Genomic DNA, 72,089 nt, shown 5'->3' with positions numbered 1-72,089 from the left:
ACTTTTACATATGTTATGATGTTATACTCCTAATTATTATTGAAAATATGGGAAGCAGATATTGTTTTTCCCATTTTACTTTTAAGGACATAAAACTCAGAAAGGTGATGATTGGTCCAGTGTAAAAACCATACTTTTAATACACATTTTCCAACAGCAGAATCAGGATTTGTGCTCCAGATTATTTTGCAACCTGATATGGGTGCTGGTGGACTGACAGTTGTGCCTGGAAGAAATGGTGATATTGAAAGACAACAAAGAAGAGAAGTGTATTTCAGGCCTCTCCTTCAGAGTTGCTTTTTCTGGGGCTTCAACAACTGAAAAACAGTGAGAGGTATGTTGATGGCTCACTGGGAGATATAATGCCAGCCATGGGTTTAAGAGCCCTGGAAACCTCATTTATTCCCTGCAGTGGAAAGAGTCTCCTACTCAATATCTCATTGTGTTATCATGGATTTCCCCAATGACTTTGTGACTTACGCAAGGTACAAATATCTACTCTGATACTCAAATTGGTAGCTTATCACATCTGCTCCATGAAAGTGTACTCTAGTTCTTGTGCAAAGCTGAGGTGGAAATATTCAGCTAGTTAATTGTCATCTTAATTGAAACAATGGCTTAGAATGTTTATTTGCCTAACTTGCAAATCCCACAAGACAGTGAGATGAGCAGAGATATTACTGTTCTTATTTAATGGATAAGAAAACAGAGGCTCAGTGTGGTAAAGTGACTTATTCGAGGTCTCCCAAGAGTGTCAGGACAGGGACTTGAACCCAGGCCATCCGAATCTAACACAAGTGCTTGATTTTGTAATGAAGTATCTCCACAGAAAGTTAATATTGGGTAATACAAAATCTCTTCTTCAGCTTTGTAATCAAACCGTTGACATATCTATAGCTTTTATTAAAATGTCAAAATCTAAAATAAAACATCTATCCAGATTTTGAAACCACTTGCATTTTTGACATTATACAACTAATTAATATACTCAGGCTCATAGAATTTTAGAGCACAAACAGACCTAAAGGGTTGAAACAAATAGCCTCTTTTATCTCAGTCTTTTTGGTATTAGGAAGGCAGTTAAACATACGTCTACAATAGCCAGAAATACCCTCATTCCAGATCATTTGCATTATTTCCTCATGTCCAATCCTGACAACCTCTAGCCCAGTCCAACACTTGGCAGATAGGGGTCATTTAAAACACTCTTCATGTAATTTCACATAATTCTCTCTTAAAACATCACAACTTGACCCTGTGTGGCAGCCAGGTAGTTTTTACCTGGAGAATCATTAACTCAAGTGTTGATGTCCTTCAGGGTATTGTCAGAACATTTTGTTCCAAACTAACTTCCTTACATGATCTCCAAGATCTGAAACATCTTTAACAAATAATAAATCATTTTATTTCATAATGATGGATTTAAATGCAAATCCACATACCTCTGCAAAGGTTTTAAAAATCTGAGCTTCTCACCTTGGTATTTCAACCCTTCATGGTCTGCGCTAGTGCACCTTTTTAGTATCACCTTCCACTGCACACTGCACACATGTCTTTCTTATTGCTGGCCTCTCCAGGTATACCAGAAAGTCCCCATTCCTTGAACTTAGTTTCCTGAGTATAATAAATCTTTTCAGATTCTCCTTCAACTGTGCTTTGGGTTTTGAGTTTCCACTTCTCACCAAAATTCTTCCTTAAATTCACAGATACATCAAAAATTTTGATTCAACTTTCAAGGCCTACCTGTAAGTGTCACCTTCTCCATGATGTCTTCTGAGATGACTTCCTCTAGATCTAAGTTTTTTCATAATGATCTACCATCAACCTCCCCTGTGCATTGTATTTTATCTCTTTGGACTTGAGTTATCTGTTAAATGAGGAGATTGGACTAAATTACTAGTTCCCAAAGTTGTTTTTAAATCAGTCAGATGCGTGAAGTTCATTGGCGGTCCAGATTTCTGATCTTCACCCAAATCTAATGAACCCAAATTCTCCAGGGAATGAAAGGGAAGTCAAGTCTGAGAAGCCTCATAACTAACAAATGATTTATTCTTCGGCAGCCATCCTACAATAGTTTGAAAAATACATGGGGCCTAAGATGAACTCAAGCCTACACAAGATAGTTTTATTTATTTATTATTATTATTATTATTAACTTGATTTGAATTGTTGACAGACTAGATCCAACACTGTTACAATTGCTTAGTTATAGAGAATAGATTTAAGTTGGATATTTACTTTAAATATTCCATTAACTGTTCAAAATAGCCTAAGGACATGGAACTAGAGGATAAGACAAGGAATGTGAATGGGAGAAATAATGCACTCTTGCTAATACAAAATCGTGTCCAGGCCAACCACAAAAGATCATGAGTCTTTGACATGCCAAGACTCCAATCTGATGGGGAAGATATACCTCAACATCCAGACTGTAACCCACAAATGATATGGCTGCCCCAGGCAGATAGTCACAGTTAAAACCATTTACCAAATGAGAGCTATTTAAGACCAAAGTGGTAAAATGCAGACATTAATTCTTTTCTTGCAATGTAGCGTAGTATAGAGACTTGCACTTTCTCAAAGGATAGCTTTATTTTTTTTTTTCTGAAAGACTGAGAAGTCATAAAAGTGAAAAACGTGAAGTATTTTTCCTCCACTATCACAAATCCCAAAATTCCAGAGGAAAGAATGGAAAAGAGTAAAATTTATCTGCTGCTCTTGATGGAAGTCTGTTTTCTAAGCCGATTTTATTGAAGCATTGCTGAGCATGCAAAGGGTCTAGTAATCAAGTCGTTTCATGATTTAATTTACCGTGATTAGCATAGCAATTTGCTATACCTTCCTCAAAAAGTGCTAATCAATTTTAGCAACTAGTAGAGTGAAAACACCACACAAATTGCTCTCATGGCCCCAAACTGCTAATCAATGTTGAAAACCTAAATCAATCTGCATTTTATGCTGTCATTTCTCACTTGACATTTCTAATACCTCTCATGACTCTGAATTCTGAGGAATGAGTTTTCATGCCAAATAACGAACTGAAATGATATTACATTTTGGCTTAAGGATTGTCGATTTTTTCCTCCCAACACATATTCCTCTGGCTTGTGATAATTTGGTGTGTGTATTTGTGTGTGTGTGTGTGTGTGTGTGTGTGTGCGCGTAAGAGACGGTAAGCTATTTTTAATGCTCAAGGGTTTTGTCAAGTAGCTGCACTTCTATTCCTCACTTTAGAAAGGAAGTTGCTAAATTTAAAAAAAATTGCTTTAAATATATGAATCATACTGGTGCATTATTAATTGAATGGTAAGAATATTAAAGGTACAACATTTTAGACTGGGAAGAGATTGTAGAAATCATCTATCTCAGTCCCCATCTTAGCTGGAGAGGTAAAGGCAGACAAGCAGACAGCCTTTGCCCTTCCATCCTGCCCAGGCTAGTGACCTATACCCTGCAGGAACAGGTGTATGGCTCTGTGGATGAAATTACTACCAATGGGAACTGACAGGCTTCTAACCCTCCACATTAGCCAAATGCCCTGCAAAACTGCTCCTCTTAGGTGATTTCGAGATGTACTGATCTCATCTTACCCATTAAAATGTTTGCAATATTTTAAACAAGATAAGCCTGATCCCTAAATTGAGACTTCTTTCTTTCAAATATGAGTAAATTAGACTTTTCCTCCTTGCTTAGTAATTGAATTAAATCAGCCACCATCTGGATCCTCTAGCAATAACACGTTTATTAGAGAAAAATTGGGATAGCTCTTTGGAAATGAGGTCTGAAGACCAAAGTTCTGCATATGACAGTTAATACTTTAACAGATTCTGGAGATAAAATGTACTCTAAAGTTCTTTGATTTATTATTGAGACCTGTATATGAAATTTCAAATTGTTATGTCTAATCATAGTAGCTGTGGATTACTGACTCAGGGCACGAAGACACCATTGGGTGAGTCAGGACAAGTCTGGGATGGAAAACAAGGAATGAACAGACCATTAGGTCAAGGATCCCAAGACATAAAAACCCAACACATCAGCCTGGCATCAGACAACACACAAGTACCGAAGATCAGGGGGGAGGCAAAGGGTCCAGAATCAAGCTGGCAGGCGTGTCGGCAGTAAGAAAAGCAAAGCTACAAAGGGACAGTGATACTTGTGAGGTTCTAAATATGGAAACTGGAGTTAAGTGAGGGTTGTTTTTCCTTCTATGATCATCTTCCAGTGAACAATTGCATTTGTTTCTCCTTAAAATAAAATTTCAGGTTTTGTTTTTCTATAAACATGACTTTTTTCATTTTCATTTTGGAAGGTTAATTTTCCTTTAAAGAATTCTAGGTTAGCAGCTGTTTCTTTCAGCACTAAGGATATATTCCCCTGTCTCCTGCCTTCTATTATTTCTGTGGCTAAGACAGTTCTCGCTGTGATTTTGAAGAGTAGCCAGATATTTACACAGACTTAGGTAACTCATCCAAAACATTTATTAATTATCAAGGCAGAAATGGTAACTTTGCAGTGGAAAAAATTCACAGACACCATCATAGTGCAATGATTAAAGCTACTGTTCACAGGAAGGGGGCACACTGGCATCCGATGTCTCCTGATGTGATGTTGAGTGAATGGCGCAGCCTCCCTTCCGTGGTACTCCCACCTAAAGGACATAACCTGAATTTAATCATGAAGATACAGCCAACAAATCTAAGTTAAAGGTATTCTGCAAAATAACTAACCTCTTTTTTTTCAAGACAGTCACTGTTATGAAATGCACAGAAACACTGAAGAAATACAGCAGAAATCACTGAAGGGATCAAAGGAGACAAAGCAGACTCAAGGGCACAATGATGGAGTGGAACACGTGGTCTAAAACTTTCTCTTGCTGTAAAGAACATTCCTGGGACACTTGGTGAAACCTGAATAAGGCCAATAGTATAGACAATAGAGTTGCATCAATGTCCCTTTCCTGATTTTAGTAATGGTCCTCTCTTTATGTAAGATAATCGCTTTGTTTTAAGGACACACTGAGATATTTAAAGATAAATGGGCAACATGTCAATAATGAGGACTCTCAAACAATTCAGAAAAAGTGAGGTGTGTGTGTATGTGTGTATGTAGGGGGAGGGAGGCAGAGAGAACGCATTAAAGCAAATGTAGTAAAATATAAATAATTGAGGAATCTATACAAAGACTGCAGGTGGGATTGCAAATTGGTGCAGCTTCTATGGAAAAAAAGATGGAGGTTCCTCAAAAAACTAAAAATAGAACTACCTTGGGGAGTTATCACTTTGTGAGGGATGTAAATGTCTAACTATTACATTGTTTTGCACACCTTAAACTAAATAAATAAATAAATAAATAAATAAATAAATAAATAAATAAATAAAATGTACCCATGTAATAATAGTATTTCATCAAATATTTTATATATAAATATATAAGACTTTTATATATTTATATAAATATATAAATATATTTATAAAAATATATAAAACATTTATATATATTTATATATAAAACATCAAATATTTTATACTTCCTTACGACCCAGCAATTCTATTTCTGGGTATTGATCCAAAGAAATACAAAATACAAAACACTGTTCACTGCAGTACTATTCACAATATCCACGATATGGAAACAATGGAAATACGCATCAATAGATGACACATATACACAATGGAATATTACTCTGTCATAAAAAAGAATAAAATCTTACCACTTGCAACAACACGAATGGACCTAGAAGGTATTATGCTAAGTGAAATAAGTGAGACTGAGAAAGACAAATACCATATGATCTCACTTATATGTGGAATTTAAAGAACAAAATAAATGACCAAACAAAACAGAAATAGACTAATAGATACAGAGAACAAACTGATGATTACTAGATGGGAGGGGAGCTGGGGGATGGGTGAAAAAGGTAAAGGGATTAAGAAGCAAGCACTGGTAATTTCAAGAGTCACAGGGATGTAAAGTATGGGGAATATAGTCAATAATATTTTAATAACTTCATAAATTATATAAATGTCTAACCATTACACTGCACACCTGAAACTAATATAAAATAATATTGAATGCCAACTATAATTAAAAAAATAGCCATGGGCATATGGAATATAGTCAATAATATTGTAATAACTATGTACAATGCCAAATGGGTAATAAATATACTTATTGGAGTTATCAATTTGTGAGGTATATAAATGTCTAATCACTATGTTGTTTTGTACACCTGAAACTAATAAAATATAAAAAAAGAATATATGGGAATTATTTGTACTTTCAACTATTCTTTAGGTGTAAAATGAAATGCTAAGACAATTTAAAAATAGAGTAACAAATCAGAGATTCTAGAAGATGTTGTTCTTGTTTAAGTTATAGTACAGTAACAACCGCTGTGCCTTATTTATTAATAACAACAAAAATAAAATGTTTAAAGCATATATGTTTCAATATTACTTATCTGTACTAATAATGTATGGAGAATTTAAAATATGTATAGAATTAAAATGCAGACAAGTACAGCATAAAGCCTAGCAGCAGGATACATGAAACTAAAGACTTCTCACTTGTTCAGGAAAAGATAAGAGTTCAAAGTTATCATTAGATTTGGTAACAAAGGATACATGCTATTGTACTGAGTCACAACTAGAAGAATAATAAAAGGAAAATAAATTGATCTTAAAATTACTCAATTCATAAATAAACAAGAAAGGAGAGAAAGAGAAATGGGACAACCAGCAGGACAAATGAAAAACAGGAAAATGGTAAATTTGTGTGTAATTTATCAGTTATTACATTAATTGAAAACAGATTAATGCTGAAGAATTTACATGCTTTCGTTTACTGAACCCTAACCATCATCTTGCAAGCTAGGCATTTCAGTTCATGGTGCTGGCAGGAAATAGATGGTGCACTCACCTGGGTGGTTAAATCAGAAGCCCCTACAGTGTCTGCAAGGGTCCATGGGGCTTGGTCAGTTGCTGTCTCTCTGATGTCACTTCTTATAATGCAGCCACTGCATGTGCTGCTCCAGGCTGCCTGGCCTGCTCAGTGCTGTGGAACATCCAGATGTGCCACCACCTCAGGTCCCTTGCACAGGCCTGCTTTCTCTGCCATGAAATCCCTCTCCCAAGCACCAGCCTCACTCACGCCCTTGGTCAAATGTTCATCTGTTCACTGAAGTCCACCTGGACCACTCCGTTTGATTTACAACATCCCCCTTTCTGAATTTCTGAATCCCTTTTACTCTAGTCTCTTTTTCTACATTGCTTACCACTTTTCAATTTATTATATAATTCACTTGTCTTTTTCCCCCCATCATGCTGGCTTACCCCCTAGCCTCCAGAATGTAAACTCCATGAAAATAAGGACTTCTGCTGGTTTGTTTCCTGGACTGTCTCAAGAACTTACAGCAACATACAGACTATGCGAAGGGCCACACACACCTTTGCTATTAAATGAATAATTAGTGATGTTCTTCATTATGTAAAGATAAGTATTTATATAACATATCTTTATGCCTGTATTTCTCAAAACCTGAATCACAGATTTTTGAAGTCAATGGGTCTAGTACCTAGTAAAGGTGTGCCAACACACACTAGCTAAGTAACAACGAAAAAGATCCCTTTCTGCAACTAAACAAACAACAATCAATAACAATTCATTAATAATTTACATAATTCAAGAGAAAATAATCCACTTTTTCAGTTCAAAAGGTGAATTATCTTCAATGGCTAACAGGTGCAATTTTGTGCCCCGGGGATATTCGCCATATCTGGAGTTTTTTATTTAATTGTCACACTGAGGGGGGCAGTGCTCCTGGCATCTATCTAGAAGGTGGAGACCAGATGGGCTGCTCAAAATCCTAACATGCACAGCAGCCCCCCCCCCCAACAAGGAACGATCCAGCCCCAAATGATAATAGTGCTAAAGCCAAGAATCCAAATTCCAATATATGGCAACTATTCTCAAACTCATGAAATGTATTCATTAATTTATGTGGAATTTTATATGTGATATACTAATACTTCATTTAATCTAAAATGTAAGTGATTCACAGAAACTTTTTTTTTTTAAACTAGCCTGCACTTTCTAAAAGAAGGATAAGAGTTGGGAAGATTCATTAAAGCAGAATGTATTACATTTCTTCTAGAATATATTGTTTGTCTTTCTCAAAGACGGTGCTAGAAATAATTCCAAGGCTGAATATTTGTATTTACATAATATATAAGTGTGTTAAATATCAGACAAGTTAGAAAATATAAAAACAAATAATTAGGGAAATAATTTCTTGTGGATACATTTATTACATATACATTCATTTATTCATACAATGTTTTTAATACCAAAGTACTGATACCTGAAGTTCGAGTTAAAAATCTTTCAGGTCAATGAAAATGTCTTTAATAGTCTTAATATCGTTGAAAGTAAATTTCCCACAGAAATGCCACAACAGCCATTAATTGGATAATATGTGAGCTCTGGGACTATTTTTTAAGAATTTTCAGCTAAAAGAAGGGAATGTCTTCAGAAACGTGAGGAAAGAGAATAGGAAAAGGAAATCAGTATTTTGCAATTTGTATAGATTTTTATAACCTGACAGCCCTGTGTGTGCTGAAATTAGCACTTTCATGACAAAAAGCTCAAATGTGTCTGTGCAAACCTAAGCTAGCCCTAAAATCTTTAAAATACGATTATTTTAATATTTTGTGGTTCACACAGTGGCACCTGTAGGTCACAGGATTAACAGACCATACCAGAAGGCCACATGTTTCAGGACCTAGAGGGGAAATAAACATGAAAGCATCCATCACTGTAAACACAGTCTCTTCCCCTCCCCCACACTCACATGAAGATAATTAGAGAAAATATGACAAACTGTTTGCATTTAACTCAGAACAGTGGTGTGTCTGGGCATATGGAGAAGTTTTATATTCTGTTTTAGATTTATATCTGCTGACAAAGGTTAAAATGAATTTTTTGTTCTTTGTTGAGCTGAAAAGAAAAAAAAATCTTCCATTCTTATATTCCATGATGTTTTATTTTAATCTTCTTAGAATCCGTTGGACATTGCAGCTGGGGGTAAGTGAACCTCTTTTGATATCATTAAGGATTGTATGTATCTTGATCAATGCATGCAAAATGTACTGGTCCAGTTTCTCCAAACAGCTTTGGAGTTGAACATTAAGGTTGCAATTGGAGAACTGAATAGGGAAAGCAGGGTTTAAAAAAAAAAAATAAGTAAATTCCTCCAAGTCCTAAAACCATCTCTTCAGAATATGTTAGCACCGAAATAGGACAAGAGAATAAAGAATATGCCATAAACCCCACTGCCATTTCCCCAATCCCATATTAATGCTATATTGATTTAATCATTGGTCACTGGATGGACATTGACAGGGAAACATTCCCCTAGTCTGAAAGTAAAAAAGGAATTATAAACTCAGTGATTCAGTTACAAAGAGGTTTGTCGTAATATAGTGTACTTGCCTAAGGATGTTCAATGGACTCATGTGACCTATACACTTATTATTCTCACTCCTAAAAGAGATCCGAAGACAGGCACCCAGAGATGTTAGCTTCTACTCTGCTGCCCCACCTTCCTTACATGGCTGCCTATGCTCCAGCCATCAAGTCCACATTCTTGCCTGTAGAAAAAAAGATGTGAAAAGGACATGCTCATTCTTAAAGAACAATTCTGAGAGAATGCTCATTTCACTTGGTTATATTTTGGTGATCTGAACCTAAGTACATGGCCACACCCAGCTGCAAGGGAAGCTTGGAAATGTAGGGTTTATTCAGGCCCAGGAGGTGCTGCACTAAAATCTAGAGTTCTAATACAAAAGGAGAGCATAGATGTTTGGGTAGATACTCAGCAGCTATTTTTGTGTCCAGTTCTACTCCAAAGGGACAAATTACATACCTTTAGATCCAATTCTGTCAGGAGTCAGAAGGGTTTGAGCAGGTCTAGCAAAACATTCTGATGACTGAGCCCTGAAACTTTGCATCTTGATTCCTCAGTGAATCTCCACACTCCTCCCTATACATGGGTTCCTGTCTTTGACTTGTCTTACAAGTATTACCCATGTCTCTCCTGGTCTGAGGTCTTGCCTTCCCTGAGTAGTTCCTGCTCGCTTCCTCTTGCTGTCCACCCCTCCCTCCATCTCTAGAAACTAGAACATGGACATTGACCAAATCTGATCCCAAGGCTATTTCTTCCTGAACATTTGTAATTGTCGGGCTGCCTATTGGACTGCCAAGTGTGACCAAGCCTGGATTCCCAAACTCTGTGCTCTCTCCAACCATTAGGAAATACAAAATTGAGTAAAGTAGGAAGAGCATCAGCTTTGGGCCAGGGTGGACCTAGGTTCCAGTCCCATAGCTACCACTTATTGGCCCCCTAACTTTATGCAAGTTATTTCACTTTTATGTACTACAGTTTTTTCTTTTGTTAAATTGGGATATTAATAATCCCACCCATTGGGATATAAAAGTACCCACCCCATATGAGCTGCAATAAATGCCAGCTACTATTGTTGTTAGCGTATGTAAGTGGGTCTGATCGCACCTACCTCAGGCAGATAGAAAGAGACCTTGAGGAAGAACAAGCACAAACCTATACAAGCTTAGTAAAATCTCCTTGCTGCATCTCCAAGTCTCAGGGTACAGCTCCCAAAACTCCTAGCTATGGTCTAGACTCTCACTTTCTTACCTCAGTTTGGTATCTTGTGGTGGGACAGAGCCTCTGCCCTCCTCTGCAGAAGTTTGCAATAGATCTGTCCCCTCACTTGGGACAGGATCTTGTAGTCAGATGAGCCTTTTGGGGATCCCTTCTGAGATATGACTGTTTGAACAATCTGAACAGAGCAAGTGCAATTTAGACTCCTGTGCTGTGGACTGAAGACAACTTCCATTCAGGCTTTCTAAAGGCCACTCTCCAGAGCCAGCAAAAGTATCATCTTGGAAACTATCCTGAAAGCCATTCTGCCATGGCCCAGAGACAGAGGCACTATTCTAACCACATTTGCAAGTGTCACTAGCGTCTAAGGACTCGGATTAGATATTTGTCTCAGTAACTCCTTAGAGCATAAAGGCAGAGAACTGCCAAAGTCATGCGACAGACACCACTTAGTGATGCAGATAACATCCAGTAGAAGCCAGCCAGAAGGATTTCACTAACCAAAATACACCTGTCCAAGAGACCAAATCTGCTACAGAGAAGAGTTAGTGGTTGATAATATTTGTTTTGAACATAATGAAACTTCTTATTTTGTGTTTTAATATTTTTTGCAGTTTTACATATTTTATGAGTAATTTAACCCCCTAAGTTTATTGATTTCCAAGACAATATCTTCTATCAGTCATCCAGCATTGATTACTCCAATTATATCAGTCATCCAGCTTTGAGCACTCCAATTAATTACTCCTTATCAGTCTGCTAGGTGCCAGCAACACCCCTTCCAATCAAGTCTCTACCTTTGCAAAAAATGTGGTTCAAATGATCATCTGAATCCTGTCACTCCCTTGCTTAAAGTCTTCAGTGGTTCCCCATGGACTTCTGAATACAGTTCAAACTCCTTAGCATGACCCTCATTTCCAGTTCACCTGACTCGTCCTTATTTCAATGCTGGCCCCTCACTTGTGCATGCATACATTCATGCACACACACTCCACAGTTCACAACAAATCCCAAAGTTCTTGAAGCTTGTCAACATTCTTTCTCTCATCCCTGAACCTATATACCCATTCTGTCATTTAACCTACCCTCTTTTTCTGGTTATTTCCTGTCTCCTTCGGTCTCAAAAATGAACTACTCCAGAAGCTTTCCTAAGCATTCAGTCTCGATTAGAAATTTCTTCTATATGATGCCACAGAGCCCTCACTTTCCACTGGGGTCTGAAACGTAGGTCTCCATTATGTGGGAAATATTTGAGAATCAGTACTTTCTAGTTCACCTATATATTTTGCATCCATTATTTATTCCCCTAATAATCTTCATATCAAACAACCTTAAAACCTCAATGGCATACATCAGACATTCATTTTGTTCATGTATCTAGGCTTGGTTGGACAGTTCTTCTGACGGCTGGGCCTGTTCCCAAATCTATAACCAGGACAGACCAGGGCTGGCCTGCTACGATGGCCTCAGCTAGGACAGTTCATCTGTGTTCCATATGATCTCTGATCCTCCAGCAGGCCAGCTCAGGCTTGTTCTCATGGTGGAGGTAAAGTTCTAGGAGCAAAAGTAGAAGCATGTGAAGCCTCTTGAAGCCTGAGATCAGAACTAGAACATGACTTACAATGTATTCTTTTGGCTACAGCAAAGCACAAAGTCAACCCAAGGTAATAGATTCTACCTCTTGATGAGACGAGCTGAAAAGTCACTTTATAAAGGTCCTAGTGCAGGAAGGCCATTCCTATCTCTAGAAATTAGCTAATGCAGGAAGTAGCAGGCTTTTCTTGGTTCTCAAAGCCTCCAAATGTCAAAGCACGATGAAATACAGAAAATAACAATTAATATGGAGACTAGGTGATAACAGAACGATGCTTAGGAATCCACCCACTATGGTAAAAACCTCATGTTTCATCCTGGCCCTACAGAGTGGGTGGGGACATTAATTTAATCTATGGCTTATCCTATAGTAACTTCTGGATGCCTGGCTGCTCAAGAAATGCCTATTGAGTAAATCAAAAGTGAGGAAACTGAAATAAGTATCCTAAGGTTTAAATGTCACCAGTGCTATTAATATGGCAGCTAGCCAAGCTGGAGCCAGAGAGCAGTTGCACACAGAATGTGCCCGATCCACTCTGGAGGGGCAGGATGAGGAATTAAGTTTTTTACATAGTGGATGGATTCCTGAGCATACTTCTGTTATCACCTAGGCTCAGTATTATTTTTATTTTCTGTATTTTGTGATGCTTTGACATTTGGGGGCTCTGAGAATTCAGAGACGATCCACTCTTTCCAACATTGGCTAATTCCTAGAGATAGCATCCACACCTCTGATATGCAAACCAATCAATCCTGGGTCCATACTCTTACATCCCTCCTTTTATCAGGCTCCTGAAATCTGGGACACCATCTTACTGCCCTAAATCATCCCAAGACTAGGTATCAGACAATTAGAAATGACTTATATACCCCAGAGCCTGCAAATTTTTTCAACTATCCAATCTTAAACCTGTGTACTTGGCCTTGCCCATTCCATCCCACAGAAACCACAGTAAAGCCTTGCCCGTGTTTTCCCTTCTCCCTCTACTTCCTGATTGACACTGGTGCTTCCCCCTGAGTCCCCACATGCCATGGTATGTCCCCTCCTCTTGGGATCTGTGAGTAACAATCTGTCTTTACAATGGCATCGTCATACCTGAATTTTTATGATCTCAGGTCCACATTAAAGAAATCTCAATACCTAGCCCCAAAAAGCTTGGACAAAGGGAAGGTAGAGAAAGGAGCAAGGAGAGTTGACTAGGAAATACTCTATTACAGAACAATCTTGAGCCCGAGGGAAACAGTGGTGTGGATAATCTTTGTCATCTCTCCCTTGGCCATTTCTCCACTATCTTCTATTCCTTTTGCCCTCTTTTCTCTTCTGTACTTAATTTCTCATTTCTACAGCAGAAATGATTCATTGTGATGCTGAAAATGCTTATCAGAGCATTCATCAAAATGCAATAATATGGCATATCAAGCCAGTCTCCTCTTTCTTCTCACCCCTGTATCTCATCTTCCTTAGTTTCCCTTCTCCACTCTCACCCAAAATCTCTGTACTGTGCTTTCCCCCATGTTTCTCACTGGGATTACAATTAGCACTTTGAAGGAAGACTGGCTGACCTATAGATTGCAGAACATTTAACAAACGTGACCTTATCCACTAATTGTCAGTGGCATTTCCATGTAGTAGGACCCCCATATTACCCTATACATCTTTTAACCCCTGTTAGAAAGTCAGTACTACAATCTTGGGTGAGAAGCAGAGCATTTCTGTCTTCCTGTCACATTTTCATCCTTAAGACAATGTAACGAGTCAATTCAGTCTGTAAAGTCATCAGTTAGTCTTTCATTGTTTAGTCACGTTGGTTGTTTCAACATAAGTACATGCTGCCTTGCTCTAGCAGCAAATAAGTAGGAAGGTGAGATTCCCAGGAGGGAAAGGAACTGACAAATACAATTGTATCCTCTCTCCCCATTTCTGGGGCACTATCCCTGCTTTCTCTTCCTAGATCCCCTTCTCCACATTCTCTCTCCATCTCCTCTTCCTTCCTTTGTTTCCTGCCTCTCCCTGCTCTTGTGACCTGCCCTTAATTTCCAGCCCATCTTGCATACACGCACCATCACAGCCCCCACCTCCAAGATCTTCTGTTTCCCCCAGTGCTCTCACTTGGATATGGAAAATAATCCATCAATATGATTTTGCTGGTATCACTTAGAATTTTTCAAAAGTAACATTACTAAGAAAACAAGGGACAGAAAGAATCACATGATGGATGGATTTTTTGTACTCATTCTTATCTAGAGAGAACTCAAGGTAGCCACAGTTTGGTCCGGCAAGCCACACAGAAGGCTCACAGACCCGATTATTTCTCTCTGTGGCTTCACTGCTAGCCAGTGTACTGAATCCCTGTTTGGAACAGCTCTGAAATGGCTTTGCTGCTGGGGTGGTAGGATGCTCAGTCCAACCAGAAGCAGCTTCCTGGTCCTTTGAGTGTTTCTCCCTGACTCTATACCTTTTTCCAGTGCTGTTCACTTAGCTCAGGTGTGTAGCTGCTTTATCACCTGTGAATCCTGCCCTGGTCCCCAACACCCTGAAAAGGGAGGCATTCCATGACTGGACTTCCTTCATCCTCTTACAAGTCCTCAGTTCATTCTTGTTCTCCCTCTATGTCTATGCACTCATCCTGACCTGTCATAATATTGTCATTGGCTGGGTGTTCAGACCAGCTTTTTCTTGGTTCCCTCTGCTTGTTTTTCTATTCGATTCGATTCGATTCGATTCGATTCGATTCGATTCGATTCGATTCGATTCCATTCCATTCCATTCCATTCCATTCCATTCCATTCCATTCCATTCCATTCCATTCTATGCTACTCTATCCTATCCTATATCTTCTGTCCTATCCTGTCCTGTCCTGTCCTGTCCTGTCCTGTCCTGTCCTGTCCTATCCTATCCTATCCTATCCTACTCTATCCTGTTTGTTTGCTTATTATTCTAGTCTAGTATAGGAGAAAGCAAAGCCTTTGTAGTCATAACCATAACTCTGTGTGTCTTCTAGGGAGAAGCACCATTACCCTTTAAAGTAGATTGCTTTTGGTTTAGAAAATACATGGATGAGTCACTTACGTAGGAAAAAATGAACCTCAGGACAGCTCAGAAAGTGGAGAAATAAGAACAGTTTGATCAATATAATAAAAGCAACAAATTGGGGTATCTTGGAAGGAGACAGAAAATTTAGAAAAACTCAGCAAGAAAGTGGAAACACAGGACCTAGCAGGGGTTTGACCAGTAAAAATGACCAAGAATATAGGATGCTGGTTTTTTTTGTGTTTTTTTTTTTGGTTAACTTTCGGTGCAGTGTAGCAATTCTTATCAATATATTCTCTCTACCTCGTTCACAAACACATATGCCTTGTCCTCAAAGTTTAAATAAATGTCTGTCATAGACATAGCTAGATGTGCTTTGTGGAATAAGATATAGGATAGAAGACAGATAGCATGCCAGCCTCATGGGTGGTAGGCAGACAGTGGTGCAGAGTTTTTGGGGTCACACTGCCCAAATTTAATCCTCACTCTGTCACTAATTCTGTCACTCTAGGCAAATTGTTTCTTAAACCTCTTGGTGTCTCAATTTCCTCATTTGTAAAGTGAGGATAATAATACTTAATACATAAGGTTTTATCAGTGTGAAATGAGTTAGCATTGGTAAAGCCTTGCCTATTATAAGTTTTGTTTAAAATTAATTTTGTTTAAATGTTGTTTAATATAAAATTTTAAATAAATTTAAAAGGCAAATAAACATACTAAAGTTGAGGAAAGTAGACACATGGACCCAAAAGTAATTAGCAGGAAATCAAATCCCAGAGAGAGAGCTTATCCAACCTACATGTTAAGGGAACAAGCCCATTTTGTATGCATGTAAGCAGACCAGGACACAATCCATGTCACTGACACACAGCCACATCCCCATGCCATTTTCAGGGCTGAAGTGCCTATACTTTCTGTTGAGTACTGTTTCCAGTTGGAAAAGTCTGGATTGGGGCCCTGTGTGGAGCAGCGACCATGGCCACATTCTGAGCCCAAGCACAGAAAAGCACCTTCCACTTGCCCTTTGTAAGTGTCCACAGAGTAAATATAATAACCAGAGTTCTTAGTTGTGAGACACAGAAACTGAGTCTGACTGACAAAAGCAGAAAATAAAGTATGTAAATATTGGATAACTATGATGCACACCTGAAAAAATAAAATAAAATTATTTTTAATAAAAATATGTGGGGTTTATCCCACAATCACAAAAAAAACAGGAGATGCAGACTTAGGAAAGAAGCCACAATGAGAGAGGCTGATCAGGAGATGCAGTCACAGCCAAATCTGTCAACAGAGCCAGGGCTGTGAAGACTGCAGAACACAGAGCTTCAGTGCACCTTCCACTGCAGCATCCACTGTGGCTCTCACAGCACCTTCCACTGCACCAGTCACTGTGGTTCCCACTGCAGCAGCCACTGTAGCCCCCACTGCACCTTCTACTGCATCACTCACTGTGGTTCCCACTGCACCTCCACTGCAGCATCCACTGTGGCTCCCACTGCACTTCCCCCTGCAGCATTCACTGTGGTTGCCACTGCAGCATCCATTGTGGCCCCCATTGCCTTGACCACAGCTGTCACTGTGGCTGCTGATCCAAGACTGAACACCACTGTTGAAATCAATGCCAATGCTCTCCTTGAAACCTGAATGCTTTTGCTGCAGCAACAATCACCACCCACCACCATAGGGCTTATCTACTGTCCTACTTCTCTGAGTCACTTGCTCCCAATACAAACTCCATGGGGAGTGGCCCTTAGGCTAAGTCTAAGTACATGCTTTGGCCCCAATAGCCAGCATCTGACATTTTTACCTGCCCTGGTGAGAGGTGGACTCTGCCTCCTCCAACACTCAAGGGGTAAGGGATCCTCACAGATAGGGGAAGGATTTAGTTGCTGGGCAGTCAAGACAGGCAGAACTGCCTAAGGCATCAGCAACTATGAGCACCATGTGCTGCTTGCAAAACCAGCCAGACACTTATGGCATTGCCAGCTGTCTGGGGTAAAGAGGCTGGGTAACTTATGGTCTAAACTGTGAGACTTTGGGGTCACTCAAAATTAAAACTTCTGATATATTTATTTATGCACTTGGTCATTTGGTCTTATTATATCAAATTTTAGAATAGTTGTGATATATATCTTTTTTTTTTTTAAGTAGATTGGGAAAGGGGGTTATCACTTTGTGAGGGGTATGTCAATTTTTAAATAAATTATTTATATATGTGAGAATGTGTGCACAGTAAGTAAAGTTGAAAAAAACCTTACAGTGACTGAATTAAATATACGTATGTATATATATATATGTATATACATCTATGTGTACATATATACATATATATGTATACATAGATATATCTATATATATATGTACATATATGTGTGTACATATATATATATATATATATATATATATATATATATATATATATGGCCAAGAAAATGTATACACATTTTAAGAAAGGAAAGAACTGTATTAATTGTAATACTTAATATATGCCAATAGCAGAAGATGAATACAAATCATGTTTGACTTCGGCAAGTACAAGAGGTGCTCAAAGTGGTTACCATCTGTATCCAGACACTTCTGATTATGGCGAACTACTGCTGGGGCATAGATAACATCTCTTAAAATGTGTATACATTTTTTTGGCACCCTTGATTATATATATATATATACACACACACATATATATGCATATGTATGTATATATGTATATATATGTATATATATACATATATGTATATGTATATATATATACATATATATATATATGGAAACATAGTCACATACCTTAATATTATTAGTTTCTAAGCCATATGTCTCTCTTATATCATGTCATTGGTATTTTTCTGGAATTGGTAATTTTAATATAATCTTATTGGTTTTAAATGTTTTATTTTGTTTTACATAATTAACTCCAGTATTTTTCTCTACAGATTTATGGTTAATATATTTGAAATTGTTGACACCTTTAGTTGACTCTTCTTTCAAGAAAATAGTATTTTTAAAGGAGAAAATAGTCTTTCTACCAGTTTTGCGGTACTTGATAAATTTAGATCAAATTCTACTAAATAGAGGGTATTCTAAATGAAAATTATTTTTGTATCAAAATGGATACTGATTCAATAAATAATTTTCATGTTATTTAATATTTAAATAAATATTTTTTCAATAAATATTTTTAAAAGACAAACATATAAAATTTAGCTCTATTATGTTTTGGAATCCTGTGCCAATTTAGATGATACAAAATTGTAGATTTTCTTTTTTTTTTTTCTTTTTTTTTAATTTTATTAAATTTATTTTCTTACTTTTATTATACACTAATTCAGAATATAAATTGTCCTATTAAAAATAGGACCATCAAAATAGTCTTCTTGTGAGTCAATATATTCCAAATGTATCACATGTCAAAATCATTTGTTGTATCCAATCTGATCTCTCATATGATTTGTTTGCTTGCTCTGTGTGTTTTTAGGAATAAACCACATTATCTTCTTGTTTGAAAGTTTTGTTCCTAATAATGGCTGTTTACTAAAGCTTTGAAAGATGAAATTTTGGTGCTACATTTGTTGAATTATTTAATTAAAGATTTCCAACCAGTTTTGAACAAAGTACAACCAAAATTTAAAGAACTTGTTTACATTTCTCTAATGATTAGTGACACTGAACATTTTTTCATGTATCTGTTGGCCATCTGTATGTCCTCTTTAGAGAAATGTCTCTTCATGTCCTCTGTCCATTTTTTTAATTGAGTTGTGTTTTTTTGTGGTGTTGAGTTGTATGAGTGTTTTTCATAAATTTTGACATTAACCCAATCAAGAAGAATGAAACCTTACCATTTGCAACAACATAGATGGGCCTAGAAAATATTACGCTAAGGGAAATAAGTCTGACAGAGAAAAACAAGTACCATATTATCTCACTGATATGTGGAATCTAAAGAACAGAATAAACAAACAAAACAGAAATGGACTCAGAGATATAAGGGGGAAAAACAAAACAAAACTGATGGTTGCTAGATGGGAGGGGCGTGGGAATGGGAGAGAAGGTAAAGGGATTAGAAAGTACAAATTAGTAGTCACAAGATAACCACAGGGATATGAAATACAGTTTGGGGAATATACATATGTAATCTTTACATCAATAATGTTGTAAAGATTATGTAGGATGCCACATGGGCACTGGACTTATTAGTGAGAGCACTTCATGGATGGTGTAGGTGACTGACCACTGCACTGTACACCTGAAGCTGAAGCTGAATAATAATGAATGTCAACTATAAATATATATATATATATATATATATATATATATATATATATATATATATATATGTCACAGGAGGTGGAGTACAACATAGAGAATATAGTCAATGAAATTGTAACAGCTATATTTGATGTTAAAGGGATAGTATATTGGGGGGAGGTTGTCACTTTGTGAGGGGTGTAGATGTCTAACTATTACATTGTTTTGTACACCTGAAACTGAAACATTTTTTTAAAAAGAACTTGTTTACAAAATATGCTCAATATCATGTAGGGCACTTAGGTTGATTTCAAAATAATCCTTCATAAAGGCTCAAACATTTCTGAAGTATTATTCATAACAAGCTACAAAGAGAGAAAACTTGTACTGCAAGTCTGTAGTTTTATTTATTTATTTCCATTCAGCATTGGCTTTATCAGGAAAAAGATTGCAATCAAAATACAAATATATAGAACTCTGTAAATTTTGATATACAGCAGTTCCTTGAATAACATCATTTGGTTCAATGCCATTTTATTATGTTGACGAGAAAAAAAATAATCAATTCCCAGACAGGGCTACTGTCTCTCTGGAGTTTGCATGTCCTCCCCATGGCTGCTGGAGTTTTCTGCGGTGACTCCGGTTTCTTCCTATATCCCAAAGATGTGCACATTAGGTGAACTGGTGTGTCTAAATTGTCCCAGTCTGTGTGAATGTGGGTGTGGGTGCATCCTGCGATGGAATAGTGTCCTGTCCAGGGTGGGTTCCTGCCTTGCACCTTGAGCTGCTGGGATAGGTTCAGGCCACCCAACACCCTGAACTGGAATAAGCAAGTTGGAAAACTATTATCCTAACATGTATATATATATATATATATATATATATATATATATATATATATATAAATGTTTAATATTAAAAGTGTTTTGGATCTTTATTTTGAAGTTTGATGATGCTTTTGTGACCAGAAATATACCTTAGGGACTTAACTCTTATTTATACCAATTAGCCTATGGCGAAACTGTTTTCGTTATACATCATTTCTCATAAAGTCACAGTTTCCAAGAACCCATCAATGACGTTAAGTGAGGACTTACTGTATCTTTATCTTTATAGAATAATGCCTTCTTTTTGGAGGCAATTATGAACTATGTTTGTGCTACAGCTAATTTATGCTCAGTAGGTTTCTTAATTTAGTTAAGAACATGTTTTTCCATGATACTGTGCCCTAGTAAAATGCATATTCATAATATAATCACAAAACAATTTTGTCTTCAATGTTGAATTTTAACTAAATTTTGCATAGTATTCACAAATTATGCCAGCTATTTCATCTTTCACAGGAAAAAAAAATATCTAGAAGGTTTACTTTAATTTCATGAATAGAGTTTCAAACATTAAGCAATTTTTGGTTTTACCTTAACTGATTTTATATTTGAAGCATATGATTAAAAGTGTAATCATTTAACTTTTTGCCAAGTTCTTCACCTACTAATGGCGCTAACACATCAATAACTATCAGCTTGGGGCAGATGGGTGGCTCAGTTGATTAGAGCGTGAGCTCTGGGCAACCAGGCTGCCAGTTCGATTCCCACATGGGCCAGCGAGCTGCACCCTCCGCAACTAGAATGAAGTCAATGAGCTGCTGCTCAGCTCCTAGGTGGCCAGATGGTTCAGTTGGTTGGAGTGGGGGCTCTCCACCACAAGGTTGCCAGTTGGACACTTCGACTCCCACAAGGGATGGTGGGCTGCGACCCCGACAACTAGGATTGAATACAGCTTCTTGAGCTGAGCTGTTGCTGAGCTCCTGGGTGGCCAGATGGCTCAGTTGGTTGGAACGCATCCTCTCAACCACAACGTTGCTGGTTTGATTCCCACAAGGGATGGTGGGCTACGTCCCCTGAAACCAACAATGGTAACTAGACCTGGAGCTGAGCTGCGCCCTCCACAACTAAATTTGAAAGGACGATAACTTGACCTGGAAAAAGTCACGGAAGTACACACTCTTCCCCAATAAAGTCCTGTTTCCCTTCCCCAGTAAAAATCTTTTTAAAAAAAAAAAAAAAATTACTATCAGCTTACTTTTCATGTATGCACAAAAAATTCTTCCTTTTTATAATAAAAATATGCACAATTAATTTAGAACAAAAAACATTTGATCTAAATGAAATGCCATGTTTCACCAAGTGAGATGCAACACACCTTCTGAAATTGCACTTACTTAAACATCATTTCGGGGCATACACTTTAAAAAATATCTATGTAATTTTACTAACAATTGTCACCCCAATAAATTTAATAAAATAAACTTAAAAAAAAAAATAACAGCTAACTAAGGAAGTAGGAACTGACAAGTTTTGTTAGCATATGTATGTCTTCTGGTTTTCAAGGTTCCATAAGATCACTACATCCCTATGGTGAACAGGAAATATTGAGGAACATTCTCTACTAATTACCTGTCTGTCATCAATTCTTATGAGAAACAAACATTTAGTACTTTATTTTTCATTAAACTTGCATTTTCACTTTTTCAGCTCATTAATGATAAAAGTGGGGGTTATAAAACAACAATTAAAAAGCAAGTAATAAAAGAAATGGAGTTATAGTTGTATATCCAGTACACAGACAAAACCCCTTTAGAAAGAGCCAGACTCCTCCCTACACTTCCTAAAAGAAGGCTGCTCAGACTCGATCTCTATCACTTATTTCGTGAACTCTAAAGGGTAATTTCCCGAGGTTGTCACTGATCTCCTGGCACAACTGGCTGTCACAATAACACAGGATCAAGACTGGATGCTTCTCTGTCGCCACCTAAGACCAGAAAGAAATAACTGTCCCCAGCCCTTCATGTCTCAGCACATTTGGTTTTCCCAGGGAGCACGTGCACATGAGCAATTGAAAAGAAGGTGTTAATTACCATGTAATCAGGAAGGGCCAGGAAAGAAAAACAAATTATTGCTGGTCTCTTTTGTCTTTAATCACATGATAAGAGGGTCCTGCTTCCTGAACATTGGCTCACACGCTGCTGCACAAGACCATGGCAGAAGCTTGAAAGACAAAGTAAAGGTTTTCAGAACCTAGTCTGGATTATTTTAATGTGACCATTGATACTAATATTTGGGTTAAAAATAAACTAATCTGGGAAAATGTGAGAGTAGAAAGAATGCCAGGATGGAGGTTACAGCGTCAGCTGTGATTTGCTCAGTCTAGCATGTTTCCAGTCTGCGGTACCCTCAGGGTGAGATCCTGACGTTCTCTACATCATTATCATGACTCAACCTTGGTGGCAGAGAAACGACATCAGAACATCACTTTATGTCCTAACTCCCCAAATTGTTAATAGTAGGGAGCCTGGACTCTCCAAAGAGTATAAGTGTAGGTTCTCTCTAACAGGCCACATATGTCCTGAGTTCCCAGACCACTGGGCATGGTATGGAATCTCCCACAGAACACCATTTACATATAGCCAATGAGTCAGTCATCATGCCACAAAGTTACTTCCTTTTTCTAAAGCACAGTGGCTGTTGTATTTAGAAAAATGTTCTGATGACATGACTAGCGTTCTTTGATTATTGAGATGACTATTCATGAGTATGTTTGAAATGCAGTATATAAAGTATGAAAATAAGAATGACTCTGAGAAAGTTGAATATAAAATTTGACCTTCTTAGAGAAGTCCATGTACTTTCATTTTTGTATTTCAGTATTACATTTCCCATCTCTAGTAGGATTGCCTTCTCAGAAAAATCAATTGAAAATAGACTCAAGGTCAAGTCATTTTCTCCCAAACCCTTTCTTCATAGCTTATAACCAATTTTTAATTCTCTCACAGCCTTAAAATCCTGTATGCTGGATGCATTCCACAATTGGGTGTACTAATTACAGATATTTTTAGTTTTTCTCCCCCACAGGCGAATAATAGTCTCAGCATGTTAGAAAGGTTTTAGACTTCAGTAAGATTAGCAAGAAAAAAAGAACACTGTTGAGCCCCAACATAAGTTTATATATAATATAAAGATCTTAACTAGAAAAAGTTTCCACAAAACTCAGAATTTGATTTAAATTTACTATTAAGACTCGGAGTTAGAATCACACTTCTTGATTACATTGCTTTTAAAAAATATGAGGTGTTACCAAACAATACAGTAAATGTTTCAATAAAAAAATATTACAGTAAAAGACATATTATCACTAATCCCCCTCAAAATACTCCCCTCTCACTTCGAACACACTTATCCCATTATTCTTGCCACTTTCTGAAGCAGTTCTGGAAGTCCTCTTTTTGAGTGTCTTTAGTTGCACTCTCATGGTTGCCAATCATTTTGACTTTGGGGAAGGGCCAGAAGTTGCACGGTGCCAGATCCAGTGAATAAGGTGGAGGAGGACACACCATAATGCTTTTATTTGACAGAAATCACCGTATACCAGAAGTGATGTGTGACACGGAGTGTTGTCATAATGGAGGATGATTTGGGCACACTTTAAAACACACCTACTCAACCATACCTCACACCTGACTGACTGCACTGAACAAGTTGAAACTTGTCACACAGTGTTCCTAAGTTTCAATGTTCCACTTCCCGTATTGAAGATCCCTGCCTTTCTGTTAGATGGCACTCAGCAGCAGCATTCACCGTATTTTGTGATCACAACAGAAAGTCTCCAGTCACACATCATTCTGGTATGGCAATTTCTGTCAAGTAAAGACATTACTGCTGTGTCCTCATCTACCTTATTCACTGGATCTGGCATCTTGCAACTTCTGGCTCTTCCCCAAAGTCAAAATGACCATGAAAGTTAAACGTTTTGAATTGATTCAGGACATCAAGGCAGCCATGACAGCACAACTAAAGCTACTCATGAAAGAGGACTTCCAGATCTGCTTCAGAAAGTGGCAAGAACAATTGGATGAGTGTATTCAAAGTGAGGGGGAGTCTTTTGAGGGGAATTAATGGCAATGTGCCTTTTACTGTAATTTTTTTTTTAATTTAAACATTCACCGTATTCTTTGATTACACCTTGTATACTTATTTTCTCCATTGCGCCCGTTCTAGATTCTAAGTGTGTCTGACAGTAATACAACACAACATCATAATAAATATAACTACAGAAATGCCCAGAATTGTCACTTAACTCACAACTCTAAATAGCAGGGTTTACGAACAACCATCTCAAAAATATGTAGAAACTTAGCTGTCAGTTTTGAGTCTGCTGGAGAGTTTTTAAAAATATCATACTTTCCAAAAGCATGTATGGGCAGTGCCAGATCATAGAAAAATGTATAAAGTGCTATTTAGCTTATCTCATGAAGTAGCCACCAATCAGATCATAAAAACCAGAAGTTCTTTTATAGGCAACCAGCATATAGAAAAAGAGAACACTGGATGAACCTGAGAATTGTTTGCAAGTACTAGACATTCTGTAAGTTTATTAAATTGATTGCATTGAAAAAAAGAGCCATATGGTATCATGATGTAATATGCACAATTATGTGGAGAACTTTGAGAGACACAAACCCAGCAACATTGTGGTCAACAGAATGGAAATGGTCCTGAGGAAGAACAAAGTGTTGATAGAAAAACAACAACAACAAAAAAACAACACTGTGGATGGAAAAGCATAGTTATGGAGATGAAGAGTAGATTATTTAAGGAAAAACAATTTGTTGACAAAAGGAATGGTAGAAATGATGAAAATGGTGTCCATAATGGTTTTAAATCTAGGAAAGGCAATGGAAATGGTCAAGATGCCAAAATGAAAGGGTAAGATTGAGTCATAGAGAATTCAAACATTTTCCAGGAAATAATGTCCATTACAGGCCAATAACCTGAGCTCTCATTTCCCAATGACTACCCTTGGCCTTTAAATCAAGGCTTCTCTCCACTTTAACATACAGAATTAAGACTTGACCTCTGTTACTCTTTCATCAAGGGAGAAAAAAAATCCTTCAAAAATGTAACCACTAAAAATTCAACTTTCTATGATCAAAGGAGTGAAAAAAAACCAGCTTTGTTATATCAACCATCAGAATGATACCTAAGAGCTGAAAACGGCCAGAGTAATTACCACACTTTAGAACAATCTGCTATAGAGAGTTAAGCATATGTCAGCAACCCCATTACAAATCTTTTTACTCAGTTGTTCAGATCCTGAACTAACAAATCTACTCTGAGCTGTTCTGTAGCTCCAAGTAAATTGCATTTGGCATGCTTTAGAATAAATTATAAATTCATTTCAAAGTTACCAAAATATAAGAAGGTAGCAGGTTTGGAGATATATAGATTTGAATTACGTGGTGTTTGCCATCTCTGTGTTTGTTGTTTAACTGACAGATGCCTTTTTGATAGAGTAGGTAGATAGAAATGAGCAGGAGAAGGAGGAATTTAGCCCCATTAGAAAGCCACTTGCTGCAGCTCCTAATTGGGTCAAGACACCTGGCACCTGTCCAACAGGACTCCAGGCTTACACATGCCTCTAAATCAAAGAGATGTGTTGCTAAAGGTCAGAGAAGGGGGGAAACCCATCCTGTTTATCAGCAGTACCTCACTAGCCCAACAGGATTCCGGATTTTCACACAGGGATGTGTTTACATATCCCCCCAAGTTAAGCTGATGTGTTTATTCAGCCCCTAAATTAAATGGATATGTTTACTTATGTCCCTAAATCAAAGAAATGCATTGCTAAATGCCAGAGGACCAGAAGGAGAAAGTGAGATAATAGGAGGGAGAGGGGGAGGCAATTCTACCCATAGAAATAAAAGCCTTCACACAATGTAAGGAGAGGCTGCTTCCCTCTCTTGGGTCAGCCTGTTCCATGTCTGGGAGTGTACTTGCTTCGACTAATCAACTTCTTGCTGTTCTATGCTGCACAAACTCTGTCTCTTGATTGAATTCATTCCTTCAAGAAGATGAAGAGCTGAGGTATTTAACATTTTCCCCGTCACATTTTTAAACAACTTGCAAGCAGCCTAAGGAAATACAATATAATTCACTATACTTCATAGAAATACAATCCCGGCCAAAGGCAGGGCAAGCTCATCCCTATTTCTGACCTCTAGATTCTTTCCTATTGTTACTTTGCTTTTCAAGAATTTTGTAAATCTGAAGCACAAAGCTAGTTCTTTATAGGGTGGTAAAAGACCAATGTCTAATCCTTACTCAATGAAGACAACTCAGAGAGTTCACTATAAATATGATTTATCTACAGTAGCAGTGGATCTTCTCTAAATTAATTGATCAAATAATTAATGTACATATCACATTTTTTTGCATTCAAGATCAACTCGAACCATGTAATGATTTTCCAACCATTCATTTTGCTAAATTCTTGAAGTATATTTACTGTGATTAAAGGTTTAATGTAATGACTATCTGAGGAGTTTCTACTTAAGGTAATTAATTTTAGTTCATTTTATATCTAACTTTTTTTAATAAAGAGAAAATCTGTTGTTTTTTGCAACTGTTTTCAAAATTTCTGCTGCTAACATTAGTCAGAAATGCCCACATTCTGAGGTCCTATGAAACTTAGCCCACATTCTGCCAATGAGCAAAGGGGAGAGGCTGAATGTATGCAGTGGGGTTAGAAGACAAATTCACTTTATTTTCAATCCCTGAGATTTTGCTCTCACTTTTGGGACTTGGTTTCTAAATTACTTTCAATGAAGTAGTTGAGACTCAGAAAATCTGGAAAGGATATTACATATTCCCAACCTTCATATTACCGACTTATTATACTCTTAATGTGGCAAACGCACCCACCAGCTTAATATAACTCAATTCATTAAATTTTTTATCAATCAATATTGTATTGATTTATTTTGCTAGAAAGACTTCTGCACTGAAAGATTTTTTACAAAAAAAAAAAAAAAGAGTTCATCCACTTCATCATTAATTCCAGTTGTTTTAGAATTATTCCACCTCTCAAAAAAACCCTAGATCGGTGACGTCATAGCAATGGCGGCAGCGGGGCGCACTTTTTGAGTTCTCCGTCGGATCTTATCAGAAACGGGAAGCTTATAACCCATCAAAGGACTCTCTGCTCATCACGCAGAACAGCGAAGAGACTCGCGCAGGGATTTCTTGCAGGTGGGGAAAAATTGGGCGAGCAGGGGAAGAAGGAAGGGAGCGGAGCGGAGACACGCCGCACCTGCGGCGGCGGTGGGGACGCGGGTTGGGATCGCGGTCCACACCTGTGGCGGTAGAAATTCGGCCCCCACCCTCGGGTTGTGGAAATCTGCTCCGCACCTGTGCCTGTGAAATTCCAGCCCACACCCACGGCTACAGATACGCAGGATATCCCAGGACGGAGGAGAGCCCGGAAGCCACGAGGTGGGCGCTTTGCCCTGCGTCCCACAGCGGACCTCTCCCGCTGCAGGGGCAGCATATCCAGCATTAACTTCAGCTAATAACCTCAGTTGGTCCTTGGGCCGGACAAGGAACACAGACTCCGTGCCTGGGCACCTTCCCCCGCTCTTCTGACCCTACCCCCGCCTTTCTAGAGACTTGATCTAGCCCCTGCACTAAGGAGCAGCGGCAGATTACAGAGGCGCCTTGGAGCCCCGGCTCCGGGAAGACAGGCGGGCCCAGGGAGGAGGCTAGGAGCTGGGAATCTTCCGCCCCCAGCCACCACCTTTTCTGGCCTGCGGGAAGAGTGTTAAGACAGCGGGGCTGGGAAAGAGAAGACCCCTCCTTCCATCCCCAGCCCCCACCCTTTCTAGCCAGCCTAGAGCGGGGCAAACACATCCCCAGCTGCAGAGACGCAGGGGTTCCCAGGAAAAAAGAGAGAACACAAAAGCCAAGTGCCGGACTCTACTTTGCGTCCCACAGCAGACCTCTCCCTCCCGCAGAGGAAGGATATCTAGCATTTGAGACTATTAAACTCCATACCTGGGCCCCTCCCCCCGCTCTTCCAATCCTACCCCCACCCTTCCAGAGACTTAAACTGGCTCCTGATCTGAAGAGCAGTGTCAGATTACAGAGGAGCCTTGGGGTTTGGGCTAAGGGAAGACTGGCCGCTGGCTTTGGTCCAGGGAAGAGGCTGAGAAGAGTGTGGTTTGCCCTGGACTAGGAGACAGAAGACTCATCCACCCCCAGATACCACCGTTTCTGGCCTGTGGGTGGGGTGTGACACAGCTGGGCTGGGAAAGAGAAGACCCCTCTTTCCATCCCCAGCCCCCACCCTTTCTGGCCTGCCTAGGGCGTGGCAATTACATCGGCGGAGGCACTCCCAGGGATCAGCAGCAAGTGGTATATACAGCACTCAGCTTTCAGCAGCTGAGGAATTCCCTGCCGGCCACACACACACACAGGGAAGAGGTGCCCTAAGACTCAGGAGAGCTGGACACAGGGCTGGTGGTGCTATTCTCGGTGTGCATATGTGCCGGCAAGGGCAGAAACTGCACTGACTTTGTAAAACCTACTGTCCAGACCCCTCAGCCCCACGCATCTAAAGCTGCAGCCTCAGAGTCACTCTGGGCATCAGGTGACCGGCTCTACCTGCACAATACGCAGGGGATTACTTGGTGGGCTTAAGCCACAACTGGCGCTGTCTTTTTTTTTTTTTCTTTTTTTCCTTTTCTTTCTGTTTTGATTTGTCTTTATATTTTTGACATCTTTGCCTGTGTCGAGTGGGGATTCTGTGCTACAGCAGAGAACAACTTGGAGATTACTTGGTGGGCTTAAGCCACAACTGGCGCTGTGTTTTTTGTTTGTTTGTTTGTTTTTTGTTTGTTTGTTTTTTGTTTGTTTGTTTGTTTTTTGTTCTGTGTTGATTTGTCTTTATATTTTTGACATCTTTGCCTGTGTCGAGTGGGGATTCTGTGCTACAGCAGAGAACAACTTGGAGATTACTTGGTGGGCTTAAGCCACAACTGGCGCTGTGTTTTTTGTTTGTTTGTTTGTTTTTTTTTTGTTTGTTTTTTGTTTGTTTGTTTGTTTTTTGTTCTGTGCTGATTTGTCTTTATATTTTTGACATCTTTGCCTGTGTCGAGTGGGGACTCTATGCTATAGCAGAGAACAACCTGGAGATCACTTGGTGGGCTTAAGCCACAACTGGCGCTGTGGTTTTTGTTTGTTTGTTTGTTTGTTTGCTTGTTTTGTTCTGTTTTGATTTGTCTTTATATTTTTGACATCTTTGCCTGTGTCGAGTGGGGACTCTGTGCTATAGCTGAGAACAACCTGGAGATTACTTGGTGGGCTTAAGCCACAACTGGCGCTGTTTTTTTTTTGTTCTGTTTTGATTTGTCTTTATATTTCTGACATCTTTGCCTATGTCGAGTGGGGGTTGTCGATTGTTTTTTTACATGTGAATGTATTTGACTTTTTCCTTGTTGTTATTGTTGTGCTTGGTGATTTGCTTTGTTCTGTAATTGCCATACCAGTGCCCAGCTTAAGAGGCACAAGATTCAACATACCCAGCGGCCAACTCCAGGCCAAGCCAGAGTACTACCGGGTTTGACCTACAAGTGACACACTCAGAGGGGATTCTTTACAGGCACATAGAGGCCAAAGGGCAAACCACATCTAAGCGGTCAATCCTCACGCAGCAGAATACCCTGCGTGGGCAAAGCCAAGTCTCACAACTAGTCAGCCTAGGAGTTAACTCCACCTACTCACAAGCGAAAAGCAATTAAGGATCTTCTTTAACAGGACAATATACACAACACAAGAGTCACTTTTAGAGCACACGCAGGGGAGGAGAACGAAGTAGTGCAAGTCAAATATAAAGGACATTTATTATATACTAATCCAGCAAGAACTAAGAACTCCAGGGCACCTATCTAATACATCGAAGCAAACACAGAGAGTCAGCCAGAATGAGGAAACAAAGAAACATATCCCAAATAAAAGAACAGAAGAAACCTTCAGAAATGGAACTAAATGAAGCAGAGGTAACCAAACTGTCAGAGACAGAGTTCAGAATTCTGATGATAAGAATGTTTAAGGAACTTAGAGAGGACATCAAGAAGGATGTAGAAATCATAACGAACAACCAGTTAGAACTAAAGAACACAGTTACCGAAATAAAGAACTCACTTGAAGGAATTAACAGCAGGTTAGATGAAGCAGAGGATCGAATCAGCGACTTAGAAGACAAGTTAGCAGAGATCACCCAAACAGAACAACAGAAAGAAAAAAGAATAAAAAACAATGAAGATGGTTTAAGAGACCTATGGGATAACATCAAGCGCAACAACATGCGCATCATAGGAATACCAGAAGGTGAAGAGAAGAAACAAGGGATTGAGAACATATTTGAAGTAATAATGTCTGAAAATTTCCCTAACCTGATGAAGGAAACCAACATACAAGTCCAGGAAGTGCAGAGAGTTCCAACCAGGATAAACCCAAACAGGTCCACTCCAAGACACATTATAGCTAAAATGGCAAAGATTAAAGACAAAGAGAGAATCCTAAAAGCAGCAAGAGAAAGACAGAGGGTTACATACAAGGGAACTCCCATAAGACTATCAAATGACTTTTCTGCAGAAACATTGAAGGCCAGGAGGGAGTGGCAGGAGATACTCAAAGTGATGGAAAACAAAGGCCTACAACCTAGGTTGCTTTATCCAGCAAGGCTATCATTTAAAATCGACGGGGAGATAAAGAGCTTCCCAGAAAAGAATAAGCTAAAGGAATTCATTACCACCAAGCCAGCATTGCAAGAAATACTAAAAGGACTTCTGTAAATAGAAGAAAGACGAAAACAACTTATCCACAAATTTAAAAATGGCAATAACTATGTACTTATCAATAATCACTTTAAATGTAAATGGTTTAAATGCTCCAATCAAGAGACATAGGGTGGCTGAATGGATAAGAAAGCAAGACCCTTGTATATGCTGTATACAAGAGACTCACCTCAGATCAAAAGACACACACAGGCTAAAAGTGAAGGGTTGGAGTAAGATATTCCATGCAAATGGAAATGAGAAAAAAGCTGGAGTTGCAATACTTATCTCTGACAAAATAGACTTTAAAATGAAGAAAATATTAAAAGACAAAGATGGACACTATATAATAATAAAGGGATCAATTCGACAAGAGGATATAACCCTAGTAAACATCTATGCACCCAACATAGGAGCACCTAAATATATAAAACAGATATTGACTGACATAAAGATGGAGATCAACAGTAACACTATCATAGTAGGGGACTTCAACACACCTCTGACAACAAGGGACAGGTCTTCCAGACAGAAAATCAATACGGAAACAACAGCCTTAAATGACACATTGGACCACTTGGATTTAACCGATATTTTCAGAGCATTCCACCCCAATGCTGCAGAATACACGTTCTTCTCAAGCGCACATGGAACATTCTCCAAGATAGACCATATGTTAGGCCACAAAGCAAGTCTGGATAAATTTAAGAAAATTGAAATCATACCAATTGTCTTCTCTGACCACAGTGCTATGAAATTAGAAATGAACTACAGGAAAAAGACTGGAAGACACACAAATTCATGGAGGCTGAATAATATGTTACTAAACAATGAATGGGTCAAACAGGAGATCAAGGAAGAAATCAAAAGATATCTCGAGACAAACGAAAATGAAAATACAACGACCCAAAATCTATGGGATGCAGCGAAAGCAGTCCTAAGAGGGAAGTTCATAGCACTGCAGGCCTACCTAAAGAAACAAGAAACATCACTAATCAACAGTTTATCTTCACACTTAAGGGATCTGGAAAAAGAACAACAAAATAAGCCCAAAGGGAGTACAAGGAAGGAGATAATAAAGATCAGAGCGGAAATAAATGAAATAGAAACCAGAAAAACAATACAAAAGATCAATGAATCCAAGAGTTGGTTCTTAGAGAAGATAAACAAAATTGACAAACCTTTAGCCAGACTCATTAAAAAAAAGAGAGAGAGGACCCAAATTAATAAAATCAGTAATGAAAGAGGAGAAGTGACAACAGACACTGCAGAGATACAAAAAATCCTAAGAAATTTCTATGAGCAACTGTATGCCAACAAATTTGACAACCTGGAAGAAATGGACAATTTCCTAGATGCATACAACCTCCCAAGGCTAACTCAAGAGGAGACAGAAAACCTGAATAGACTGATTACCACCAAGGAAATTGAATCAGTAATCAACAATCTCCCAACAAACAAAAGCCCTGGACCAGATGGCTTTACAGGTGAATTTTACAGAGCGTTCCAAAAAGAATTGTCACCTATTCTCCTCAAACTCTTCCAAAAAATCCAGAGGGAGGGAAGACTCCCAAACACTTTTTACGAAGCCACTATCACCCTGATCCCAAAATCAGACAAAGACACCACAAAAAAAGAAAACTACAGGCCGATATCGCTAATGAACATAGATGCAAAAATCCTCAACAAAATACTAGCAAACAGAATTCAGCAATATATTAAAAAGATTATACACCATGATCAAGTGGGATTCATCCCTGGTATGCAAGGGTGGTTCAACATCCGCAAATCAATTAATGTGATACACCACATTAACAAAATGAAAAATAAAAATCATATGATCATATCAATTGACGCAGAAAAAGCATTTGATAAAATTCAGCAGCCATTCATGATAAAAACCCTTAAGAAAGTGGGAATAGAGGGATCATATCTCAACATAATAAAGGCCATATATGATAGACCCACAGCTAACATCATACTCAATGGGGAAAAACTAAAACCATTCCCCTTAAAATCAGGAACAAGGCAAGGCTGCCCACTTTCTCCACTTCTATTCAACATAGTGCTGGAAGTTCTAGCCACAGCAATCAGACAAGAAAAAGAAATAAAAGGCATCCAAATCGGTAAGGAGGAAGTAAAACTGTCATTATATGCAGATGATATGATACTATATTTAGAGAACCCTAAAGACTCCACCAAGAAACTATTAGAGCTGATAGATGAATTTAGTAAAGTAGCAGGATACAAAATTAATATTCAGAAATCAGTTGCATTTGTATATACCAATAATAAAACATCAGAAGGAGAAATTAAAAAAGCAATTCCGTTTACAATTGCTCCAAAGACTATAAAATACCTGGGAATAAATTTAACCAAAGAAGTAAAAGATCTGTACTCAGAAAATTATAAGACACTGAAGAAAGAAATGAAAGAAGATACAAATAGATGGAAACACATACCATGTTCATGGATAGGAAGAATTAATATAGTTAAAATGTCCATACTGCCTAAGGCAATATATATATTCAACGCAATTCCTATCAAACTACCAACGACATTTTTCACAGAAATAGAACATATAATCCTAAAATTTATATGGGATAACAAAAGACCCCGGATATCTTCAACAATCTTGAGAAATAAGAACAAAGTGGGAGGTATAACAATACCTGACTTCAAATTATACTACAAGGCTACAGTAATCAAAACAGCATGGTACTGGCATAAAAACAGACCCATAGATCAATGGAACAGAATAGAGAGTCCAGAAATAAATCCATGCCTATATGGCCACTTAATCTATGACAATGGAAGCAAGAATGTACGGTGGGGTAAAGACAGTCTATTCAATAAATGGTGCTGGGAAACTTGGACAGACACATGCAAAAAGATGAAGCTGGATCACCTCCTTACACCACATACAAAAATAAATTCAAAATGGCTTAAAGATTTAAATGTAAGATCTGAAACCATAAAATTCCTAGAAGAAAATATAGGAAGAAACTTCACAGACATTACCCGGAGTAAGATTTTTACTGATATATCCCCTCGCGCGAGGGAAGTAAGAGGAAAAATAAACATGTGGGATTACATCAAACTAAAAAGCTTTTTCACAGCAAAGGAAACCATCAATAAAACAAAAAGGGATCCTACTGATTGGGAAAAGATATTTGCCAATGATATATCTGATAAGGGGTTAATATCACAAATTTATAAAAAACTCACTCAACTCAACTCCAAAAAAACAAACAACCCAATTAAAAAATGGGCAGAGGACATGAAGAGACATTTCTCTAAAAAGGACACACAGATGGCAAACAGACATATGAAGAAATGTTCAACCTCACTAACCATTAGAGAAATGCAAATAAAAACCACAATGAGATACCACCTCACCCCAGTCAGGATGGCTATCATCAATAAATCAACAAACAACAAGTGCTGGCGTGGATGCGGAGAAAAGGGAACGCTGGTGCACTGTTGGTGGGAATGCAGATTGGTGCAGCCACTATGGAAAACAGTTTGGAGATATCTCAAAAATCTGAAAATGGAACTACCTTATGATCCAGCAATCCCACTCCTAGGTATCTATCCGGAGAAATCCAAAACTCCAATTCAAAAATCTTTATGCACTCCTATGTTTATTGCAGCACTATATACAATAGCCAAGACCTGGAAACAACCGAAATGCCCATCAGTAGATGACTGGATTAAGAAACTGTGGTACATTTATACAATGGAGTATTACGCAGCCATAAAGAAGAAAGAAATCTTACCATTTGCAACAACATGGATGGACCTAGAGAACATTATGTTAAGTGAAATAAGTCAGAAAGAGAAAGACAAATACCATATGATCTCACTTATATGTGGAATCTAAAGAAAAGAATAAGTGAATGAACTAATCAGAAACAGTTTTGGAAAAATGGAGGAAAAACTGAGGGTTGCTAGATGGGCAGGGGGGTGGGGATAAGGGGAAGGTGAGAGGTTTTGGGAACGTACAGAGGGATAGTGGATGGGGGGAGGGGGGTTCACACAGTGTGAGGGATATAAATGATAAATGTCTAAGTTTTGCTTTGTCTTGTGCACCTGAAACTAATTAATAAAAAAAAAAAAAAAAAAAAAAAAAAAAAAAAAAAAACCCTAGAGGAATTATGACATCAAGATTTGTAAATATTTTTTATTTCAAACGAGTAGCTATTTTTCAAAAGTTCTGCTCCTTATCTAGTCATGTCTTGCAATTTATTTTATGCAGCATTTGCCACATAAAGCATCACACAATTTCCCAGACACAATAATAAATGAAAGATGACTGATCACCTGGGTTGGGAATCATATTTTCTTTCTACAGAGAAAAAAAAGACAAAGAAAAAAGCACAGGCAGAGGAAAAAGAGAACAATAGCAATACAGGAGAGAAAGTATAAATGTAAGAGAGAATTGCAAATTAGGCCATTAGTCCCTGTAAAGGAAAATACATTCCTCCTCTGGTGTGTTTCTCTTTTACTTTTATTACTACCGCACTTTACTTCTAACACCAGATGTGTCGGTTTTCCAAACATCAAGCAATTCTCCAACACCAGGTGGATGTCCTACAACTTAAATTAATTCTGACACTATGTACTTGGAGATAGTATCAGATCTCACAGGTTAGGGGCTCAGTCTTACAAAATTGCCCACGTCCCTCCCCCTCCACCACACACACACAGACACACACAGACACACACACACACACACACTTCAGACACCAATCTCAAGTCCCAGTTTGTCACCTTTACTTCTGACCAATGGCTATAAATTTGGATTCACATGTCTCATCTTTGGTTTCAATAATTTATTAGACAGCCTACAGAACTCAGGGAAACACTTGTTTACTGGTTTATTATAAAGAACATAACAAAGAATATGAATCAGCAGTCAGATGAAGAGATACGAGATGTGATCAAAACATACAGCAAATGCTGCTGCCGAGTGCCATCCAAAGGAAAGACAGGGATCTTCAATACAAGAAGAGGCACATGGCACCTTAAAAACAGTGTGTGACAAGTTTCAACTTGTTTGGTACAGTCAGTCCAGTGACAGCTATGGTTGAGAGAAGGTGTTTTAAAGTGTGCCATAAATCATGGATCCCGAACAGCACATTAATATGAAATGGGCAAACAGTTCCATCCTCCATCATGACAATGCTCCATGTCACAAATCCCTTCTGGTATGCCAGTTTCGGTCAAATAAAAACATTATGGTGTTTCCTCATCCACCTTACTGGCACCATGTGACTTCTGATTCTTCCCCAAAGTCAAAATGGTTCAGGACATTCAGGCAGCCACAACAGCGCAACTAAAGACACTCACTAAAGAGGACTTCCAGAGCTGCTTCAGAAAGGGCAAGAAAATGGGATAAGTGTGTTCAAAGCAAAGGGGAATATTTTGAGGGGTGTTAATGGCAGTGTGTCTTTTATGGTAACACTATTTAATTTAAACATTCACCGTATTTTTTGTATCACACTTCACAGGGTGAGGTCCAGAAAAGTCCCTAGCATAGGAGCCTCTGTCCCTGTGGAATCGGAGTGTCACCTTTCTGTATGTGCATGTGTTCACCAACTCAGAAGCCCTCTGCCCATGCTTTCTTATGGAAGGTTCATGTAGGCATGATCACTTATTAACTCCATTTCCAGCCCCTCTCCTCTTTCTGGAGAATGGAGGGGTGGGGCTGAAAATTCCAAGCTTCTAATCATTGCTTGGTATTACTGATGACCAACTTCATTGAGGAGCCCACCAAGAGTCATCTCATTACAAAAAAAAGACACAACTATCACCCAGGAAATTCCAAGGGATTTTTTACAATGACTCTCTCCCAGGGTGAGGCCACTCAGGTTTTAGGCTTCCATTAGATCTTATCAGCTTCCCAAAGGCCAGTACAGTGGAGAAGTTTGGGGATAAGTGAAGAGAATGAATAATAGTAGCTGAGGAAAAACAAATGAATCATGATGTCCATTTCTATGCCAGAACCACCACACTATTTTGATCATTATAGGTGTGTAATATGTTTTGAAATCAGGAAGTGTGAGATCTTTAACTTTGTTCTTTTTCAATATTGTTTGGCTATTTGGGGTACCTTGTGATTCCATATACATTTTAAGATATGTTTTTCCATACCTACAAAATACATTGAGATTTTAATAGGAGTTACATTGAATTTGCAGATCACTTTGGGTAGTATTGACATTCTGAAAATGTGCTCTTGACTTTGGTTTGTTAGTCTTTTATTGAGGATTTTTGCATCAATATTCATCAAGGATATTGGGTTGTCATTTTCTTTTCTTGTGGTGTTTTTTTCTGGCTTTGGTTTTTGTCTGGCTAAGGTAATGTTGGCTTCATAAAATTAGTTTGGAAATGTTTGCATCTCTTCAATTTTTTAGGAGAGTTTGGAGAGAATTGCTATTAATTCTTCTTTACATTTTTGGTAAAATTCACTCGTAAAGCCATCTGGTCCTGGGCTTTTCATTTTCAGGAAGTTTTTTATTACAAATTAAATCTCATTATTAGTTATAAATCTGCTCAGACTGTCTGTTTCTTGATGATCCAGTCTTGGTAGACTGTATGTTCCTAGGATTTATCAATTTTTCTATGTTATTCAATTTGTTGGCACACAGTTGTTCATAGATCTCTCTCTCTCTCTCTCTCTCTCTCTCTCTCTCTCTGACTGTGGACTCAGTTGTAAGCCCACTCACTATTTCCTTTCTGATTTGAATTATTTGAGTCTTCTCTTTCTTTTTAGTTAATCTACTTCAGGATTTGTCAACTTTGTTGATCTGTTAAAAAAACTGACTATTATATTGACTTTTTCTATTGTTTCTCTATTTTGTTTATCTCTGTTCTAATCTTTATTATTTTCATTCTTCTCCTAGTTTTGGCTTTAGTTTGTTCTCTTTCTAGTTCCTTGGGATGTAAAATTTGGTTGTTAATTTGAAATCATTTCTTTTCTTTTTCAACGTAAGAAATTACCACTATAAAATTCCTTCTTAGTACTCCTTTCACTGCACCCCATAAGTTTTGTTATGTTGTCTTTTTGTTTTCATTTTTCACAAGAGATTTCCTAATTTGTTTTGTACTTTCTTCTTTGACTATTTGGTTGTTTTAGAGTATGTAGTTTAATTTCCATGTATTTATGGATTTTCTAGTTTTCCTTCTATTGATTTTTAGTTGCATTCCATTGTGCTCAGAAAAAAAACACATTTTATGTTATTTTAATTTTTAAAAATTAGTTAATATTTTTTGTGGCTTAACGTGTTCTATCCTGAAGAATGCTCCCTGTGTGATTGAGGAGAATATTTATTCTGTTGTTTTGGGTAGAGTGTTCTGTAGATGTTTGGCAGGTCCAATTGATCTATAGTATTGTTCAAGTCCTCTATTTCCTTATTGATCTCTCTGGTTGTTCTATCTATTACTGGGAGTTTGATATTAATGTTTCCTACTATTATTATGTTGATGTCTGTTTTCCTCTCAATTCTATCAATGTTTGCTTTAATATTTAGAATCTCTAATGTTTGGTATATAAATATTCTGCCAAATGGGGTTATATTTCTAGTCATGTTGTTCTTAACTTAACCATCCATAAAGAGAAAAAACAAAACAGATTCATTAAACAAAAATAAAGAAAGAGAGAAAGAATCTGTACAGCAGAAAAAAATTATAGAACTAAGACTGAGAAGACAGAATTCGTACTGCTTTTCTCTTTGGAGCATTTGCTGACCTAAAAGGAATCTTTAAGAGGCTTAGAATCTAAGCGGTTTCTAGCTACACGGGCAAAAACGGAATTCAGGATGTGCCAAAGGGGAAGGGCCATTTCAATATTCCAGACTTACAGTTGGAAAACTGAAAGGCTACATTCTAGGAGTAAAAGAGAACCAGAAATAAATCAGTACTTCCAAGAACCAGATCACATCTCATTTACCTTAGGCCCCAACTTGTTTAAATGATTTAGGGCATGTAGACTTCTAGCCTAAATGCATACTGAAAGCAAAAGTGAAACATTTCTGAAGGAAACAATATTATTCAGAGGCTCAAACTGTCTCTAGAGTTTTCATATACAAGGACTAGCATTCCATCAAAAATAAGAAGACTTAGAAATAACAACAACAAAAAAAACACACAAGATGACAGAAATTAAGAGAAAAAAGAGACACTAGAAATAGATTTATGAGAATTTAGAATACAACTATCAGAGAAGAGCATAAAATAACTATAGTAAATACATGCAAGTAATTAAAAAATAAGAGTATTTGGGCAGGTAATTAAAACTATAAAAAAATCAAATGAAATTGTAGAATTAAAGAAATTTAACAATTGAAAAGCATAAGTTAAGAATTCATTGGATGGGGTTAAAAGCAGATTAGATATACCTCCAGCATGAAAGTTCTATGATATCTATAGTTAGGATCCCAGAAGACAAGGAAAGAAGGAATAGACCAAGGCAATATTTAATGGGTGAGAATTTTCCAAAAATTGATATCAAGATATCTAGCAATAAATTTTAAAAGCTCTACTAATCCCAAGTAAGAAAAACACATACACAATAACCCTCTTCAAAAAAAATTAGCTACACATAAGCTAATACACATATCCTAGTAAAACTTCTGAAAACCAAAGACTAAGAGAAAAATGTAAAAGCATCCAATTAAAAACACCTTATTCTTCAAAAGAACAATAGCAAGACATGTCTAATTTTTCAACAGAAAATTAATAATCCACAACACAATAAATACTTCAAATTGCTGGGGAAAAAAATAGCTGCCAACCTCAAATCCTACACTCAGTGAAAAAATATTTTTAAATTGTAAATGGAGAAGCACTTTAGTTTGATAGAGTCCCATTCATTAATTTTAGCTTTTATTTCCCTTGCTTTGGAGGTCAAATTCATAAAATCTTCTTTGAATCCAAGGTCTATAAGTTTAGTACCTATGCTTTCTTCTGTGCACTTTATTGTTTCAAGTCTTATGTTTAGGTCTTTGATCCATTTTGAGTTAATTTTGGTACACAGTGACAGATAGCAGTCTAGTTTCATTCTTTTGCATGTGGCTTTCCAATTTTCCCATCACCATTTATTGAAGAGGTTTTCTTTTCTTTATTGTATACTTTTGGCTCCTTTGTCAAAAATTATCTGCCCATATACATGTGTTTATTTCTGGGTTTTCAATTCTATTCCATTGGTCTGTGTGTCTGATTTTTTGCCAATACATGCCGTTTTGATTATTGTCACTTTGTGATACATACTGAAGTCAGGGAGTGTGATACCTCCAGCATTGTTCTATTTTCTTAAGATTGCTTTGGCTATTCAGCGTCTTTTGTGATTCCATACAAATCTGATGATTTTTTGTTCTATTTCTTTTAAAAATGCCATTAGGATTTTGATGGGGATTGCATTAAATCTCTGCATTGCATTGGGTACTATGGCCATTTTAACTATTGATTCTTCCAATCCATGAGCATGGAATATCTTTCCATTTCTTTGTGTCTTCTTCAATTTCTTTTAAGAATGTCTTATAATTTTCAGTATATAGGCCCTTCACAGCTAAAGTATCTTTCGATAGCTGATTGGCTAAAGAAGATGTAGTATACTACTCGACCATAAGTCAATATGAAATACTGCCATTTGTGAAAACATGAATGGATCTTGAGATTATTATATTAAGCAAAATAGGTCAGACTGAAGAAGTCAAGAACCATATGACTTCACTCATATGTGGGATATAAAACGGAAAGCAAGAGAGGAACAAGACAAACAAAAAAAGAAACAAATCTCAAAGACACAGACAATAGTTTAGTAGTGACCAGAGAGTAGGGAGGCAGGAGGGTGGTAGAAGAGGGTAAACAGGGTCAAAAACATGGTGATGGAAGGAAAACTGACTGTAGGTGGTAAGCACACAATACAATATATAGATGATGTATTATAGAACTATACACTTGAAATCTATATAATTGTACTAACCAATGTCACTCCAATAAATTTAATAAATAAAAAAATATAAAAAATGTTGCAAATGGAATAAGAACATTTTTAGGAAAACAAAAAGTACAATAATTTATCATCAGCAAATCTGCACTAAGGAGTATATTAATGATGAAATTCAGACAGAAGGAAAATGTTCCCAGATGGTAGTTTGAGACACAATAAAAAGCATCAGAAAGGGTAAATTATGTAAAAATCTGTATGTGTACTAGGAAATACAACAATAATAATGTTGTGGGATTTGAATTATAAAAGAATTATAAGCACAGACATAATCAGTTAATGAAGGAGGATAGATGTGGTTAAGTTTATTAAGTATGTTTGTAATATAGTAAAAATATATGTGGCAATCATTAAGGTAACCACTAAAAGAATAGTAAAAGAATATATAACTTAAAAAACAATAGATCTAGAAAGAAGAAAAAAAGAATAATAAAATATGCTTAAATGGTCCAAAGAAGGTAAAGAATGAGAGATAAGAATATTAAACACATGGGACAAATAAAAACATATAGAAAGATGGAAGATTTAAAACCAAACATGTGTCCTTTTCTAATTTAAACCAAAAGATGAAAAATGTACACTTGCTTCTGCTTCCAGGTAAGATGAAATAGTTCATGACAGTCTAACAGTTTCAATGAGAACCATTCATCCATTATAAAATCATATTACTTTTGAAAGTTGTGGTTTTTTTTTGCGAAAGAACAAGATGAACACATGTTGCAAAGAGAGGAGAAACTTTCAGAGGTGAGTTGAGGATCGTCAGTTTCCCTTTCATTGGTTGCATTTACTAATCCTAAGCAAGGCTGAAAGCTGAGCTTCTAGACCTGGCCTAATGGAGGAGGAATTGAATTTTCTGGAAGGATGGAAGTTTCTGAATGTTGCGGAGATAAAGACCCTCCATGGGCAAGCTCTGTGAAAAAACTTTGTTAAGAATTGAAAACCCTGGAGGGAATGGTGAATTGACAGTGAGAGCTTGCAGCTGCCTTTACGTTGTTGTACCTTTGGCTGGGTAATGACTGGAAAGGGCACAGAAGGACTACTGAAGTGCTGGTTCTATTTTGTTTCTTAATCCAGGTGGTGGCAACAAAGGTGTGTTCCATTTATGAAAATTCATGAAGCTATACACTTATGAGGTGAGTACTTTTGTTCGATTTAAGTTATCTTTCAACTTTACGTTAAAAAAAGACAAAGGATGTCAGGTCAGACCAGTTTCAAACATTTTAAAAACACAACCATATGCTACTTACAAATTTTTAAAAAGATATGGAAAGGTTCCTTTTACTTTAAAAGAGAAGAAAAAGAAAGTTGGTGTGCTATAATTAATTCAAAACAAAGAAAATACTAAAGCAACAAATATTACCAGAGAAAAAGAAAGAGATTTCATAATGATAAAATGACCAAATCACTAGGAAGACTAAAGTATTCTAAAATTGTAGGGACTTAATTATATAGCCTCAACGTATATTCAGCAAATATTCACAGAATTTACAAAAAAAATAGACAAATACACAATTGCAACTGGAAATTTTAACACACCTCTTAGTACATAATAGAACAAGCAGAGAAAAAAAATCAATAAGCACATAAAATATTTGAGGTACACCATTAACCAACTCGACCTTATAGTTTATTATTGTAATTGACATACATCGAAGACTGTACAAAACTACAAAATATACATTTTTTCTGCTGCACATGAATCATTTACTAAAATTGACCATACACTAAGCCATAAAGCAAGCTTCATCAAATTTTAAAGGATTGTAAAATCTCTGACCACAATAAAAATATTAAAATTAATAATATGAAATGAATGACAAAACTTAACAAGAAAATCCTCAGCTTTGCAAAATAAAACACAACAATTTTTAAAAACTCACATGTAAAACAATATCACAATGGAAAATAGAAAATACTTTGAAGTGGGTTATAGTAAAAATAATATATCAAAACTTGATGGATGTAGCTAAAGTTGCTTTCAAGAGAAATGTTTGACCGTAAATTCATTCACTAGAAAGAAGAAAGGGCATCAGTCACCTAACTTACATCTCAAGAAGCAAGAAAAGAAAAAAAACAAAAAACAAAAAACAAAAAAAAACAAAAAAAAACACACAAATTGGATCCAAAGATAGTAAGAGGCAGGAAATGATAAAGATAAGATCAGAGTATAACTTAAAAAAATAAAATAATGTTTAATCATGAAGGGCAAAAATCAATTATTTGTAGAAACCAACAAAACTGATAAACCACTGACAAGATTGATCAAGAATATTTTTTAATGCAAAATTAATGATAACAGGAATGAAAAGGAGGTATTCTACACACCTTAAAATATAAAAAACGATGTTTTGAAGAAATTCCTGATTTAGTGAAATTTTAATAAAATACACAAATTCTTAAAGGAATACAATTTATCCAAATCTGAAAGGTGCAACATCCATTAAAGAAGTAGAATCTATAATATAAAGCATTCCCAAAAATAAAACTATAAAACCAAGTTTTCACCGGTGAATTTTACCAAATGGTTTAGGGAGATATAACACCAGGCTTACCCAATTTCAAGGGCTCATTTCTCAACTTACTATGAGTTCAGCATAACCTGGGTACCAATATCTGAAAAAGACATCATAAGCATGTCAGTAATATCAAAATCCAAAAACCATCCTAAAGAAAATATTAACAAACTGAATACGTGTAATGTAAAAAGAATAATACGAGGCATGATAAAAAAAAAAGTATGGTGAATGTTTAAATAAAAAAGAAATTATTGCGGCAAATGATACACTTCCATTAATCCCCCTCAAAATATTCCCCGTTGCTTCAAACACACTTATTCCATCGTCCTCTCCACTTTCAGAAGCAGTTCTGGAAGTTGTCTTTTGTGAGTGTTTTTAGTTGTGCTCTCATGGCTGCCTGGATGTCCTGAATCATTTTGACTTTGTGGAAGAGCCAGGAATTGCACAGTGTCAGATCCGGTGAATAAGGTGGATGAGGACACACTCTAATATTTTTCTTTTACAGGAATTGCTGTATACCAGAAGCAATGTGTGACACGGAGTATTGTTAAGATGGAGGATGATTTATGGCACACTTTAAAGCACACCTCCTCTCAACTGTAGCTCACACCCAATTGACTGCACTAAACAAATAGAAACTTGTCATGCACTGTTACTAAGGTTCCATGTGCCGCTTCTTGTATTGAAGATCCCTACCTTTCCATTGGATGGCCCTCGACAGCAGCATTCACCATAAAGATTGATCACAACGGAAAGCCTCCGTGGCACACATCACTTCTGGTATGGCAATTTCAGATAAAAATATTATGGTGTGTCCTAATCCACCTTATTCACTGGATCTGGCATCTGCAACTTCTGGCTCTTCCCCAAAGTCAAAAAACCATAAAAGGACAACATTTTGAATCAATTCAGGACATGGAGGCAGCCATGACAGTGCAACTAAAGACACTCATGAAGAGGACTTCCAGAACTGCTTCAGAAAGTGGCAAGAATGATGGGATAAGTGTATTTGGCAGCACTGTACAAACAGCTCGGTAAGGTTACATAACCTTGGTATATCAGTGTCTCATAGCTGTGCTCATGTCGACGTGTGGCGGTGTCTTGCTGAGCGGCGTTCGTTATTGTTGCATGTTTTTGTGTGCTGTTGCGAAAATGTCTGAGCTTGAAATAAAGCAACAAACATTAAACTTCTTGTTAAACTTGGCAAGAGTGGAAGGGAAATCAGGGACATGTGAGTCCAAGTATGGGGATAATGCCATGAAGAAAATGGCAGTGAACAAATGAATTAAACGTTTTTCTGAGGGGAATGGTCAGGGAGGCCAGTAACGAGCAAAACTGATGAAAACATTGCAAAAATTCATCGAATTCTGCGTCAAAATCATTGGCTGACTGTGAAAAGCATAGCAGACCAAGTAAATATCAATTGAGAACAGTGAGGAAAATATTAACTGAAAATCTTGGCATGAAAATGGTGTGCAAAAATGGTCTTGCATCACGACAATGCACAAGCTCACATGGCACTGTCTGTGAGGGAGTTTTTAGCTAGTAAACAAATAACTGTATTGGAACACCCTCCCTACTCACCTTATCTGACCCCCAATGACTTCTTTCTTTACCCAAAGATAAAGGAAATATTGAAAGGAAGACATTTTGATGACATTCAGGACATCAAGGGTAATACGACTACAGCTCTGATGGCCATTCCAGGAAAAGAGTTCCAAAACTGCTTTGAAGGGTGGACTAGGCACTGGCATCAGTGCATAGCTTCACAAGGGGAGTACTTCAAAGGTAGCAGTAGTGATATTCAGCAATGAGGTATGCAGTACTTTCTCTAGGATGAGTTCACATACTTAATTGTCAGACCTCGTATATGATAATTCTGATATTATTCATGTAAATTATTAAAATTAATGCATGAATTAAATAAAAGTGCTGGATACAAGGTCGACATACAAATAGTAACTATATTTTAATAAACCAGAATCAATTAGAAAATAAAAGTTTTTATCTTCAGAGAAAATTTTAAATTATACTTTAATTAAAAAAACCTAAATAAATGGAGAGATAATCTATGATCATGAATTGCAAAACTAAATATTATAAAAGTATCAATACTCCCCAATTAATCTACAGACTTATGCCATCCTAATCATAACACCATTAATACTTTTTTTTACAAGTGAATCCTAAAATTAACATGGAAATGATAAAGCTAAGAATTATTCCAGTTTTATTGTGTTTTTTTCCCTAGCAACCTTAACTCAGTTACCCTATCATTTTACAATTAGATTCCTAAATATAAAATCAACAGAAATGTGTATATTTATACCCCAAAGACAAGTAGAAGAATGTTCATTGCCACATTATTTATAGGAGCTGAAAATTGGAAACAGTATAACAGATTTACTAAAGGTGCTATATTCCAATAGGACATCCAGCAGCAGTTATAACAAACAAATTAGTGCTAAACGCAGTTATGGATGACTCACACAAATACAATGCAGAAGACTGAAGGAAGCTATTTGCCAAGAATATATAATACATTATTCCACTTATAAAAAGTTCAAAACCAGGAGCAACTAGTCTATAGAGTTAAACATCAGGACAGTGGTTATTTTGGGAGAAACTGGACGAATAGGAAGCAGGAGGGCATATTAGAGGGCTTCTGTCATCCCAGTTATTACGTTTCTTGATGTAGGTGAGGATCTATAAGGGTGTTGACTTACTGATAATTCACCAAGTACATTTTTCTATAATAAAAAGTGTTTAAAATAAAAAGTAAATATAATCCACTATGTTTTATTATCGTTGTTGTTTTAATAGAGGTAGACATTCTGGGCTTTAGTTCCCTCATGATAAACAGTGTAAGCTCAGGCTGGTCTCTTGGCCCCACAGTGCTGTTCTATACAATTTCTATGAGACTTTGATTTATTTTTCAAGAGTAGACTCACAGACTAATTTGCAGTAAATAAGTAATTTGAAGATACAGAGAAATGTGGAAAACATGAACATAAAATGTATTAAGGGACATAATGGGATGATTCTCAGGGAATGAGGTAGGAAATAAAGACCATTGGCTATTGCCGTTAATGACACCAAAGCCAGCTGCTGTTCTAGCTTAGGTAAAGGTTGCGGGGAGGCAGCATGATTCAAACTGTGGAACTTGAGTCCACGTATTGGCTAATTACATTCTGTTCATTATTATGCATTTAAATAAAATAAATATATGGGAATCTATCTAGGACATAGATTTATTAAATAAATAAATAAATATATAAGTTAGTTAAAATGGTCTCATTTCATTTCTATTTACCCTTAATTATTATTAAAATATTCATTTAAATCATGCTCAAATTTCTGGGTTCCACATTTCATTCAACTGAACTTTTAAATTGAAAGAAATTCTTAAAGCATATTAGCCATTCTGAAAACCAAGTAGGAGACACAAAGCTCCTATAATTAATGTAGGTGAAATTGGTATTAATAACACGCCTCAAACTCGGTATTCAATCAAAAATAATATTTGCTTCAGTTGCCTATCAGGTCTGTCATTTCACGCTTGAACAATATTGGAAAGAAATCTCTCTAGTTACCAGCCATATCAAGATTAATGGGTAATAAAACAGAAAATTGTTTCTCATGAAAGTTTTCTAAATTTATCTGTCATTTTTAACTCTTAACAATCAATTAATTAACCTTTCTTGTCAATCCAAGAAATTGAAGTCGAAGATTTGGGAGGGAAAACAGTTGTTTTTGTGGCCATTGACCACTTATAGTATTGCAATAAGGTAATTTCAAAGAGTTAGCTTATAGTTCTATGTGTATATTTGCCAGATAAAATGCAGGGACACAGTTAAATTTGTTTTTCAGATAAACAGCATTTTAAAAAAAAAAAAAAAACTTTTAGTAAAAGTATGTCCCTAATATCATATAAAACAAACTTATACCAAAAACTGTTTACTGTTTATCTAAAATTCAATTTTAACTAGGTGTTCTATATTTTTATTTACTATATCTGGCAACCCTATCTATGTAATAATCATAAGCAATCTTGGAATTGTAGTAATAAAATTCATGGTCTAATGCTATCCAACCAAAGAAAGAAAAAAGTCCTGTCATTTTATTGCTTAATTATTATACAAACTATTTATTGACTTTCAGAACACATTTTATTCACAGGTTAAATTATCTAAGAAGCAAATATTTTAATTGACTTATTTCAAATATTCTAGTGTAATGCTACTCAGAAATGTGTTCTGCAGACCAGTGCCAATACTTGAATGTTTTGTTATTGCTAGCTGGGTTCATGCTGTGATTGGGCCGAATGTAAATCAACTGCATTATTAGGCACACTCTGTACTTATCTGACATGTTTTCCTTTTTCTTTTCTTTTTTTAGGAGTGAGGCTTTCTTGATGAAGGAAGCAGCATCTTGATTGCAATTTTGGCTCTGATTACAATTCTGACCTAAGCTCCCTATCTACACATTAACGAGGATAAAATACTTCAAGGGTCAGCTGCTACTCTAGTAGACATGGTTAATTAGAGGAACCCAAAAGTAAATTTTCTTTGTAAAGAATTCTTGTTTGTTGTGAGTTACATATTTTGTATTCTCGGATTCAGTGCATAAGGGTTCATATACAAGGATATAGCTTAAACAATTAATATTTTAAAACATATACCCTAGTGTAGATTATGAAAATATTATATTAAGGATCATAAGTAACGTAAGATAGAACAGGAGGTCAATCAGAAAATCCATCGTGCAGATTATTGTTCTATTATTGTTAAAATAACCATACAGTTCATTAAATGAAACCCTGTGACTATCTCTCAGAATATGAAAATGCTGATGAAATTTTAAAATATTATTAAAATAACTAGAATTTATTGAGCACCTACCTTGTATCAGGGATTGTTCTAAGTGCTTTACTCAGTGAATTCATTAAGTCTTCTGTTAGAAATGTAAGTTTCCTATGTTCCCACACAGTCAAAAATTTAAGAATACTGTTTCTTATTAAGAAACTTTAAGAATCACATTACATTGAAGGGAATTCAGTTCAAATAAAATCTACAGTAAGAAAGCAAACATGACTCTAATTAATAAATTTTCTAGTAGTTATCCAGTTCTCTGTTTTGTCCCCCAACTCTCATTTAGTTCTGACAGTAACAACAATAACAAAAAAATAGCCTAAACATAACAAATGCAATAGAAGTAAGAGGATTACCCAGTTATGTAAATTTTCCTTCATTACCAATAAACATCGGTAACACATTTATGAATAGTGTTACCTAAATTGTAGAAGGCTTATACTATGTTATTTTAGAAGATCAAGTGACAGGGTAAATCAAGGGCAGCAAAAGATTTCAGAGAAGAGGGATTTGTTTGCCATCTGGAAAAAGATGATGCATTTGAGTGGCAACAGTTTGGAAAGAAGAGGTGACTAAATTCTTGGGTTATATTTCTCCAGGTTGTGAGTAAGCGTGTATGCACACACATGGGCACGGTACATATGTGAGCTGGAAAAGCAGCCAACATGGGAGCCTAGTGGCTGGTCCCAGGAAAATGCTGAAAAGGAAACAGAAGTGTGGTAATAAGGATTCAGAAGTAAAAGACTATCTGAAATAAACCAAAGATTCAAAAAATACTTACAAATATATTTATAACAAAGATAGGATTGTCCCATTGTTAGAAGCAGTCTGATTGATGACCAGAGAAAACTGGATCTTACTATTTTGTTGCTAACTACAAGGTTGAGGAAAATGACTTTGTGGTTGAAGGGACTGAAATAATCACTTATAAGTGAGAACTGAAGCATAGGCTAAATGACATATGTGTGTGAGCATATGTGTATGTGTGTGTGATTGTACCTAGTAACCCTGAATGAATTGATGTCTATGCCCGAAATGAATTATACACCAGTCAGTGAGGACATTGTGAATGAAAGCTCCTAAATTCTGTCCGTGATCTCTACTGAAGGGTGAAGAATGGGAAAGACACAGAATGACTGCTGATGGATAGATGTGGTTCTACCTTTGAAGACAGAGAGAAAGGTGGTTATAAACCATTACTATGTTAGCTTTTGTCCAGGACATTTTATGAGGATGAAGAAAAGGAAAGAATATTACTAATATCCAGAACAAGTAATACCATACTAACTTCATTTCATTTTAATAGGATTTCCAGACTGGAAGGTTGTAAAAATGCTGTGAGCATTATGTTATTTTAAGTTCAGCATTTCATGTGAAAGTCTCTTTTATGCCATTTCATGGGCAAATCAAGACACATGAGCTGAATGACAGTATAGAGTGAATGGCAGTTGGCTTTGCAACCACAACAATGATTAAGTTAAGTAAGGTACTCATGTCAATCTGGAAAGAAGTTTCTGTAGACAAACTGAAGGACTTGGATTAACGTTTAGAAACATGATTATCTCATTCCTGGGTTTTAAAAAACACAACAGGATAATAAATGCATTGGCTGATTGAAGCAGGGCTTTCGGGACAAAATTATATAGGCAAAATCTCGCAAGTTGAAATTTAATAGGGAAAGATGACATAACTTAGGTCCAAAAAGTGACTTCAGAAGGGGAAGACAGTACAAATACGGCTTTGCTGCAACACACAGGAACAAAGTTTTTGGTCATAATGCAAGTCACTGTGAAGTCTGATTGCCAGAACAGATAATGAGCTTATGGCCTGCATTAATTAAAATATAGAACCTCATCCCCAGACACCATAATTCTCCTGCACATGATTAGACAGCCCTCACATAAAGTTCAGAGGAGTGGTTGGTGCCTAGCCTTAGGAAGAAATAGAGCTAGTGCAGAGGCAAGTAAACAGGAAGAGAGGACGATTCACAATCAAGGTGGGTGAAAATGAATTAAAGATGGAGGGATGTTGTAATGACACCATTATTGTCCCATGCAGTCCTGTTTACCTGCCTAAGGAAGCACAGATGCCGTCTGATCCTTCTCTTCCTCAGAATGTGTTTGTCCAATAAGAGCCCCTGCCCTGGAAAGTCACTTCTTACCACTCACCTGACCCTCACCCACACCCTGTCCCAATCCACAACCATAGGGGCGAGCCTGCAGCCCACAAACAACTGATTCAGAAGTACAGCATCCACACCCCTTACCCTACTGTGGGGGCCAACACTGTGGTATCATTCATCTGTGTGATTGAGATGTCCAGGTTTCTAGACATAACTTGGCCTTGAGCCCTGGACACAGTGCATTCCATCCGTCAACTGAAGTACACAGACAACACAAACGATACAAAGAAAGTAGAGGAAAGAATCAACTGCTAGATAAAATGGTGATACCCCAAATAGCTTGCCCTCCACTGACCTTAATTAAATTTAGTGATCTCTGGTATTGCAAATGTGCAGTGCAATGAATTCAGGAAATATCCAGCCACTGGTGATGCTCAGTAGTTGTTCCTGTCAGGCGTTAAAAATATGACTCCTGAAGTATTTGTCATAAAGTTGAGAATAATATATTTTAAAATTAAAATTTATTCTTATATATCAGACATTTATTTTTTGATGGTACCATTAAATTTTATCATCTTCTTTAGCCAAATACTGATTTTTAACATTTGCCATTTTGCCAAAAAATGTGCTTTGTTCAGTATATACGTGTGTGTATGTATATATGAAACAAAAATTTATTTGAAAAATACTTAAACTTACTATGTAGGATACACACCAACATTTGCTATTTTATTCAATTATTCATTTAGATGATCCATTAAACTCATTTTATAGCCAATAATAGGCTGAGGCCATGTAAATGATCCTAATGTTTCTTCAAATTCTGAACCCATGTGTCTACTTTAACCTAAATAATGTTACATTTAAAAATTCTACCACTCATTGAAAATTCTTGGAGGCCCAAGAGAGCTGAGATCTCTGAGTACCTGGTAAAACCAAATGTGAGTCCAGCTTTCACCTAAGGCTCAGAATACCTTGGAAATCTATATTTATTAGTTTTGGTCACCTGTCCACCTTGAGCCACTTATTCCAAGCCTTCCAAAACTCCTAATCCTCCTATTTAGATTTTGCAAACTCCTGGATACTTACTTTCTTAAAAGAGCCTAGATTTTATGTAGTATTTCCTCCGAAATAATCCATTTTACTCAGAGAATGTCCTAGACTATAGTTAATATTTTTGGAGGAGTCCTATAAAGGTGTTATTCATAGAAATGAAGTGTTTTCAACATAGGTGCCACATCTGGGATGCATGTTGCCTGCCCCCCTGGGGAGAGTGGCACTAGTGGCCGCCACACCCAGCCTCTCTCCATCTTGCTGGCTTCCTGGACCTTTGCTTCATCTTCTCTAATCCTAGGGCCTCGCTCCTTCCAAATTCTTCTCCCTTCAGGCCCTCGTGCTAAACTCGCACACCAGGCAAGTCACCATACCATCCACCCAGATGGCTTCACCTGGGGTAGGTGAGGCTACAGGTAACCAACATTGCTACCTTTTTATATTTGTTTGGTTCTACTATAGTTTTAGCTTCTGGGGGGAATCTTAAGGGCTGTCAGAGAGAGATTTGTTTAGGAAATAAAAGAACCAGCTGCCCAAAAGTAGACGGAATGCAACTTTGACAGACTAGAATAGTGAACCAAAAACTGTAGCTAGGCAAAGCTGAGCCAGGGATTTTGAAGTTGTACTGAGCTGTGGGAGGTAGGAGTAGGACCTGGAGGAGTCAGTAGAGGTAAGATACCAGATATATATATATATATATTTTATGTTTTAGAATAGTTTTTGATCTATAAAAAAAAGTGAAGATAATACAGAGTTCCCATATACTTCACACTCAGCTATTGATTTGAGCCTGAGGGCAAGGTAGGAGGCAGGCAGTAGAAAGCTGTAAAAATGAATGAGAAGAGCAGAGGAGCAGAGTGCGGGGTTAGCATGGACAAAAGAGAAAGAGGAAAGAGGAGCCAACATGTCCCGTGGCTGACTGTGAATGTCTATCTATTTACCTGTTGCCTGAATAGACTGGACTCCTGGCTGGAAGGCAGAAGGGATCAGGGAGAGGTCTGGCATGGCTTGGGTGAAGCTCCCAATCTGTGTTTTACCAGATGGTCAGTCCAGGTGAAAATTTATGATGTTCCATTGTGTCTTTCATAATAAAGAGTGGAGATTTCTTTCATTTCAAATAAAATATGTTGGGCTTTAAAAAGTGTATTAATACAAAGGACTTTCTTTCTCAGCCTCCATTATACTTTTCTTTCTTTGATTCTACATTTTCTCCTTTCCAGATTCTCTACTGCATGTTTGCTCATGTGTCATTTCCTTTTCATGGATTTTCCACGTTTTCAGCCTGTCCTTCATCAAAGAAATATATCAATATATGTTTCTATTTAATCAATCCGCCAACATTTGCTGAACATTTTCTGCATGTTAGACTTGTAGACCAAATAGGATAAGCATACCTAAAAATGTGGCCCTCTGCTCATAGAGAACATCTAGGACAGAGGAGAAATAAACCATATGCACAAATAACAGACGCAAAAGTAGCATAAGCATAGATAACTCTAATACAAGGACATTCCCTTCATATTAAGAAGTAATCCTTTGTTGCTCATTTGTAACCCCAATCTTAGCTACCTATCCTTGCTCTCTGAAGAGGACAGAAAAACACAAAAAGTTTTTTTTCTCCCCAATCAACCAGGTTTTGCTTTCTATTTCCAAAATAAACTGCACCAGCAGGCTCAAATTCTCACTAGTTTCCCGCTGTCTAGTGGGCTCAGATTCACCGTGGGTCAAGGTAGAAATACGGACCAACCACATGAGGGTGTTGGACTGAGACAACATTGGTTTTAGATCTATAAATACACTAGGTCGAGTTCCATAGATTATTCTTAATGTGTTACAGTTTTTACAAAATCTAGGCAAATGGCTAGATAGAAAGCAGGAAAAAGAGCAATCTAGAAATTTACAGTCTTCTGAGTCCAAGGGGCAGTTTCACACCAGTAAATGGTGAAACAAATATTTTCCTTTACTGAAATATCAATCAAATAATTACAACATAGCAAATAATAAGTAGTTCCATTGTCAGACAAAGTAATGAGACAAATAACTATAATTGGATCTGAGAAAATGCACCAAGTGATGGTCTCACAGTCTGAGGTGTCCTGAGTTTCAGTTACTCAGTCTTTTGTTGCTGTGCATTTGAGAAAAACACAATACTTTTTCTCACTGTAACAAGTGGAAAGAAAGAATGTGACATTAAAACAATTAAAAGACTCAAAATGTCTTTTTAAAATCACCTAAGAATATTCTCATGAAGAAAAAAAAAATTTAGATAAGTATAAGCAGGGCAATTGCCTAGATACTTGCTAAGCACAAATACTATTTGAAGATGGACGTGGCAAGAAGATATAAAGATTACTAAGAACATAATAAAAACATGACAATAAGTCATGTGATAACTTGAAAAAGTGAAAATTCTATTCTAAAGTAGTATTGCTCTAACTTCTGCTCGTGGATAGGTCTGATTTATTTTTAAGATCGCACTAACAGAATTTGCTAATTGATTGGATATAGATTTTAAGAGAAATATAAGAGTAAAATTGACTCCAAATATTTAGGTCTGAGCATTCTTTACAACCAGTAATAACTTAGCATGAACAATTATCATCTTCATTGTCAAAAAGTGGACATTCTTAATCCAGTTGCCCCTTTGCATCAAGAAAGGTGCTTGTATATTTCTCCTGGACAAAAGTCTATGTCTGCTATTCACTTAAGCATATTTCCTGGCAAAATCTCTGAGTCCTTACTTCCTCTTTCTAGACCCTTCTCAGAAAAGAAATGAACATTTAAAAATTTTGAACAGCAAAATCGTTTTCTGAAAGGCACTGGAGGCCACCCTACCTCTATCTCTACCCTCAGCCTCCCCATTCAGTGCTCTGATGCTGATTAATTAATTTGTTTATTGAAAACATATTTAATACCTATTTACACATGCAACTATGGTATAAAAAGATTAATATTTCTTTAATTATTATTTTTCCAGAGCATCCTTTGAAGTGACTTAGATGGCCATAGTCATATTTAAATATTATCTTTCCTCAAACATCTTTGGGATTTTCTACTGGACTAGACTTAGGATCCAGCCTATGAGTCACATGAGAGAGATGAACATACCCGTAAGTGTTTTTAGCCAAGCTTGACTTGGGAGTAAAATAATATTTTAATTTATATATTCAACACACATTTTTGGACACCAACTATGTTCCAGGCACTGTTCTAAGCATCAGGGATTAATCAGTGAAAAAGTTTCTGCTTGAAATATCTTTGACTTGTTTCCAAAATTTAAGTCAAACCTTAAACAACAAAAATTTGCCAGCATTAAGAACTTTTAGAAGAATATGCTAAGACTAAGGACCAGAGGTGGTCCCTCTGTGTGGGAAGCATGACAAAAATCCCAGAAATAAGTAGAGAGCCTCTCTAGACAACTATTTTGCATGACTATCATCTGTTTTATAGCCACACCTACAAATAAGGATTAAAGGATATAATAAAAAGTTGGAGCTTCTGCACCTGTCTTCCACCTTTCCCTCTTCTCTGGCCGGTTGCCTCCATCATCGTTAGAGTCTCAGCTTAGGTCTCACCTCACCTGTCCTTCAATCCATCCATCCATCTGTGGATGGAAAAGGAGCCACACGTTAAACCTGACCAAGCTCAGGAGACTGATAATAACCACATAGGATGGTCTGAACATAAAAATTCCTAACTAAAAGTGAGTAGGGTCTGGTGGTCACATCCTTGGCCTGTGGCTTCCTTGACAAAGGTCAATCTCTACCTTGAGTGAGCCCATCTGTTGTCTTCTTGCATCTAAGGTAACATACCCTTGGAATGTCAGAGTAATCCCTTTCCAGACCTCCCAGGGGGCACAACCCACCACACCAGAGCAGGAAACTACAGAATCCCTCACTGTTACCTTGTTCGCTGAGTAACATCGCTATGTGCTGTAAAATGCTATTAACTGTCCTGTACCCACCAATGTAAAAGAAGTGTATGTCTCTCCATTTTGCTTTTGATCCAATCCTGGAGATTTCTCCGCTTTGCTTTCTCCCACCTCTTTAATCTACAACCAACGGATTTCATGTAACCTTCCTCCTTTGATTCTATGTATAAAATGAGTTGCCAACTGCCATTTTCCAGAGCATTTCTCAATCCGTTGAGACTTTACTTCCCAGCAATTGTTGTCAGTTTGGCTTAAATAAACTCTCTAAGCTCTCTCTTACGCTGGATGTTTTTTCGTCAACACATCCATCTCCATCCATCCATCCATCCAACAAATATTTATTGTGCCAGGTATGTGCCCCCTCAGTAAAAGGAATGCAAAATTGAAAAGAATAATTGTCTCCTGGCATTTCTCTTTGTTAGGTTGGGAAAAAGACAACAAACAAACAATTAGAAGCAGTAAGGTAGGTGCTGAGACAGAGGACTCCATAAGTTTTGTGGAGAACAAATGAGGAACATTTAACTAGACAAACGTAAGTGTGCATTCAAATAAACTTTAATCAAAGCTGAGATAACTTATCAGTATCTTATGGGGTTTGTCAAATGATGGATGCTTGGGGCAGGGAGGTTCTTATAAGAATGATCACAGGACAGACTAACTGCTGGGATATTGATGCACACATGATTGGCTTACATGGTGTCTCCTTCATTAGAGTGTGAGCTCTGCCAGGGGAAGCACTAACTGATTCAGTTTCTGTATCTCTGGGGCATGGACCAATGCCTAGCAAATTGGGCTTAGTTGGTGCTAAGCAAATGCCTGTTGGAGTGACTGAACTGTTACTGTACTTGTAAAAACAAATGAACATATCCGGGCAAATTGAAAAAAAAAAAATTCAAGTGCCACTGTTAAATAATGACTGGTAGAAAGAGGTCTATTTTCTTTGTTGGGCCATTTTTGAGTTTTAATAATCAGCCATGCCAACCAGCAGAATCTGTGTATCAGAATTAATGGAGTTTCTGACGTACAAATCCCATAAAGATTACGTTATGTGGGCTTACATCAGGAGAACGGTTTGAAAGAGATAAACCCTGAAGAAAACATGAGGATATGGGCTGCTTGGAAGTGAAAAAGTCAGAGAACTGCCTAATTTGAAACAAAACTAGTTTATATGTAAAGTATCTGTAAATGAATGGGTTTCCTTCATTAAAGAGCCTGGTTGTAGTATGTTAGAATAAGGAGTCAGATGCAAGTACAACATAACATAAGCATTTCCCAACCAATAGAGGGTCTTACAACATTATTTCCACAGAACAAGGTTAGTACTGAAAATGTGATGAACTTTCTTGGAAAAATAAATAAGAAGCCTTTATCACCAAATGTAAAACTACTGAAACTGTGAAAATACTTGAGAGCAGTAATTGTGACTCCAATAGTCTTTACGTATAGGGCCAAATCGACTGTGTTTCTTGGCGAGTCCTTATTTTGGTCACAATAATATCAATTAATTCAATCGCTCTCTCCTGTCACTGAAAAAGGAGGCCTGCCCTGAGCCAAAGGGTGATCTTAGTCATTGACACAGCTTCATTCGTTCATACATTCATTTATTGGACATTTACTCCTATGTGCCAAAATTACAAAGATGAATTATGCATATTCCTTATCCTCAAACAACTTGTGGTCTACTAGAGGGAGATACACATGTGGATTAAGGGCAATAAAGTGTACAGAGAGCATGGAGGGTAGAGAGGAAAGGTTCTACAGAGAACGATGATACAGGGAGACATGGCCTGAGAATCAGCCTCTCCTGGGGACGAGGGCAAGAGATACTTGGAGGGAAATCTGCTCAGCAAAGGAGGCGATAAAGCAAAGGTGTGGGAGTGTGACACACACTGTTTTGTCATGGTTAGAGCAAAGCTCAGGGGATAAAGAGTACTACAAGAGATGAGGCTGGAGATTGGGAAGGACAAGGGAATGTGAGCCTGGGCGAAGCAGGGCTTGACTCAGAGGAATTGGGAAATCAGGTCTCAGAAAGGATATCAGGAGGCACCAACACGTTATGGGACTTGGCGTATTCAAAAGATGACTTCGGCACCCTAGGAGAAGAATGGGCAGAACCAGGGGACGTGGGATTCATCCCCACCTTCCTTCTTAAATATTTTACTTAATTTCATTTTAAAATGTAAATTTAACTGTCCTATGAGCCTCCACAGGCAGTGAGTGCTCTGAAGACACAACGTTGCTTATGCAGGATTTTGTTCTGTGGGAAGTGAAACCTGACTCAGGAGCAAACCTTAGACAAACCTAAAAGGAGGAATGTTCTAATAAAAAATAATAATAAATTAAAGTTTCTTTAAAAATGTCAATATTGTAAAGAAAAAAGGCTGAGGAAGTAGTCCAGAAGAAAAGAAGCTAAAGAGACGTGACACTAAATATAAGGGAAGGGGGAAAATGTTCTAAAGATCACTATTGGGTCTGTGGGCAAAACCGGAATATGAATAATACATAAAATATTGTATCAATGTGAAATGTATTTAATTTATTGAGGTTGTATACTAATGTAAGAGAACATTTCTATTTTTAGAAAACAAACTGAAATACGTAATTAAATGTAACAGGCCATGATATCACTAAACAGAAATGGTTTTTAAAATACTATATGTGTCTGTATGTGTGTACATTTATACATATGTACACATATACATACAGAGAGAGAATAAAACCAATGGAATGAAATGTTAACAAGAATTGAATCCTAGTAAAATGCATATGGTTATTGTTTATATTATTTTTACAACTTTTCTGAATTGAAACTATTTCTAAATAAAACGTTAAAAAATAAAACAATAACAAAATTAAAAGCATGTATTTGTTTCTGCATTCCTACTTTCTTCCTTCCGTAGCTCTCTCCTTCCTGGCTAGCACCGTGTGGAAAGCTTTCCAGGACTCACTGGATAGGAAAAGGCAGCACTGGCTCCGGAAACACAGTGCCACTCCCACACCCCTTGGTCCGGCCCCTCCCCTTCCACTCAGTACTGTCTAAGCTGGGGGTCCCATAATCTCCCTTCACACTGCTGCTGTCACTCCTACACGTTCTAGGAGTCCCATACAGGCATTCACTCAACAAACACACGCTCAGCACATTCACTGCCATAACTACGCTCAGACACTAGAACAAAATGTACACTCCAGGATTGCATCTTGAGTGAGGGGTTTTGGCCCACGGCCCAGGCCTAGCTCTTCTTCTTCTTCATTTTTTTTTTTTAAGTTTATTGGGGTGACAATTGTTAGTAAAGTTACATAGGTTTCAGATGTACAATTCTGTAATACATCATCTATATATATCACATTGTGCTTTTTTTAAAACCATGTTTTTGAGTTCAAACAACCTTGAACCTCAGATGTGTAATGAGCAACATGGAAATAGTGACAGTACATATGCAGAGGCTGCCATGAACATAAATCAAGTGTTGCCTGAAAAAGCATTATGGAAACACACTGGCTGTTCACACCCAGTGGTCTGGTTGATTGGCTCATGGGGTTCTTGTCTAGGCCAAGTGGATAGAAACAATGCCTCCAATTGGGCTGAGTTGGGGCTTTCTCTCAACTCCCCTTTGCATTTTGCAGGGAAGTGAGGAGTTCGTAAGAGGAAAAAAAAGAGAAATGCTCCCAGAAAAACACAATCTCAGAGACAGAATCTTAGGGACCTTGTAAGAGGGCTGCATAAAGACTTTCTCACTCTCTGCAAGACCATTTTTGTCAGTAGATGTTCTGTCATCATCCCACCGTACATGGTCAACCTCTGGAACATCTGCCGTTTTCACAGCTACGTCCTGGGATTGTCTGGTGCTTGTAAATTTATGAAGTCACAAATGTGAATTGCATCTCTAGGCTGGCATGCTGGAGTGAGAGCAAGTATCAAGCTTCTACTCCTGCATTGTTTTCAACTCATGAGATATCTCCTACATTAGGTTAATACCAGAAAACAAACATACAAAAAAACAGAAAATTGTGTGCAATACTAGGAACTCTATTAAAATAGTTCAGCATATTAATTAGGTATAAAGAAAAAACGTCATATTATCATCTCCACAAATAGCAAAAAGGGTTTTGCCAAAACTCAATATCTATTCTTGATTTAAAAGACTTTATTCAATAATAATAGATAGATAGATAGATAGATAGATAGATAGATAGATAGATAGATAGATAGCCATATCATCTCCCAAACCAGCACATGGTTTATGGGAGAACACTTCTCACCAAAGTCAAGATGAAGACAAAGATGCTGTGTGTGGCCACCTAACCTATCTTGTAATGAGATTCATGGGTGATTGTCCTATGAAAATGCTGTGTATGCAAAGTGGCCCCCAAACATCGAATTGGCTGACAGGCCAAAGAATGATGCAGGGAAGTCCAGCTCATTGGTTAAAGAGTTTAAGAGGGAACTTACACGCAGAAGAGTGATCTCTGGCAGCAGGATGCTCAGATCTCTGTATCTTTCTCCCCCTAGACCACCTGTTTATATCCCCCCTTAGAAATGAACCTACATGCTCGGAAAGAGATGCTCATGTTGTCCAAGGGAACAAAGGGACCAGACACCAGGAGGCTCTGGCACGAGATGAGCTAAGGGATAAATAACACCCAGGGCACTTCTTCCTGGAGGAAGGATTAATGGAAATTCCATGATTTGCCCAAAACCCCTCGACGCATTCCAGAGTCCACCTGGGAAGGAGGAGGGGGTCCAAGTTCCAGGTTCATTCACTCAGAAACTGAGATTGCAGATTAGCTTCAAGGTGAAATCAGCTCTGCCACTCAGTGATCATCTACCTCCTTACAAAACTTCAAAAATTTTCAGTTTGTATTATGCCCACACTGTAATAAATGTTTATAAATGGTTTGTATTCCATACACAAATGCATAGACATAATTCCGTTAAAGGACCAAATGAAATATTCATAATCATATACCTAATTATAATAAAGACATTGGAAGTAGAAAACAAGACAAAAATCATTGAACTCAATATTGTCAATTTTCTCTATATTTGACATTTTGATGTAAGGGATAAACAGGCATACTTTTATCTATATAAATGTCAGTCTATGACTAACGCAATTGTGACAGCCATTGAAAGCTATTCACTCAAACACCATAGGATCACCGTCATTGGAGATGCAATGTTTCCGAATGATAAATAACTCAAGTGAGTTTCCAAACACAAAGTACCATTGTCTCCCAATTTACTTGGCTGTGGCTCTCTTTGAAAACCCAAAGTATATTAAAACTGCAAAATGTTTAGAATATATATGTTAAGCAGAGTTAGGTTCTAGGCTCAGATCCTCGTGGGCAAGTTTTTATCTATATGATTGTCTGAGGACATTTGACATTCATGATTTGGGAGTGGGGACAATTTTTTATCCTGTGAGACATTTTCTGCATTTTCAGGATGTTTAGTGTCCCTAGCTGCAACACACCAAATGCCAATCACATTGGAAAATTATTGTGACAATCCAAAATGTCTTGATATAGGTTCCAAAATGGGCCAAGGAAACCACTCTATAAACCACTGTTCTGGTTTGGACTGGCTCCATGGTACACGCACTAATGTAGACCCCCCCCCCCCCCACACACACACACACTATCAGAAGATCCCCACACTTTGAGTTTAATACTGTGATCACCACCTGGAAAATGTTAATCATTTTATTTTTGAATTTGTGTTTTGTAACTGAAGTCTAATGGACAATGGAGGTTTGAAGCCTTGGAGCTGTCCCAGCTTCCACTGCTCCTGTGTTTCCCCAGGAGGGTATTTTGGTGACCTGCTCTCCCACTCCTGGTGCCCCCAAACCTTCCTGGCCTCCCTTCTTTCCCCCGGTCCTGAGACCACTATGACCCTTAACCTTGCTTAGAGAGGTGTGGACATGGCCTGGGAGATGGGGCCAAGTTTGTGTGCACATGCCTCATGGTGGGGCCTTGGCATCATGCCCAACCCTCCCCTGGATGGGCAGCGACATGGCGTATGTAATGGGTGACTTGGTGGAGGAGAGCCTCTTGCCCACTTTTAATCCAGGTACTTAGGGCATCCTGGTGCAGAGGTGCAACACCCTTTGGGGTCACCTATGTACCACGAGCTGAGGTCATAGTTCCATAGCAAGGGGAAATACTGGGCTCAACTTCCGAACCCCCAGCAGGAAACTTCGGTATGGTGGCTGGCAAAACCCCACAACTGGTACCTTTACTGGCATATTTGTCCTGCTTTTCAAATGAGGAGATTAGCATTTTCATTTTGCCCTGGGCCCCACAAATTATGCAGTTGGCTCTGGTTCTCATATTCTACTTTGTTGTAGAATAATAGTGTATATGAGTTGAATATTGTTTTAGTGCTCTTAAGTATAAACTTATTTGTCATAATTAGGTGCAAACATCTGACTAATTCACTATTTATTATTGTCATTATTATTTCCATATGGAAACACAAATGGTTTTATTAATATTCCCCTTGTATTTCTGTTTCATATTTAAATGAGGATATAATATAGCTCTTTTGTAAAATCATGAGTATAGGTAATTAATTAACAATACATTTAGTTTCAGGATTCTAAAGAGATTTTTATAAAACACTTTTTATAGAAAGGGAACACCAGTTCTAATGGGATTTATAATCACTGTTTTAGAAGTAAGAGCCAATCCAACTTATTTTTTAAAAAAGATTATTGTGGTATAAAGATGTGAAAGGAAGATGTATATGGAGATGATATGATTTTAGAACCAGAAAATTTATTACAATCAATATGTACAACAGAACATGATATAAGTCAGAAAAATGGTAAGATAGAATATTAACATACATTAATCAATAGCTTCACAAATATAAAAAAGATCCAGTTAAAAATATGAAAGGGAGAAAAGCCCTTTTACAATAACAACAACTAAAGTAAACTATCTAGGATTAAACTTAATAAGAAATAGCAAAGGCCTAACAAAGAAAACATTAAAATAATACCAAAGGCTACAAAATAAGGCTTGACCAAGTAGAGAGGTATGCCATAATCCTGAAAAGGAATATTCAACTTCACAGTAGTAGGAACTCAAATATGATCAATGTTTTTAATGTACAAGGTAATTCTAAATTCATGTGACAAGTTAAAAATGAAAAACAAGCAAAACTGAAAAAGGAGGGCCATGCAGACAGAACTTGCTCTACCAGAGGTTAAATGTGCACTGAAGGCTCAGTAATTAAAACATATGGACAGACAAAAAGAAAGCAAAGAGAAAATTCAGAAACTGACTTTTGCATATACAGGACTTTAGCTATAATAAAGGTGGTATCTTAAGGAAGTTCAATAAACGGGTTTGGCACCACTGGGTTGCCATCTAGAAAACAATAAAAAAAAATTAAATCTGTACCTTACACCACCCAATAAGGTAATTTCCAAATGGAGAAAGATGTAAAATCATAAAACCATATGTATATATATGAATATTCTGTAGTGATGGCTTCTCTTACATTTCCCATATTTGGAAACTTTTGTCTTTTCTGTTTGAGCCTCGCTAAAGATTTATCCATTATATTAATGCTTTCAGAGAAACATCATCTGGATTTGTTGATTGCCTCTATTACTTTCCTGTTTTCAGTTTTAATGATTTCTACTCAAATTTTTATTATTTCTTTTCTTCTGCCTAATTTCAGTTTATATTGGTCCTCTAGAGACTTCTGCTCCCAGCAAGGTGTGATTCTCTGTATTCCATTTCTCCAGTTTATAAGGGTGGCGGTTTGCCCTATGACTTTAACTCTTTGATGTATAGAGAAGTAGTGTTAATTCTGTTGGTTCACATTTTTCAGTTATGAAAATGGAAGTGACACCTGTCGGAGTGGACACCAGAAGCCTCACAGCAGTTGATTATGAGTCCACCAAAAGGGCAAGTACCCTGGTTGGATCTGAATGAGTCATGTGGAATCCTTAAAGGATTCCCTGAGAGTTAGGAAGCCTTCCTCACCGCTTTGCAGTTGCCAGCTGTCACGAAGGGGCAGGCCCACGTGCTGGGACTTCACACAACCTCTAGGAGCTGAAGCCTCCGTCACAGAAGGACAAGGAACTGAATTGTACCAACAGCCATGTGTGCTCAGAGGAGGATCTGAGCTTGTGAAAGGAACATAGCTCGACTGATGACCTTGACCGTAGCCTTGTGAGACCCTGAGGAGAGAACTCAGGTCAGCCATGTCCAGACTCCTGACCCACTGACACTGTGAAATAATAAATGTGATTTTTTAAAAAAAGCCAGTAATGTTGTAGGAACAGAAAACTAATCACATGTATGTATATGAGGGTTCATATGCCTATGCATATATACATACCTATAAAACTTTGAATAAACATATGATTTACCAGAGAGATAAATGAAAAACTATGAACAGTAGTTACTTGCTCTGGGCGTTGGAAACTGAACAAATAAGGAACATGGGGAGGGTGGAAAACGAGCTTTGTATTGTCTTCCTTCTTATAAGTTTTGATGTCTAAATTATGTAAATGCACTATATAGACAAACTCATTTAAAACCTGTAGGACTGATTCTGTTCGGGACACAGCCACTGTGAATGCCAGGTGTGCTCTGTGCGTTCCAGTTTCCGTTTCATTTCCCTCCAGTCCTGAGAAAGAAGAGGGTAGATTAGTAGGAGGGTTTGTGAAGCAACTAGGGATAACTGGGAAGGAATCAGTCTCAAAGCACTCCATTTCTGAAGTATCAAAAAAAAAAAAAAAAAAAAAAAACAATTAAAGGATCCTTAGGGGAACAGAGGGAAAAGAATGGCAGAAATGTAAATCTCTGATCAGGCTACAAATGAATATGCACTTCGTGGCCACAAGTTTCATTCTAAACATGAAGCTAATTCTGAAAAGTGTGTCCCACTTTATGATTTGAAAGGAAATTTTTGCTATGTTTTTTAGTCCTAAATTCTATAACTGGATTTATGTTAAACACTGGATAGCATAACCTACCTCCATTTTTATCCACTGTAGAGTTGAAAAAAGTTACATATTCTAGTGGAAAACTGGGTTGAGGTAAACCTGCATTATTTAAATGTAAAACAGTTGTGGAGAACTGCAAAGAAACACTATCTGTTGATAAAAGTGAGATTTGAAATGGAAAATGTAGGAGGCATACTACAAAGTAGCATGACTGATTTTACTCTTTCTATAAAAGCAGGTGGGCTCAAATTTTCACAACCAAAGAGATTCTGTTCCCTTTTGAGAGCCACCTTGAGGACATATGTCCTTCATTCTAATGGAGCTGCAGCCACCTGGCATTTTGCACTGCCTACTTGACAGTTCTCTTCAGAAACTTGTCGCATGTTTCCTTAAATTTCTTTTTTGTTCTTCATACTTTGAAAATGTGTTTATTCTCTGTCCACAATGAATGTTTATTTGGACTGCTGCTTTGGGGTAAATAGATGATGAAGGGGAAGGAGAAAGATGAAAATTTAATAAATGTCTACAAGAAAGCAAGCAAGGCTGTCGCATCCGCTAATTTCACCTATTCCTCAAAATGGTCCCGCAAGTAAAGTAGCATGAACTTTATTGAAGGGAAATTGACTCTTACACAAAGTAAGTCGTTTCCTTAATGCTATGCAGCTTAACCACCCAACCAGGATTTAAACCAGGACTGTTTTATTTCAAAGTTCAAGATCACATCACCATCCTGTACTACCTCCTACAATGTTGACAAAATGCTTAAGATCAATAGATAGGTAGGTAGATAGATGGATAGTTAGATAAATGAATGAATGAGTGGTAGCTAAGAGTGAATTATAAAAACCTGAGTGGTTAGCAGATAGACAGCTGTCTTCACTAGTTAAATTGTTGTTATCAGAGGCAGAGGAGTTTGGTAAGAAAGGTTGGGAACCACCAGGCAGCAACCTGGCTGGCCAGTGGAGGCCACTGCCACAAACAGTGTTTCTTGGAACACCTTGAGAGAGCAGCCACCTCCACAAGGATGCTCATGCACTCCTGGAGGGCATTTCCACCATGCTGGGTAGTGGGAACACAGAGGTCCCCCCTTTGCCCCTGAGTTACCCCTACTCTGAGATACTGAAGAAGAAAAGTAAAGAAGCCAACATACTCAGGGTATCATACAGTACTGGCAGTGAGCACAGGGAGTTACAGGAACCAAGGAAGGGAACTACACAAGCATGGGCTGTCTGGTCTGGCCTATTGAAAAAGACAGGGTCATGTGCCCTCTGCAACAGAGACCTCTTGTCCTAAGGGCCAGTGCCAACAAAGGCAGCTCTGTCATCTCTATCAATTCCATATGAACATCAAGAATTCCTCACTCAACCAGAAGAAACTGGCCATTTCCCAGGTGTGGGGACAGAGCCAGGAGTACAGTTTCCAGGTTCTCGCCCTCACATGGAAAGGTACTGGCTCAGGTAGTAAATGGCCATCAACTGCGATTGGATGGCCATCAGCTGTGGTTAGTTGGCCGTCAGCTGTAACCAGTGAGCCATTGGCCACTAATATAACTGCTGTGGCTACGCTAGCAAAAAAATGGGGGCTAGCAAGAAGATGGTGGCTGAGCTAGCAAGAGCGGATTGCAGCTAGCAAGTGAGGTTGGTTGGCAGAGACAAGTGGACAGTGGGTTGCAGGCAGTGTGGCTCCTGCTTCCTGTGTCTCCAACCAAGTCGTCAGTGAGAGTATAGTGGTATGGCTCCCCTACCCATGGTTCCATGGGTGTTCCATTTTGGCCTCACCATGTCCTGCGTTCTTATGTGGGGAGCAGGATCTGAGACCCCGCAGGCCACGCTGGGTGACAAATGGTGCAGCGAGCAGGGTACGGTGCCAGCCAAAGCTCCCCAAAGGGCGGTGGAGCAGTTTGTGCGTATGAAGACTCAGTCTCAGGAAGACCAGGAGGAGCAGCTGCTGGAGAGCTGGACCCCCGTGGAGGGGTGGGAAGACGTGGACGGTTCCCCAACCAGCATAGGCTGGAGAAAGCGAAGGTCATTGCAGCCCTGTGGACTGGGAAGTGCTTGCTGAGGCAGCCCGGATGCAGGACTTGTAGACCCAGGAGGAAACGCGTGCTGAGTCCTCCAGGGAGCTGAGGGTGAGGTAAAGGTCATCTCTCACCCCCAGGAAAGACCTGGTGAATGACTAGGGACTATGGGGAATTGCCTTCCATCCCTAATTTAATGGACAGCTTGACTGTTTGGGAACATACCACCATGTAGTGGAACTGGCAGATGTTTGCTTTTGTGTCTTGACTGGCAGCCATTGAGAATATGTAAGCACCTTGACTGTGAGTCGCTGTTGTTCCACCATGGTACCAAGAGGCCCAGAGAGAGTGGCAGTGCCCTGAGAGCCCTGGCTGAGTCCAGGAAGTCTGGCTGTGCCCAGAGAGAGTGGCAGTGCCCTGAGAGCCCTGGCTGTGCCTGGGGAGACTAGTGGTACCCTAAGAAACCCAGGAAGTCTGGCTGTGCCCAGAGGTACTGGTGGTGCCCTGAGAAACCCTGGCTGTGCCCAGAGAGACTGGCTGTGTCCAGGATATTGCATCCACCTCCAGGCTCCTCACACATGGACCCTCGCGGAAGATGCTTGTTGCGTAGATTGTGAGGCGAGACCCTGTAGGGGTGGAGTGTGGGGACAGAGCCAGGAGTGCAGTTTCCAGGCTCTCGGCCTCACGTGGAAAGGTACTGGCTCAGGTAGTAAATGGCCATCAACTGTGATTGGATGGCCATCAGCTGTGGCTAGTTGGCTGTCAGCTGTAACCAGTGAGCCATTGGCCACTAATATAACTGCTGTGGCTATGCTAGCAGAAAAATGGGGGCTAGCAAGGAGATGGTGGCTGAGCTAGCAAGAGCGGATTGCAGCTAGCAAGTGAGGTTGGTTGGCAGAAGTGGACAGGGGTTGCGGACAGTGTGGCTCCTGCTTCCTGTGTCTCCAACCAAGCCGTCAGCGAGAGTATAGTGGTATGGCTCCCCTACCTATGGCTCCGTGGGTGTTCCTTTTTGGCCTCACCATATCCTGAGTTCTTATGTGGGGAGTGGGAGCAGAGACCCCGTATGACACACCACGTGACACCAGGGAAGACCCATGTCTTTCTGTTGGGATGTCTGCTTTTTGGTTTCTGTTTTACTTGTTTGATTTTGTTTGCTGTGTGTTGTTGTTAATTCTAAGGTCAGGCATGCTTCAGTCTTATAGTGTTTCTTTGTCCCAATCATGTTTTGCATGCTTTCCCTATACCTGCCCCTCTAGGGAGGTTGGGTCACTAGTGTTGAGTCTCCCTCGTGCTCAGGACTCCACCTCCAACTGTTGTCACTGCCTTTGGTCCAATTCGGATGTCCCTCCAGAATCTGCCACTGGCACTGTCTTTTCAGACTCTGCTCATGTCAGTGAGCCTGCCCTGACCTCTGCTGTCTTGCTCTGTCCCACTGAGGTTAACATTGGGCCAGTCCACTCATGTCCTCAGATGGCATTAGTCTGCCAGCACAAACTCATGGACAAGGAAGCCTTTCCTGCAGGCCACAAATATCCCATAAAGACACCCACACCATGACCCTCTTCAGTGCCTGCAATCAACGTTTTGCTGTTCTTGCAGAGCATCATATTTTTATGAGTCTTCACCTTGCCCAACTTTGGAGCACTTGAGCTCTGATGCTGCTACTTCAAGAACCCCAACAGTCATCACTTCTCAAGGTGTGTCATGATTAATTGTCCTAACCTGAAATGTCTGCAGTCTGTGGAACTTCAAAGAGAGGATGTTTGGAAGGGTCTCAGAAGCAAAGCTGTATTTTGACAAAGCCCTGATCAACCTAGAATGAATGTACAAACGACTTTAAAAAGTTCTTCAACATTTTCAGACACTAATATCTGAGTGAGATAGTTTGTAAATAACTATTAATCACCTACCACTTGTGAGGTGTTGTTTTTGATGGCAGGGCTATGTTTCAGAAGGTGGCATTCTAGTGGGAAAAAACACAAGAACTCATACAGAAATAAGTACAATAATTTCAAGTACTGATGCGTGTCATGATAAAAATAGAGGAGCACAATTAGGTAGAGAGTGAAATAGTTTGGTTTATGCCTTAGCTTCCTGAGGTCTTGGAGAGCCCAAATCAGTCCTTAGGAAAACAGTCGCCTCTGTGCCTTAGCATTAGTTTCTGCCCATTTGAGGAAATCAGCCTGGGGCAGAGGGGACATCACAAGGGAATGCACAGAGCTTCCTTGGTCCCTGTCACCCCCTGTTTCTCCCTGGACATCTAACTACTACAGAAACTAAAAGTGGTGGCCTAATTCTGACCCTGATTTTGCCTTTAAAAATTCACTGCCCGTAAAGGAGCATAGCTGCACAAGAAGGAGGACGCCACCCCCAAAGCCCAGAGAAAGAATGGATTTCATTTTTAATGCTCTAGTTGCTAAATTAAATACATATGACCATACGGCATCACGTGCCTGTAGTTACATATTACCACTCATCCTCTGAGGCCCAGGAGACCGGATTCCAGGCCTGGCTCAGGAGAGCAAAGCACCGTGATCAGGGCCAACTTCTCCATTAGGTACAGCATCATAGTACCAAGGTCCCTGCGTACTTTTAGAAATATTTTCCTTTTCGTTTATTTTAAAATATGAAGACAAAAGTGAACATAATACCAATGAATATATAATAAGCCAGCTTGAATTATATTCCTCTTTATACCATTGTAATTATAAAATAGAATGTTTTAATATTTTGTGTGGAGGAAATAGGGCCCATAATGGCAAAAGTGACCAGGCCTCATGCAAATTCTGGAGCAGCCTGGTGGCGGTTTGCTTGTGTCAGCTTAATGAGTATCTGCTGAGTGAATGGGTGACTCCATGCCTTTAGAGTGATGATCACATTAGGAGTGAAAGACAGTAACTGCAGACCCTTTTTAAAGAGAACAAAAGAAAATCTTCGAACACCAGGGATGCACCCAGCATATCCAGCGACCAGGGGGACTTCGCCTCCCTGAGCCTCACCATCCTCTCTTAAAGTCACTTTGCTGTTGTTTGGCCTGAAGCAATGAATGTCATGTGCATGCATAGCACGTAACAGATGTTCAGACTCATAGTTAAGTGCATTAATGGCTTTGTAAGGTGCTTCCAATGAGCTGTTCCATATTTTACAACTTTCCAGCGTACAACAAACCATAAAGGCATGTACTTAAAGGTCTGCACCATAGTACAAGATGCTCAGCATTTCCCCCCCAAACCCTGAATTTTCTTTGGAATCAACCAGGAAGCCTTGGTCAAAACTCTAGATTGATTTTTTTGGGACCCATCAATGAGAAGAACTGCACTGAACGTCTCACTGCTATCCTGACAACACCTCAAACATTGCCTGTCTCATGACAGTGTTTCCGTTCCCACGCACAGCATACATCCACGACACTGGAGATTGTGACCATCGAGCGGTAATTGTCCCAAATGATACACCCTCAGATGCCACCAGATGGGTTTACCCACACTCCCCTGAAATGTCATTCAACTTCCTAGGTTGGTGGCTTTGTTCCCATTAGTCCCTATGGTGAGAGGTACTTTTCCATGTGTTAGAGGATGCGTAACTTTCGGGAGCCATCTTACTTCCCACCCTCTTAGGGAAGAGCACGGGAGTAGATGCTCTAAGGTATCTGCTCACAGAAGTGAAGGGACTGTGGATGCTACCATCACAAAGCTAGGAGACTCTGAAATCACATTTACACACACTATTATAATTCAAGATAGAACATTTTAAATAAAATAGTAGAGGAAAAATTAAGGACTGTTCTATAGGACCCCACAGCATTTTCTCACTGCAAAATGTAATTCCTTGTCATTTTGCTGAAAATTCTCTGTCTTGATTATAGGTAGCAGCATAATTCTCTGTGTGCAGCAAATAATCATCTTGATTATAGGTAGCAGGAGAATATTGTGTATGTAACAAATAATTGACTTATCCTGAATACTTCCTTAGAAAATACACATTTGAGATTTAAATACACATGCAAAACCTACTTACTCTGTCATTCGTGAGTGGATGTTATTAATTTTAAGGAAAGCAGACATTTTTTCCATAAAAAAGAAAAAGACCATGACAAGAAAAATGCAAACAGGAGAGAGAGAGACTTTTTTATTTGTGTTTTCCTCATCACCAGTAGTTCAATGCAGTGTGAAGAGCAAGTACTCTAGAGTCAGACCTTCCTGGGTTCTGCCACTTAATAGAATGTGAAATTGAGCAAGTCACTGAAATTCTCTAAGCCTCAGCACTTGAGGACAACACTACTTATCTCTCAAGATCATCATGAGAATTAAAGTAGGTCATGAATATAAAGGTTATGGCATGGAGCATATGGTCAATAAAAGGTAGAATTCTAGTCTCTTTATCTTTTACCCAAGACAGATGTGCTCCACGTTGGCTTGCTGTCTTCTCCAGTGTCCTGATGCTGAATTACTAGAGTAATTTCAAACCCCCTTGGGAGACATCATTTTGTTTCATCTAAAAATAACTAATGGAGAGGTGTGTGTGTGTGTGTGTGTGTGTGTGTGTGTGTGTGTGTGTGTGTTTTCTTGGAATCAAGATGGACTTAACATTCTTTGTATTCATATTTTGTGTGTTTTTCCAATTTTCTTGAGATATAATTGACATAGATAACATTGTGTAAATTTGTAACATACATGTTGATTTGATATATTTACATATTGCAAAATGATTGCCACCATCACATAAGCTTACATAATTACCATGTTTTTATGATGAAAATATCTAAGATCTACTTTTAGCAATGTTCAAGTATCTAATACACTATCATTTGCTATGATCATCATGCTGTCCATGAGATCCCCAGACTCTTTAATCGTATAACCGGAATTTTGTACCCTCTGACCAATATCTCCTTATTTTCTCCACTCTGCAGTCCTTGGTAACAACTACTATACTACCGGTTTCTCTGAGTTTAGATTTTTAACATTCCATTTACATATATAAAGTAAGATCACACAGTATTTGTCTTTTTCTGTCATACTTATTTCACTTAGCACAGATGCTCTCAAGACTCATCTAAGTTGTCTCAAATGGCAGTACTTCATTTTTCTCATGGGGAATAATAATCTATAGTGTATATGTATGTAGAGTACACAAAAATACCCTTTTCTCCACATCCTCACCAATATTTGTTAGCTCTTATCTCTAACAGGTGTGAGGTGATGTCTCATTGGGGCTTTGATTTGCATTTTCTTAATAATTATTGAGCACCTTTTCATGTACTTGTTGGCCTTTTCAATGTTCTCTTTGAAAAACTGTCTATTCAGTTCCTCTGCCCATTTTTAATTGGATTATTTGTGATTTGTTTTGTACTGCCATTAAGTTGTATGAGTTCTTTATA

Source organism: Rhinolophus sinicus, chromosome 2, assembly GCF_057876585.1.
Source record: "Rhinolophus sinicus isolate RSI-liver-muscle chromosome 2, RSI-T2T, whole genome shotgun sequence".
Taxonomy (NCBI): domain Eukaryota; kingdom Metazoa; phylum Chordata; class Mammalia; order Chiroptera; family Rhinolophidae; genus Rhinolophus; species Rhinolophus sinicus.
The sequence above is the reverse complement of the archived record's forward strand: the minus strand, read 5'-3'. Positions refer to the sequence as shown.